A 72,089-nucleotide genomic window follows, 5' to 3' on the forward strand; every position below is an offset into this window, starting at 1 on the left:
GTTGACCAAACAATTGGGATTTTTCTCGAGGACCCTCAGTCGACTAGGTAGTTGGTATGCAATTTTGGCTTGGTCGACCAGATAGTCAAATGTTTGACTCTAGGAGGTTTCGGTCGACAGTGGGTATTTGAACTGTAATGGTTCGGTCAACCAAGACATGGTCAACCGTTGACTTGGACCTGGGTTCGGTCGATTGGGCTACAAATGAACTATCTAGTTCGATCAACCGGGCTGAAGTCAAATTGTTGACCCAAGCCGAATTTGGTCGACTGGGGCAAAATGAACTGCCTTGGTCGGTCGACCGAAAGTGCACAATATGTGCATTTTAGTCCTTTTCAATTGTGCAATCACCCTATTCAAATGACCAAATATATGTATGCATGTGTTAATGTCCTAGGGTCATTTCTAGGCCTTTTTCAAGACACCGAAAAAATCCAGTGTCGGTCGACCGAAGGGTGTTCCCTAAGGTCCATCTATGGTCTTAAGCTTATCGATCCTACCATGTAGGTAAGACATTAATTATTACAGACCATATTCTCCTAATTACTATTACAGACCCAAATAATGATTAAATTACAATACAACATAAACAAGGTCTTCAGGTCTTCACCTCATGTGTCGTGTGCGTGCACCATATGATACGTTCGAGCGGTCCTGCACACAAACTCATCAACCATTAAATATCTGAGTATTTGTAATACTCAAAATAGGGTATGACCCATAGGGTCTACAACTGTTATTAACATTGCATTTATAGAGGCTGAATTAATGACTGAATACCTCACTGTTAAAGACCAACTTATCCTACAAAAAAAATTTTAAAGGATATATTTGACCATCAGATTTTACCAAAAGCTCGATATAAATGGTTGCACCTGAAGTTATAATATTTTAAAACATTTAGTAAATATAATACAGTTCTACATAAAATTAGTTCGAAACTAATACTATGTGGTGAAAATATTATTGATGAAGACATGCTTGAAATTTTTTTTACTACTTTCCATCCCATTAATATGCTTCTGCAGCAGCAACATAGGGATAGGAAATTTAGTAAATTTTTTTGAATTCATATCATGTCTTGTTGCTGAGAAAAAATAACGAGCTTTTAATAAAATATTACCAACTCGTCTAATTGGTTTGACCCTATTACCTGAAGTGAATATGACCACATTTCGTGGTCGAGGACAAGGTCGCATGTGTGGTCGCAGACATAGTTGTGGCCATGATTGAAATTATCACTGACATTAAGACGTGAGGATATGATCCCCAAGAAGAGGGATGACCCCCTGAAGCGGAATAATCAATAATACGCATCATGAAAATGAATGCTACAAATGCGGAGTAAAATGGTCATTGGTCACATACCTGTCGTACGCCCAAGCATTTGGTAGATCTATGTCAAGCATCTATAAATGGAAAAGGAAAATAGTAAAGAAGTAGAAATAAATTTTACTGATTTTCTTGCAAATCAAACAATGATGCAAAGGAAGCAATATTATGTTTGGATTTATCATTGCTTTGATTGATTCTAAAATGTTTATGTAAAAGTTTGTTTAGCTAATAGTGCTATAACACACAATTATTCAAGACAGAAAATATTTTCATTACTTGAATATATTTTTGTTAAGCAAGGTGTAGTCTCAAGAGGGGGGGGGGGGTGAATTGGACTTTAAAAATTTCTTTTAATTCCTTTTTAGAATCCTTAAACTTCTTTTATTTCTTTTAACCAATTCGTGACTTGTTTGTTTACTCAAGAACTTAGTTTCTTTTATACAATCAACAACACATTCACAACAAAAATAATCAAAACAAAGTTCAATCAAACAACCAATTGATTTGCCAAGCATAAGTTAACTACAATACTATTAAGATTTATGAAAGCTTTGCAAGATTCAACACTTCTAAGCAAAGACTTAGAATGCAATCTTAACCACAACTTTGGAATATAAAAACACTCCGATCAATATCAAACTTTAAACCATTCAACCACAATATATTTAATCAATAGATTATATTCAACTTTCAACTTTTGTTTGTTTGCAGCACTCTAGTGAATGTGAATTTATGCTTGCTGATGTAAAGCCCTTTATAAATAAATTTTGTTTCTTCAATATGATGTGCAATATAAAATCCAATCACTTTTTCTAAATATTTAGAATTAAGATAAACTCTTAGTTAATATCTCTTCGAGTGTTTAATAAGCAATGTACTCCTTTGGTTTCCACAAAATATGGTTTAACCAACGTACTCCCTTTCGGTTTCCGCAACCCAAATCAAAATTAAACTTTAAGATTACTTGATTTCCAAATATATGTAGTATATATATCATTTCCAATTAAACCATCCATGCAATTTAAATATGCTGAAAATAAAAAGTAAGGGAAAGAGAGAGTGACACAAGATTTTTCCAGGTTCGACTTCAACACAGCCTACGTCCTCGCCTTTGGCAAAACACCAAAGGATTCACTAAACTTGTTCCTTTACTGTGTGGAACAATACCTTTACACACTCCTTCAGTAGGCTAGAGTCCGCCTCTCCAAACGATATCCCCTCGTTTGGTCACTCCTTTAAATAGGCTAGAGCTCACCTCTCCAAATGATGTCCCCTTATTCGGTCACTCCTTAATTAGGCTAGAGCCTGCCTCTCTAAGCAATATCCCCTTGCTTAACCAACGATCCAAACAATCCTTGGAATCATCAATCTACAAGAAACAAACCAAATATTTGTGTACAAAGAATTTGCTCCTCAAAGAGCTTATTGGTACAACAATTCAGAACTATAAACTTCAAAGTAAATTCACAATACGAAATTCAAGTTGAAGCTCTGGAAATTTATCACCGTATGATTCTTTCTATGCTTGAAAGAATTTAGAAATTGAAGCACAAACTCAGTGAATACACCAGCAGGTCTTTAGTAAGCTTCGTGCCAATTTACACCAAGATGTGAGCAATAGGGTGCTTTTGCAATTTCAGAATGATTTGAGAGAGTATGACAACTGAATTGAATTCTTAGTGCTCTTGTATTTCAAATCAATGTTACTTGAGGGTATTTATATATGTAGAAAGGTTCCTTACTTGTTCCCCAAGTTTACTTGGAGTAGGGTCCAAGTTTGAAATGGATTTGAGCCTCATGAAATTTAAGTTTCAAAAATATGCCCGTTGAGAATTTTAAAATCTGCTGCGAGCCAGGCGACTGTACTCCATGAGTTTCAAATGCAATTTTCATAAACAAAAAGGTGGCAGTTGGCTGTCCTCAAGGTGGCAGTTGTTTGTCACTAAATAAATCAATTTTTCAAAACATACAGAATGGTGGCAGTTGGCTGGAAGAACACACACAGGCGACTCACTTGTCACTGGCAGTCGCCTGTCAGCTGCTTAACAGTCGTCTGTTAGGCTTCTATAACATGTTTAAACCGTTTTAAAAATATGCCAGTCCTCTGTCAGTTGACAGACAATCGTCTGTCCCTAGTTGTTTCTTCATTTCAAGATATTTTTGATTTCTCCCTTCTTTGCTTAATTTATCTTGGAATATTAACTTGTTTAACTCTAAAAAACATGTTCCAAGACTTAAACTAAGGTCTCTAAGTCTCTTTGCTTAATGAGCTTCAAAATAGAAAAAAAATATTTGAATCAACTTGAAGTACTTACAAAGACTTGTCCTAAAGACTCATTTGATTCTCCTTAGCTCTGAGTTATCTTGATATTCTTTTGTTGAGCTTCAATGATCCTGAATTTGATGTGAACTTTCAATTCCTTATCTCTCTTGATCTTTCATCACTAATTTAGACTTTGAGCTTCATTAATCTTTGAGCTTCATTGTTAATCACTTGAGCTTTAATGTCAATGCTCTCATGATCTTCAAGTTCTAATCCATGCCTCAAGCTTGACATAATTATCCTTATTTGAAGTACAAGCTTTCATGAATTGTTTAACCTTGCATTCATCATTGAGTCCTGAAAATACATCACTTAAACAAAGCATGTTAAGTTCTACTTGTTTGTTAGCATCAAAACAGGATATTAAGGATATTAAGCCTTATAAGGCCAACAATCTCCCCCTTTTTTACGATGACAAACAAGAAGCAAAAATTGAAGTGAGCCTTAAAAAGACTCACCCTTTCAATAAGCGTCATCTTAACAATATTTGCAAGGTCAATATTAATTTCAAAAAATCTTTTACAATCATGCTCATCACTCCATTTTTCAATCATGCTCATCACTATCAAATACTTCTCCTCCTTTTAATATATTTTATGTTTATGCTCAGTTTTTGCAATACTATGCTCAATTTTCACTTTAAACTTCTCCCCCTTTTGACATCCATCGAAAAGAGAAACAAAAGGATTAAGTTCAAATAACAGCACATTTTGAGCATATCATGTATATCAAACATATGAACACACTCAAGTTATTATTTTTCAATATAGCATGTGTAGTGTGTTTTAATTATCATGTATATGAGTTGTAAAAAGTTTACTAACAACTTTTTTTCCTTTTGACATTTTCCAAGATATCAGATTTTTTATACTAATTGTTGATCTTATGATACCAATTTAAAATTTAATTCATGATATTAATTGATTAATAGGGAAACAATCATAATATAAGAAATAAGTCATAACACTCCTCCTGAATTCGATACATTCAGTTTTGTTACCAATGTTGCTTTTATCATCCCATGTTGCAAAACATTGATTTACATCATGTATTAAATATCAATATCATGCTAATATCATTAATGTTATGTCCTGCTTATAGATATAATCAACCTGACATGCTCATAAGCAAATTGAATTTTAAATTGTAATACCAAGTGAGCTTTTAAATTTTGATATCAATTAAAATATTCATGGATACCAAAGTCATTATCACATCATGCATAGCTCATGGATACCAATATAACTATTATATCTTTCATAGCTCATAGATATCAATACAAAGTCAGTAAGTTTATCCATGTGATTCATCAATAGCATGCATGGTTAAAAATTAATCTCATATCAAAATTCATGTTTATGCTCAATAATCTCATGCTCAAATTTTCAACATAGTGAGCCATAAATTATCAATATAAGTCAAGTCAAGTCAAGTCATACATATGTAGCATATAGCATTCATATAGGCATGTAAGCATGTAGCATATAGGCTTTCATTCTCAAATATCTTTTTCTTAATCAAGGTACTTATGTAACAAGCTTAATTTTCTTAATATTTTCTTAAGTTAAGCCTTGTAAAAAATCATCCTATGATTTTAGCCAATAATGTTATTTGTGTTCCAATAAACATTTTGAGATTCTCAAGACTTCTTATCTAGGTACCCACACCTTTTTGGGTCTAGTAGGTTTCACAAGGGATGTTTCTTTTACTCTCCATATTTGTTTTGTCTTCACATCCTTTCTTTTAAATGGACATTCAAACTTTAGATGCCCCTTTTTCTTACATTGATAGAAAATGGTGTTAGTGCAGGCATTAGAGGATGTGGTAGCATAATATTTGGATATTTTTGAAAAATAACCCATGTGTAGATTCCTTTTCCTTTTATTTTCAATTCCGTTAAAACCAATGCCTTCTTTATTCAATGGCATTCTTTGTGAACCTATCATTGTGTCAAAGTTTGCCTTTCCTTTTCTGAAGTTATAAATGATCTTGTCTTTGTCTTCAATTTGATTTTTAAGATCATTTATCTTGATATCTTTCTTGTTATCAATCTTCTTTAGTGATTTTTCTAAGTCTTGGGATAATTTTCTTATTTTATCCTCTTATACAGATATATATATATATATATATATATATATATATATATATATATATATATATCTTTCTTATATTCTATAGAGGATAGGGATCGAAGGTCTTCTATCATCTCTTCATTCTTACTTTCTAATTTCTTAATTTTCAAGTCGTTTTATTTTTCAGCAAGAGTTTTAGCTTCTAGTTCTTTTATTGCAGCTTCATACTTATTCTCAATTTTCATGATTCTTGAATCCTTTTCTCTTTCAGCGGTTCTAAAAGATTCTAATTCTTTCATTATACCTTCATTCTTGTTTTTCAATGATGCGTTTTGTTTATTTACTTTGATCAGCATCTTATGTACTTTGAACAAGTCATTTTGTAATTCATCATATGATGGCATACACTTATCAATGGATTCATTTGATGAATCACTACAAGAATTATTTAAGAATTCAGATGAGGAGCCTTCCTCATTGTCCCATGCCATAAAGCAAGTATAAGCAACCTCTTGGTCACTTGATTCATGTTTCGAACTACTTGTACTATCCCAAGTAGTAGCTTTCATGGCCTTTTTGTTTTTCTTTTTAGACTCTTTCTTTAGTAATGGACATTCTGGTTTTATATGTCCAACTTTATTGCAATTATAGCATGTAGGAGTTTTATCTTTAGATTTCTTCTTACTAATTTCTTCTTCTTCTGATTCATCTGATTCAGATTTGGATTTTTGGTTTCTTATTTTGAATTTGTTTTTCCTTCTAAGAATTTTTGCTAGTTTCTTGGACATGTAGGCCAATTCATCTTTATCCATTTCTTCTTCACTACTTAAATTTTTTTGTGAGGTTTGGAAGGCTATTTTTTCTTGAGCTTTGGTTTTTCCGCTCTTTTCATTCATTTCCATTTCGTATGTGAGAAGTGAACCTATAAGTTCATCTAAGGAAGTGTTTTTCAAATTTCTACCTTCCGTTATGGCAGTGGCTTTTGGTTCCCATTTAGGTGGAAGACCGCTAAGTATTTTTCTAATCATCTCATATATAGTGTAGGTTTTTCCTAAGGCAATTAGGGAATTTATTATATGAGTAAACCTAGTGAACATGCTAGTTATAGATTTATCTGGGTTCATTTTAAAAGCTTCATAATCACTTGTAAGCATATCAATCCTATTATCCCTAACATCTATAGTGCCTTCGTACGTGACTTCTAACTTGTCCTATATTTCTTTAGCTGATTTGCAAGCCATTACTCTATTAAATTCATTGGCATCTAAAGCACAATATAAAACATTTATAGCACTAGAATTAACTTGCAACATCTTGTGATCTAATTCAATCATATCCTTTTTCTCCTTAGGAACTTGTTTTCCATCTACTCGTTTAAAGGGAATTTGGTCACTATCAATAACAACCTCCCATGCTTTCCAATTCATAGTTTGAAGATATAATTGCATTCTCTTTTTCCAAAATGTGTAGTTATGTCCACAAAAGATAGGAGGCCTAGTTGAAAATTGTCCCTCTCCAAAGGGAGCTATGCCTATGTGAGCCATTAAGATCTTTTTATAGTTGCTAATTAAGATTTGCTATAACCTCGCTTTGATACCAATTGTTAAGCAAGGTGTAGTCAAGTGGATATACTTGAAGAGTTTGATTGGAAAATCACACTTAAGGCTATGAGACATGATAAACATGAAAGTGCAAGTCATGTGTGACATGAAACTCGTTGAAGCAGTGCACAAAGCTCAGAAGACATATTAGAAGCTTTACAACATGAAAACTTAGACCGTAAAATAGGAAAATCATATGGAAGTCTCATGTAAGTACTTCAAAACTCAATATTGATTGATTGAAGCTCCTAGGATATGTCATTGGACTTAGAAACATGTTTTTAATCATGGAAAATGTTTTCTCTAAAGTCCAAATTAAGTTTTCAAATATATAAATTAAGTTTGGGACCAAAAATATTGAAAAACAAGTTTTGCTGAAAGCACAGGCGACCGATGATAAGCAATCCGGTGACTGTGGTGCTTCTATGTTTGAAATATTCAAAAAGAATAGGCACAGGTGACTGACCACATTCTGACTTTCAAACTACACTGATTTTAAAAAGCACAGGCGACTGACCCTTCAAGGACAGGCGACCGATGCGTATGTTTAAACGTTTAACAGCGCTGATCTTGTTTCCAAAACACACGTGATTGGTTTCCAAATTGAGAGAAATTCAAAGGAAAGTTTTTGAAACCCTAGTGCACTATTTAAACGTATTATTCTCGCATATTAGGGTAAGGAACACTCATTCATAAAGAAAATGGCACGCACATACTATTGTATATCCTTGTCTAATAGGAAACTGTTGTGTTCTTGTTTGGTACACATCGAGTAACTGATTTGATCTTTGAAAACTCACATCCTTAATCAGTTTTGGTGATATACTTCGAGCTTCAACTTTCATATTGTTATTTTGAAGCCTTATTTTGAATCAAACATGTACTAATATGCTCGTTTGAGGAGCTTTTCTTTGTATAAGCAAGTTTTTGTTGTTTGTTGTATTTTTTACGATTCAGGGATTGAATCATTGCCTAGCAAGAGGGGATTCTCTTTAGAGAGGGGAACTCCACCTTTGAGGGAGAGAGGTTGTAACTTCACCAGATAACGAAATTGGTAAAGGAAATCCTCACAACGGGTTGCTTAGGGCAAGGACGTAGGCTGCGGCCGAACCTTGTAAAAACAACGGTGTTCAGCTTCTTCTTCCTTACTCTCTTTATTTTCTGCAAAATATAACCTGCGCACTTGGATTTATTTTATTTATTATCTTACTAAATATTAGGTGGTGTTGAATATCGATTTATAGTAAATATTAAATCTTGTTAAAAATTAAATACTTGTTAATGTTAAATACTTTCATCATCAACCAGTTGAATATTCATTCTTGTTAAATATTATATTGTGCTGAAATTCTGAGTTTGGTAAATATTAAATCTCTTTAAATATAGATTGGTTGTGATTAAACTTGTATCCATTGTGAAAGCATAAGCACTTAAGTTTGTTTGTAGAATAAGAACCGAAATTAAAACAAGTGACATACAAAAATCAGTTTTGAAAGAAAATACTTTTATTGCTGAAAATCATATTTTAATATTGGTTATTTCATTGAGGCATAAATCAAATCACTGAATTTATTATTGAGTACATTGTTGTGAACGTTCTTGAATCAAACTGAAAGTTATATTCCGAACTAGTGCTTAACTGAATGTGCTTCTCTTTTAAAATTCATATTGTGTGTTGCTATTCACATTCAAACTTCGGATTTCTTATTTGCATAGCTAAGTAGAAATATTGTTTGTCTCAAAAGATAACACAGCTAAGGGTTGAAGTAAATAAATTTTTAAATAATCCAATTCACCCCCTTCTTGGGATTACATCCTAATTTCACCCAGTAAAAATATTTTTAAAGAACCAAACTGTTGCTTATACTGTTGTAATGAATTTTTCACAATTGGTATTAGTAGTCGTAGTTAAAGGCATCTAAGCTAGTATTCAAATCTAAAGGGGGAGCTTTTAAACTTACAATTCTATCTTTTGTGCTCACCCACATTTCTGCTTAGATTAGAAATTCAATGTGGCATGGTTACTTAAGTATGTAATGCTTCTCTTGAATATCTTAAGTGGAAATATATTGCTTAGCCATAATTTTTTTACTTAGTCATATGATCTTGCACTGAAATTGTCTGGTATTTTAGGATCTATATGGTTGCTTTTTCTGGACAAAATATGATTTGAAATGTCCTTAAATGCCCACCATAAAAATGTAAGCTTCCTTGAACATTTGTGTTAAAGTTTCTTTTTCAGCAATCTTTGGTAATAGAGCGAGGTCACGGGTTCGAGAGCTCCTAAGTTAGCTGCTAGGGGGTGATTGTTGGCTTTATGGAGAGTCAGAAGTCAACCTTGTTGTGAGGGATCATAGCAGTGTGCCCCATCTCAACAGTGCTTGGCGTTCCAGCCCGTTGGCACTAGAAATATACGAAGAGTCCCACCAAAAAATGGTGTAGCCTCTCATGGGCGCCTGCCACTTAGTGCGGGGCTTCGCGCTGCCAGGCATATAAGGAAATAAAGTTGAGCCTTCCTAACAGAAATTGTTTTTATGAGAGTGGTAAGCACTTGATCCTAACAAAATAAACTCCTAAAATGGTTGTAATAACTTGCCCTTGAGATATTTTACAACACTTACGCACTCAGGTTTAATCCCACTCCGTGTGTGTAGGTGTCTATATATTAAGATGTAGTTTTGGGATTCTAGGTTTTGAGTTCAAGTTTCCTGCTTAATTTTTGGATTAAAGGTTTAACTTTTTAAATTCAAGTTGTTGGCAAGTGATGATTGTTTGTCGTGTCACTGATTAATGATGACTTTCGCTCAATGATTAAATGACCTTTAGCACTTGATTTGACAACAAATTGTATGAATGGACGACTTCCCAATGGATGAACCATCTTCTTTACGATTCTCTAAATGGTTCGGTGATGAACGGTTCACCTCACATGGGTCGACAAGACTCATTATATGTGCGACTTAGGTAACTTAGAATTGAAAATTCTTATGGTGACATCAAGGTAAGAGATATGTCTTTGTTTATCATATCTCTAGGCAATTGTTATAATCAGATAACCATTAACATATATTAATATATCTTAGGAGTTCCATAAAAATGACATAAAAAATAAGTAACAACACATTCGATTATGTAAAGTCTTATTTTTTTTATAAAAAATAAGCCGAACCTCTCTATCAATTAAAAAACTAATAGTGATGGACATAATTTATTGACACATGCATATGATTATTTATTTTATTTTTTTAAATAGAAGGGTCTAATCGTATATTAATTGAAATTAGATTTGCTGCTATGCATGTGATGAAGAGGAGGCCGGATGGTGGCGCGGAGGCGTAGTAAGCCTTGAAGTGGGCTTGGCTGCTTTTGTTTTTTATTTATACTGTTGATTCTCTCTAATCTCTCTAAAACTTCCTCCATACTAGGTCGGTTCTTCGGGTCGGTTTCGAGGCAGTGTTGAACCAGCTCGGCCATTTGGGTCGCACCTTTCAATGGGTACCGGCCCTCTAGGCCCGGGTCCATTATCATCATCAGCTGCCTCTTCTCTGGGAGAGACGGCCTAGCCCATTCCACCAAGTTCTCCTGCCCGTTGGGCCGGTTCGTGTCGAGGGCTCGTAGGCCCGTTAGCATTTCCAGTAGCATCACACCGAAACCGTACACGTCACTCCTTATATACAAGTGACCTGTCAATATTCAAGCATATTATTTACTAATAATATATTTAAAATTTTATCAATATATTTATTAGTGTTAGATATTTTTAGGGGACATTTGATAAAGTTAAGTGTTGACTGTTGATCAGAATTTAAATATGATTTTATAAATTACTTTTGAATTAAACTTAAACCCAGCAATAAATTTAAAATTTAAATTATTTTTACCTTTTGGTATCTAATATTTGAATGTGTGTGTTATTTTTCAATTTTAACCTTGTCAAAAGTTAAAAATATAAATATTTGATAAAATCAATCAACAATAACATAGGTTAAGTTTTTAATTTAACATAAATAATATTTTCTTGTTATATATTTAATTAAAAATTATAAATAAAAATAATATAATTTATTATTATGCAAAAATAAACTTTATTGTTTTAATTTTATTCACTTGGGAATTGAGTTTTTTTTTTTTTTTTGTCCTTTTTTTTTTAATAAGGAATATAATAGAAAAAGAGACCTCTGAATTTGAATTAGACATATTTCCCATGTCTGATTCTATTATTAGAAGAATTAAAAAAAAAAAAAAAAGATTACTGTTTTTTTTATTTTATTTAGAGTTGTCATCAAATGCTATGAGAATAATTGGTTAACTTATTTAGTATATCAATTTAGACGTGACCTTTATTTATAGATCATTTCGATCAAACAAACGCCCTTAGTCATAAACTTCAAGAAATATTTTGACTATGCCTAGATGGATCTCACATCAAAATTAAAAAGAAAATAAAAAATTGGTTGAAAAAACTAGAAAACCTAAACAAAAAAATGAAGTCAAAGTAAAAATAAAAATAAAAATAGTGTAATTGGTATTAAAATGTAAGGAGGTATTACCGGTGGAAACATATTCCGAAGCAGCATAGCCGTAGGTGCCCATGGGCCGAGTGGACAGCCCAAAATCTGAAAGCTTGGCATTGTAAGACTACATAGAGAAGACCACTTTGGGTAAAATACTTCTATAATGTTATAAAATGATACAGAAATTAATAATAAAATAAATAAAAATGAGCAGAAAAATAATGAAGATGAGACCGAATTTTACGTGGTTCGGATATACCTACTCCATAGGCGGATGGGATCAAAACTTCACTATTCAGGAGGAAGTAAAACATGATATTAGATAAACTCGTACACGGTATTTCTCCACTTTTATATCTCTCATATTCTTTACCCATCTTTCCTTCTACACATCAATCTTTCTCTTCTTCTTGGCGTGTTCATCTTGTGCATGTGTATTTCTTCTTCACACTTTCTCCTTTTTATATAGCCGCATGAGAGTGCAAATTTAAAATTTTTAATTCAAGGGAGTAGTTGGACGGATGACAAGGAAGAGACAAGAGGTGATGGTCATGGCCCATGGGGGACATCAACTATTGATGACTGATGGCATCAATTATTTTATAACACTCTCCCTTGGATGTTACCCATATATTAAGTCATTCTACTAAGATCTTTAAGATATCTCATTCTAATGAGATGATCCAATTTCTTGAATGTTCTAATTGGTAAAACTTTGGTTAACATATTTGCTAGATTGTCACTTCATCGGATCAGTTGAACATTTTTATCACCATTCTTCTAGAGTTCATGTGTATAGAAGAATTTTGGAGAGATATGTTTCATTCTATCATTTTTTATGCATCATTCTCTCAGCTGAGTTATACATGTGACATTGTCTTCATATAAAACTATTGAAATATCATTAATTGATTGAAGACCACAATTTTCTTGGATATGAAAAATCATTTATTTGAGTCATACACATTCTTTACTAACTTCATGGATAGTTAAATAGTTGGAGGATGTTGTTGTAATCTTCTATTTTACTCTCAAATAGCATCGAATGTATTTAATTCCATTCCAGTACTGCGGAGTAGGAGCACAACTATATCTTACTAGTAGCTTTACAACAAATGCAATGTCGGGTCTTGTACAATTCGACAGATGCATCAAATAGCCGACAACACTTAAGTATAAATACTTCAGGACCAAGTAATTCCTCCTCCCTCATCATAAGGTTTAAATATGGTACTTTAGAACCAAGTAATTCTTCCCCCTCATCATGAGGTCAAAATTGATCTTTCTTAATAGAATTGCACCATCATGGGAGATCCTAAAGGATAAATTTTATCTATATAAAATTGCCTTAACACCTTTTCGGTATATTTAGATGGATGAACAAGTATTCCGCTATTTACATGTTCAATTTGTAGGCAAAGACAATATTTTTTTCTTTGCTAAATCTTTCATCTCAAGTTTCGCCATTCAATAATTAGCAATTTTTAATGAGCTCTTTAGGAGTCCTAACTAAATTGAAACCATCAACATAAATAATTATGCAAAAACACAGGGACAAATTAGATCGTTTATGAATCCTTCTTTAACAAGATACACACTTAATCGATTCTACCACATGCGCTCAAATTACTTTAATCCATATAAGGAACGTTGGAGTTTAACTGAATATAAATTTCTAGGTTTTGCTTCAGGAAATTCAAATCTTTCAGGGATTTTCATATAAATTTCACTATCCAACGATCCATATAGATATGATTTTACTACGTCCATAAGACACATGCTTAGTCCTTTAGCGACTACTAGCCCAATTAAAAATCTGAAAGTGATTCCATCCATTACAGGGGAAAATGTCTCTGATGTGTTCCTAAAATGCACTATTTTAGGCCCTTATTTACCTATGTTTTGTTCTTATTTATCTTGTATTTACCCTTTCTTATCATAGTTTGGGATTATACATGGTTTATTCATGTTTCAGGAAAAACAAGTTAAACTGAGGAGTTAAGCAATGCAAGAAGCCAATGGAGTAATTGGGAAGCACAATGCTCAATCAGATGCTCAACCAAGTCCCCAAAGCTTCAGTTCATCAAAGCAAACAAGACTTGGCTCGACCATGTGGTGTGACTAGCAAGCACAAGGGGTGACCAAGTCACAAGAAGAAGACTCCAAGGTTCAGACTGAAAGTAGGATTGTTGACTTTTTTATTCCGATCCCTATTTTGATGCTGACAAACTACGAGGATCTTATGTGTATTTAAGTGCTTGAACAAGTCTATATCTTAGCACGCACATAAGATTAAAGGGTCATGGAAGCCAAGAGGAACTTGAAGACTAAACATCTGGTGCACTCCTTGGAAATACCGAAGAGCAAAGAAGATTGAAGACATTTAGCTGTTTCAATTGTAATTGCATTTATGTTTTGATTTGTAATAATCGCACTGCATGCATAATGGGAGTGACAACTCAATAACGACCATAGATTGACCATTAGGTTCCACAACCATTTAATTAAAATGTCATAGCTTGTTCACACAAGATTGGAAAAGTTTAAAGGCAAAGTAGGGCCAAAATTAGGTCGACCGACGTTGCATTTTCAAGCTTAATTAAAAAGTCTCGGCCGACTGACCCCTCATCTATTAAATGACTCATTCGACTAAACCTGCCACATGAGGCATGTACTATGAAGCCTCGGTCAACCGAACCATTTACTACTGAAAAAACTCAGTCGCCCGACCTTGCCTTTGGCCTGGGTCTTAAGCCTTGGCCGACTGGCCTCTGAGCTTTAAAATTGGCTTGGCAAACCAATCTTGTCCCCTCAACAAATCGGCCCTTTCCTTCGATCGACCGAACCTATGAAGGTTCAGAAAATCACCTTAGTCAGCCAACCGGTTGCCTCCCATAGACAATCAAACCCAAGAATTGATTTCAAAATTTTGTGTCTATTTAGTCAACCGACACTGAAGGTCAACCGACCGAACCTCTCAGATTTAGCAATTTTTAACTGCAATTATGAGGGTTAATTTTTAATTAAAATTGTACAAAATACCGCCCGTGTCCCTAGCAGTTATATTTTTTGAGAAAGTTATATATACTCCTTCATTTCCCTTGACTAACAATGAGATTAACAATGGATTAGCAAAAATCATCTCAAAAATATTTGTGCTATTTGTCATACTCTCATTCATACAAGCTTACATTTTTACTCTTTCTCATATTATTCTTGCATAATTACTTTACAAAGAGTGCATAAAGTTCATCTTTCTCATTTGCAAAGTCATTGCAAATTGTAGATAGATTGAACTTTTACTATTGAGGATCTTACATACTTAGAAGGTTACACTCTCATTGTTCATTGATATTTGATATTGATTATTGGAGAGTAAACGAGAGTTCTTCCCTTGTTATTTAATCCATAAATTTCTTTTGGGCGGTAAACCCTTGGTGAGTGGAAGGCAGGATTAGTTTGAGACAAGATGACACCCCCACGGCACAGGAATAGTAGGATTAGTTTGAAGGCACATGGAATGCAATATGAGAAACATAAGGCACATGAATAAAGCTCACTTGAGCAACTGTTAAAGAATTAGGTTTATTCTCATGAGGGAGACAGTTTTTGCTCGAGGGGGAAATGTCTAATCCGACATATAGAATGATCACGAATGCTTCCATTGAGGGGGAGTGGTTGGAACTCACAAATGAGGGAGAAATTATTGAGAATTTCACTTGTAAGTTTATCACACATAGGAAAAATGGTTAGTCCTAAGATTCAATAGGTTTAAACTTTTAAATTGAGTTGATGTTCACCCATGTATATCAAGCTTCCATAAAAAATTCTCCAGTGGTAAAAATAATACATGGTGATCATTTTTCAATGCTACATTAAGATTGTGGAGATTACAATAAAATGAAAACATTATTAAATGATGACAACTTATCTCATTGATTAGGGAACTATTGGATCAATTCAAATATTAGATAATATAATCTATGACAACTAATTTGTCAAATATATAAAATCCTACAATATGGTTATGAATGCCATGAGCTAGTGTTCTTAATGATAAAACCAATAAGTTTAGATGCACCTAAAGATATCATCCACAAAAGAAAAAAATGTACACCTAACATAGTACAACACATGAAAATTAATAAAATTAATTAAATTGTTAGTAAAAATGGATAGGAGATAATCAAATGTAAAACAAACTAACATATCTTAACATGACTCACAATAATTATACTTTAGAGCTATGCAAATCAAATATGTCATTGTTTTGGGAAAAGAAAACAATTTAGTCAGGAAGGGAAGTAACTTAGATGCCATGAGATATTGTACCTCCTCCACTAAAACCATGCCAAATATGCTTATGTATGGTCAAATTGCTTATATATGCCGCATTGTTTTTGTGAAGAGAACACGATATCCCATAACATGTAAGCATTTTCCAAATAAAGAAAGTTGAGAGTGTGGGGGGTGGGGGGAGACAAATGGTTAAGTGGCTCTTCTTATTGCTCATACAAAGTAGCAATTTTAACAAAATATAAAGTGTTTAGTAGTGGTGTTTTGGACATTGTGTATAACAAAATATAAAGTGTTTGGTAGGGGTATTTTGGACATTTTGTATAACAAAATATGAAGTGTTTAGAAGGGTAATTTTGGACATTTTGTATAGCAAAATATAAAGTGTTTAGTAAGGGTATTTTGGACATTTTGTATCGATGAAGGACAAAACAAGAGCATGTGAGAGTTATTGAGTAAGTTGTGTAAGCCAATTGCATATATAATAAAGTTTAATAGTGACTTGTTTGGCATACCAAAATGTGATGGATAATAAGTGAAATAGGATGAAAAAATATATGACGAAAATGTAAAAATATAAAGGCTAATTTAGTTTTATTTTGGCATATCAAATATTGGGTAAATATATTATAAAAAAATTAATATTTACTTCATTGAGCAAAATGTTTGAGGGCTTGAAGTCTCGGTAGATAATTTTCATCCCTGACGTGTGCAAAAAATTAAGGCCTCGAGCGGCTCCTATTGCTATTTTGAGTCATGTGCTCCATGCAAGGGACTCTGCACCTTCTGTAAGAACAACAATATAGAAAAATTATATGAGTAAAATGTATAAAGGATTCAATGATTAAGGCAAAAAAAAAAAAAAACATAGAAAAATACAAGGACTTATTTAGTTACTGTTTAATTCTTTGAAAATTTTCATTATAACAATACTACACTTTACGATCCAAAAATCACACTAATATATAACTCTTGTTTTATATAATTGTATCATTTGATCACAAAAGTATAAATATCGTATTTAGAAAATAAAAAATGATGTGATATTTTTTTAAATTAAAAAAAATAAAAAATATAAGACAAAGTAATAATCTTTCTTTTTTCTTTTTGTTCAAAATCATGGTTTTCTCCTTAGTAGCCTTTCGAGATTTGTATTTCAAAAGTTCTCCCTCGACACGTGTAGATCCGATGGCTAGGGTAAACCCCACCGATCTCGCACGTCTGGTTGAGAAATACAAAGATCAAGAAGGCTAATATTTTTATTTTTAATTAATGTTTTCTGTCCTGATTATGGGGTTTGGGGTCTTACTGCGGAAGAGGTGACTGTCCAAGCTTCCCTTCTGCATGTATTCATTGACAAGGAGGAATTCTTTTTCTTCCCAGCAGCCTCACCAGGTTTGGATGACTCAACAGCCCTAAGAACTTCACCTCCGACTGCATCCACAGTATCCATTACACATACATGTATAGTCAATTTTAATTCTTAATGAAAAGACAATAGGAAGTTAATTTCAACTATTTTTAAAAATTTAAATTAAATTTTTACTAAATTACTTAGGTGCCAATGATTTATAAATGCTGTAATTCTAAGACATCTTACGATTTCTCCACAAATTGAGGGTATTTTAGGAAGAATGAGGGAACAAAATGCAAGCTAATTAACCAAAAAGTGAAAAAAAAAAAAAAAAAGAGTTTTACGGATTTCCCTTGACATTTAATTTTTAGGACGCTTATACCCATTCGACCTTTAGTATGTTGTGTTTGTTAAAAATCTTGGTAGATTATAGATATGTGTCTTTTTGTTAAACCTAAGAAGATGTTTGATATAATATTTGAACCCTCGTGGAATGCTTGTCTTTGTCAAAAATCCTGATAGATTATAAATATGTGTCTTTCTGCCAAACCAAAGAAGAGGTTGATATAATTTTTGAACCATCGTGGAACGCTTGTGTCTTTTAATCAAAACCTCATTAAAGATTTGTGTAATTTTTAAAACTTTAGAGAAGATTCACGTATGACAAATCTTAGGAGAAGTTAATATCTTTTGCTCTATCAAAATTATACTTCACGCAATCATATATACTTGGACTCTATTCAAGTTACTTGAATTGAGGGTGGTTTTGATACTTTTTTTTTTTGTTTAATGAACATTCACCTTAAAAAAAATAAAATTGGGTTTAATATGTTTAGTAAATAATTTTTTAGTTTTTCAAAAGATAGCTTTCAGATTTTATAGGAAAAAGTTATGAATTTGAAACTATTAAATGGTTCAAATTTTCTTTGCAATGAATTTATTCTATTTCTGATAATTTTAGTCAAACAACTTACAAATCAATTTTAATGATGAGCTAAAACAATTTTTACCATTTAAATCAACCCCTTTACATCCATTTCTTTTTTAAAAGTTATTTTCCAACAACTAAATAGAAATTCCTAAGTAAATATTCTAACACAAGTATATTCACAACCCTATGATCAATCTAGTGCAAGTGATGTAAATATACTAGAAATTAGATAAAGCAATTTAATTAACAGCACATGCACCAGAAAGCAGTAAAGTAAGGGTGACACGCAGAAATGTTATCAAGGTTCGGCCACTTGCCTACGTCCCCGCCTTGACTAATAAGTACAAGGATTACCACTATAATTGCGCACTTAAGTGGGTGGAGCGGCACCTAAACAAATCAAGTCAATTAGCATACGGCTTACCTTAACCTTTATAACCAATCCTTACCGGGCTAGATTATCGCCCCCTTAGGACATGCTTGGAAACACTCAGATTTTACAATCAAAGAATATTGGTAGAGTGATTATGCTTTTGTGTAAAGTAGATATATACCCAAATACGTTCAATCACATACACCACAAATTGATTTAATATGTAAGCTCAGTATAGTTTAATCTATCAACTCTCAAATATATTTACTATCAGTCAAATATATTTACTATCAGTATAATCAGTGCGTGAGAGTGCAAACCAGTTGATCTTTGTAACACAATACGTATTCAATCAATGTGCTTAAACAAAGATGTCAATCAAATCTCAAGTATATCAATCAGTAGGATATCTCAATCATGTAAACGTCAAATAATGTATATGCTTGGTTTGCAAAGGATATCTAATCTTTGTATTCAGAAAAATGATTTGTAAGTCAATGGATATTGCAACAAAGATTAATATCACATAAACAAATATCTTTTCACAAATGTGTCAAAATAAATCACCCAAGTTATTTGAAAATGTTTTTGAAAAAGTTTTTGCAACCCAAAAACAAATACAAACTTTCTAAGATATTGCAACTAATATGCAATACTCAGAAGTTTAATACAAGTCTTCTTAGAAGAGACTTATTAACAAAGTCCACTAAGAACACTTAGGTTTGGCTCTCAATAAAATCGAGTCAATCAATCAAAGGATGGGAGAGCAAACCTATCAAAACAAACACTCAATCCACTTACAGAAAGTTTAAGCAATAGTAGAGGGTAAGTATGAGTGAATGGAGTATGAAAATGAGTAGTAGAAATTTTTGGCTTGAGAGAGAATTTCTTAATTGAGTTGACTAATCTTGTTCCTAATCATCCCAAATGAAGGGGAATAAATAGACTCCCCTTGAATTATAACTATTATGGACAAGGTTGGGATTATTAGAAAAGTTTTAATGACATTTAGTTAATTTAACCCTGTTAAAAAATTGTTAACCGTGATAAAAATACAAGGCAACTCGAGAGCACCAGTCGACCAGAACACTTTCAGTCGACCCAAGTTCATAGGGTTCGGTCGACCGATCCAAAAATGAACTGCCTAGGTCAGTCGACTGGACATATATGTCTAAGGTGATTTTTCCAATTTTGCGAGGTTCGGTCAACTAGGGTCATTTTGAACTAAGCTTGTCGGTCGACCAGACCGTTGAGTTCCCACACATGGGAACTCGATCAACCAGGTTGGTGGTATACAAATTTCTCTCGATCGACCAGAAAGTCAAAATGTTGACTTCAAAAAGGTTTGGTTGACCGGGGTCAAAAGAACTGTTAAAGCTCGGTCGACTGGGTTGTGGTCAACTTGTTGACCCAGATCAGGTTCAGTCGACCAAGGGCAAAATGAACTGTGCAGGTCGGTTGACTGAAGGTGCACATTTTGTACAATTCGATCTTGTTTTATTCCACAATCACCTTATTCACATGCCTAACTCATATAAGTGCAATGATGAGTGTCCTAAGGTCTTTTCTAGGTCCTGTTTCAATTATATTTCAGTCTGAGCTCACTTATTAGTCCTTGCATGTGATGTGTGTGATTATTACAAGAAAAAGTCCTAATTACTATTACAGACCCTTTAGCATAAACGAAATTTATTACAATACATTAAAACTGGGTCTTCAATCTTCACTTTCTTCCATGTGCATTAAGATCCTGCAAATTAAGTTCCTGCACAAAACTTCAAACACCCATTAACTATAATGAGTATTTGTCATAATTAAAACCAGGTGTGACCTATAAGGTCAACAATAAAGCCATGCAAATTTAAATTCATAAAATTATATGGCCATGAAAAAATTAAAAGGGGGCTTTTGGAGATGACCATGAGTCATGGGCTATGTGGCCAATAAAGAGCAAAATTGTGAGCATTAGAGGAGATTGGAGCAGCACGTGAGGCCCATGCATTTGCATGGGCCATGCATTCAAAGAAGAATGGAGTTTTTTACCATTTTATCTTTATTTGAAAATAATTTATTAAATAATACCCTGTTTGGAAAAATATTTCCCAAAATGACTCTAATGTAATCTCGCTGCTTGGTCCAGCGAGATTTAAACGGGAAGGGGAATTATGTGATGACGTGTGGAGGCCAAATCTCGATGTGGAGGCCAAATCTCGATGGATGGAGAAGCTGCTCCATCCAGCAGCATTAAGTAGGTGTTGATGTTTTCTTTCAACTCTACCATTTTGTTGGGGTGTTTCAACACAAGATAATTGATGTATTATGCCATGACTATTGTAGAAATCAGGCATGTTAAACTCTTGCCCATTATCAGTTCTAAGAGTTTGAATCAACGTGTTGAATTGAGTATGAACATAAGAAACAAATTTTGTGAGAATAGTACGAGTTTCTGTTTTGGTTTTCATGAGATAAAGCCAAGTAAATTTTGTATAATCATCTACAATAGTGAGAAAATAATGAAAACCAGAATATGAAACTGGTGAGAAAGGACCCCAAATATCACAATGAACTAATTGAAAAGGTTTATTTGAATAGCTACTTAATACAGGAAATACAAGCCTTTTCTGTTTGGCTAAAGGACAAACTTCACATATATGAATTGGATTTGCTGATACATTGGGATTTATATCACTTATAAACTTCAATCTGGTAGAGGGAATATGTCCTAGACGAAAATGCCAAATATAAGCATTGATAGTACAATTATTTGCTGAAGAAATAGAAGATATACACTTGAGATCATATTTATTCCTTGCTAGAACAGGAGATTGTTGTAGATGATATAGGCCAGATTTCACTTCAGCAAGACCAATCATCTTCCAGCTGATTAGGTTCTGTAAAATACTTTTGGATTGAAGGAAAAACAAACTAGTAGAATTTTCTTTAGTAAGTTTTGAAGCAGATATGAGATTAACACTGAAGGAAGGAATGTAAAGAGCATTATGCAAAATAATATCAGCAGAAAAATGTATAGTTCCAGTGAAAATAACAGAAGCAGATTGACCATTTGGTAAATGGACTGCAGATGATTGTTTTGGTAGATGAATTGAAGTGAAAAAAATGAGGAGAACAAATCATATGATCTGTAGCTCCTGTATCAAGAATCCAAGGAGAATTATTTTTGTCAGCTGAAATAACATGACATGAAATGATACCTGATGTAGAGACAGTATTTGTTGTAGGGGTCAAATTTGTATTTGAAAGGCTATTTGCAAGGGACAACAAGTTTTGAATTTGCTCTTGAGAAAATATATTTGAGATGCTTGAATTTAATTCCAAAGAAAAAGCAACATTTGCATTGGATAATTTTGTATTTGTATTTCCATTTTGAGGAGTAATAATTTTCTTGCCTCGTGGACCTTTCCATCCAGGTGGAAATCTAATCAAATGAAAACACTTATCTGCAAGATGACCAGTATATCCACAATAAGAACAAATAATATTTCCTTTGGCTTTTGATTTTGTGAAATGAGTACCATTAGTAGTAACGGACTTCTGTGTTTGTGTAGCAATCATAGCATGAGAATCCATGGAAAAACCAACAGCATTAGATAATGATCTTTGACTTTCTTCTTGCAGTGACAAATAAAAAACTTTGCTCATAGAAGGCAAAGGTGATTGGAGAAGTAATTGACTTTGCCTCATAGAGTTAAAATCATGCAAACCAATAAGAAACTTTATCACATAATTTGATTGCTGCCTATCTGTAAAAATCTTTAAAAGATTACAAGAATGTCTATCAAGAATTCCACATCTACAACTTGGAATTGGTTTGTAGCTAATATATTCATCCCTGAGTGTCCTGAATTCATTGAAGTATTCAGTGACTGATCTTACTCCTTGAGAAATCGAATTAAGAGATTTTTCTAAGGTAAAGACTCTTGGATCATCACTTCGAAGATACCTTGTTTTGAGTTCTTCCCAAACATCACATGCAACTGTGAAGTACAACAGACTTCCATGAATTTCTTTTGCTATTTAATTCGTTAGCCAAGATAAAATGAGATTATTTGCTCTCAACCAGGCAATTTGAATCCGAGAATCACCAGAATTTGAATGAGGCAGAGTAACATCTATAAATGCAATTTTATTCTTAATTGTAAGAGCAATGGAGATAGATCTACTCCACGCAACATAATTTGCACCAGTCAAGATTTCAGAGACTAGAAGAGCTTCAAGGCTATCCGATGGAAGCAAGTAATAGCCACTTGAAGAATCATCCGATGGATTTCTTGAAAATTCATCAACATTTGCCATAGAAGCAGAATGCGTAGAAGATTCAGGTTCCACTATAGAAATGGAACAGTAAAGAGAGAAAAGAAAGAAAATTTTTTTTTAAGAGAACAGAAGAAATTTAATCAATTAATTTCTGAAATTCGAAACTCCCTTGATCAACCACAGCTGTGTCTACAGTTGAAATTCGAAATTTGAAGATGACTATGCTTCTTTTGCAATAAGCATTTCCCTGTGAAGTTCAATCAATGTGTCTGTCGGAAGCTATAGCTCTGATACCATGTAAAATGCAGGGAAGCCTTTAAGAAAGCAAGCAGAAGAATCATCTATTTTCTCTTTATTTAGAAAAACTAAATTGAATTATAGTACACAAGTAGACTTCTTATATATAGATACAATAACAACCATCGAACAACTAATCTAACTACACACATTAGTTATAACATCTGTATGTATTTTTTTTGGTTCTTGATCTTGCTCCAGGTCATCTTGTAAACTCCAACATGATTCAAGTTTAATTAGTTTTTTTAGTTTTAGCATACATTTAGTTTATTTTTTTGAATAGTTTATTATGAAATTAATTGATGTCATTGTCTTCTATTTTATAGTCTTATCATTAGATAAGTTTGCTTCTTTATTTTTAATTGTTCAATTATTTTAGTATTTTGAATGAGTAATTGTTAGTTAAATTTATTCTTTTAATTTGTTGTCTTTTATCTTATTGTTGTAATATTGGTAGTTTAGTTTGTTCCCTTAATTTCAATATCCAATCCAAGAATATGAATATGAACTATATTCAGTGAATAATTTTTATTTTCTCTTTGTCATTTTAACACAAGTTTGAAATGAATATATTTTTCCTAAGGAGACGATCTGATCTTTTGGACTAATTATTACAAGACAAACCTCCTATGTTTGGGATAATATTTGCACTGTTCATTTTAGAGTGAGTCACTTAGTAGCAACGAACCTAAAATATTTAGGATTAACAAAATGAACAAAAAGAGGACAAATTAACTTGAATGGCATGATAGGAAGACTTTCTTTTGATTTTTTTTTTTAGTAAATAGATATTATTTTAAATAATTATTACCAAAACTCTCTCTCTCTCTCTCACACGCACACAAACTTACACACAAAATGTTTTTTTTTTTAAATATAGTTTTTAAAGTTTACTTCATAATGTATATCACATGATATTAAATAAAATTTATCTTACATTTAAAAAACGTGAAACATTTTTAACCAAACGTAACCCATGTTCTCATTATCATTGAATAAGAGGTTTGGTGAATAGTGAGGAGACTTTTTTTTTTTGGTCGTTGAATTGGTTAGCAGCTAGCTGCCACAATTGTTTAATTTTACTTGCTGATATATTTTTTAATAAAAAATAAAAAAATTATTTTTAAAATAATGCTATTTTATGAATTGAATTTAAGAATTTTAACTTGATTTAAGTTTAAATTTTACAATTATCAAATCAATTAAATTTTACTTGAGTTGTAAGCATAATATTTTTCGAATTGAGTGGATGAGGTAAAGTTTGTTTAGCAATTTGAGCTAAACTTAATTTAGCAATTATGAATTGAAGGAGTTAAACTGAAATTTAAATTTAAAGTTGCTTAAAATTACGAACCTGCCATTCCTGTAAACCTTGGAAGCTGTCGAGAGAGGCTTTCTTGACGGTGACGGGCATGCCGACGTCGACCTTGGAGGGGGCGAGGGTCCGCCATTCCACCCAACCTTTGAATACCCGCCCGAACCCTCCCTCCCCCAGCATCGTGTCCGGCCTGAAATTCCGAATCGCGATTTTCAATTCCGCTAACGTGAACACTTTCATCGCTGGAATCGCCATATTTCCCACACCACCACCAAAACTCTCCAATAACTCCTCGCCTTTAATGCCATTTTGTCCGGCGACTTCGTCCCCTTCTCTATGCTCTACTTCTGCAATGGTCCCACATAAATGAAACACAATTAGTCAATTCTTCAAAAAGCCTCTCGATCAGATCGATGGTTGTGAAACAGAGAACGAGATTGTGAAACAGAGAATAGAGATTAAAGGATGCGTTGATCAAGTAATTGATCAATTGCGTACCAGCAGCTGGAGGTGGAACTTTGATGTTGCTTGATGACCTCGGGCATTGATTGTTAATCCTCTGAGCTCTCAAGCAATTTCCCCTCTCTCTCTCTCTCTCTCTCTCTCTCTCTCTCTCTCTTCGAACTCCAAACACTGGAAAATTAAAAGGACTGTATATTTATATGCAGAAAGTTATGAAATTTCCATGTTCCCACCAGCTTGCCGAGGACTGTATATTAATATGCAGAAAGTTATGAAATTTCCATGTTCCCACCAGCTTGCCAAAAGGAGGCATGAAGGGTCCATGTTCTGACCAGCTTCCCGAAAAAAGGCATGAAGGAGACTCCAAACACTAGCGAATTAAAAGGACTGTATATTTATATGCAGAAAGTTAGGAAATTTCCATGTTCCCACCAGCTTGCCAAGGACTGTATATTTATATGCAGATGTTCCCACCAGCTTGCCGAGAACTGTATATTTATATGCAGAAAGTTAGGAAATTTCCATGTTCCCACCAGCTTGCCGAGGATTGTATATTTATATGCAGAAAGTTATGAAATTTCCATGTTCCCACTAGCTTGCTGAGGACTGTATATTTATATGCAAAAAGTTATGAAATTTCCATGTTCCCACCAGCTTGCCGAAAGGAGGCATGAAGGGTCCATGTTCTGACTAGCTTCCCGAAAAGAGGCATGAAGGAGACTCCAAACACTGGCGAATTAAAAGGATTGTATATTTATATGCAGAAAGTTAGGAAATTTCCATGTTCCCACCAGCTTGCCGAGGACTGTATATTTATATGCAGAAAGTTAGGAAATTTCCATGTTCCCACCATCTTGCTGAGGACTGTATATTTATATGCAGAAAGTTATGAAATTTCCATGTTCCCACCAGCTTGCCGAGGATTGTATATTTATATGCAGAAAGTTATGAAATTTCCATATTCCCACCAGCTTGCTGAGAGGAGGCATGAAGGGTCCATGTTCTGACCAGTTTCCTGAAAAGAGGCATGAAGGGAAAGGCATGTCCCGACCAGTTTGGAAAGGGGAAACCGATGGGAAAGGAGAGAATCTACTCTCAACAGTGGGAAAGGGTGAAATTTCCATGTGATAAGTCAACAAATACTTTCAAGTGTCAATTCCCTTTGAAATCTGTCCGTTCAAATTATGTGAAGAGAATAATTGTTAAATTAGTGAATATCAAAATCATTTAAACATTTTTTAACACTGTATCTGGAAGCGTAGAATTGAGACTTAGGATTTGGATTTATTTGGATTTAATTAAAATATAACACAAAATTGTAATAAATTTCTTCAATTTCTAGACAAATCTCGATCTTTAAGCTCAAAATCCTTACTTGATGCTAGGGGTGAGTATAATTTGGATTTAACCGAATTAATCGACCAAGTTTGGTAGGTTCAGTTTGAGATTTGGATAAATTCGGGCATTTAGTTTTCAGTTCGGGCATGAGGAATCTTTAATTAAGTTAACTATAATTACCCGAATTACTAATTAATTAATAATTAAATATAAATTAGTAATATTAATATATGATATTTGTTAAGTCTTAAAATATCCCTTTTATCAATAACTATTTTATTAATTAAGTTGGAATTGGTAAACTAGAAACAAAATTTGCAATCATATTTAATTTTTATAATTAATTTTAAATTTATTCGGTCAAATCCGATTAACCGAATTACCTGAAAAGTTGGTTCGGTCGGTTACAGTTCCGTTACAACAACTAATTCGGTCGGTTCAGTTCAGGATTAGTGTTGATCGAATTTGGCCGAACTGACTGTTTGCACACCTCTACTTGGTGCTCCTCCTAAACACTATGAATGGATACTTAAATGGTTTGACATTTATGAAACTTCTATACCATGTACTAGAGCCCTCAAGTTTCAATTTTGGAAAACTAATTTTGAATTTTTTTTTTTTTTTTGCATGTTTCAAACTAATATATATTCAGGATATCTACAACTACTTACTCAAACAGTCCAGTATTCTCAAAACATTAAATAGAAGTATAACTTTCAGTCATTCAAAAGATAGAATAGTCATGCATTTCATAGCACAGACAAAGTCATAGAGTATAAAACAATGACTGGTTTAGTAGTTATGCACACAAACTATATAACTTGTTATAAAAATGATTTAAATGACATGAAAAAAAAAATTAGACCATGAATATGCACAAACCATTTGCAATTTAAACATACCATAAAACCCGTGGAAGATTTGAGTTAAAGGCACACGGCATATGATACCAAAGGGAGGTTTGAGCATAAAAATAGTCTAACAAGTCCGCATACATTTTCATATCAAATTACCAAACCAGTTATCCAATTTTATAACCATATTTGTATATAATAATAATTATAATAAGGCAAAAAAAAAAAATAGTTTTGCAATTAGTTCTTCCATAAAGTACTAAAAATAAATACATATGTATATCAATATACACATATATCCGCTTTATAATGTTTGCTTAAAATACCGGGGTGTCGCTTGCCAAAAATAATTTAAATATCATGCAAGCAAGTAACAAATTTTCTGGTTTTTCAATAAAGCACATACTGAAAAATAACTAGAAAAGTCACAACCATGATGATCCTAAATATGTCAAACAATTTGAAGTAAGGATCGCATGACAAACACAAATAGCATGTGGCAAAGCAATACATTTCAGAATAAGATTTTCAATAAGAACAATGCATTCAAGCACATGCCGCACATGATTTCAAAACAGATCTAAGCTAAAAAGTTGGTGAGCATAATATGATAGGCATTTCAATTTTAGATGCTCCCCCTATCAAATTGAATTATTGCATAGATACTATAAATTACTTATACTTTGCAAAGGATTTATTTCATGGAATATGCCAAAGTATAAGTGAGCACACAAACCATTCTTCAACAACTATACTCGATGTCTATTAACAACATTTATCTCAAATCAGTATAGTCATACCTATAGACAACAAGTGCATCAAAAATAGATATTAAGCCATTCAATGCAACTCATGATCCAAAAACATTTCATATGAAAACATGAGACTTTACGTGCAGGATATAATGTTCAGGGATATTAGAAGAGCCTCAATATTTCAATAAACAATAGTGATGCATGTGAGACCTATAAGTTCTTTCTATAGGATAGGTGCTCAGATCTCTAAGTGCTTGATGATTATGGAAGGATGAAACTTAATTTTCAAATATTTTTCACTCATCCTTTCGAAAATATTTTAATGCTAATTTTATCATAATATTCACAACTAGCATGCACAATATATCACTGCATCCGCCATGCAAGAGGCATTCAATAAAAGCATGCTTTACAGTATTTCAATCAACAACTCATAATAGAGATGCACTATCCAACATATGACATGACCAGCAACTAACAATGGATAGTTATGAGATTAATGCAGAGTTGTTCTCACAAAGGCATGCAAACATATAATCATAAATAAAAAAATGAGAGTATTTTAATGAATATAGATATGAAAGATGAATGCTCCCCCTTAATTATGCGCTAATTCATTTTATGCCTTTTCTTATTTTTCAGGTTCTTTAGGCCAAGTGTATTAAGATTTTCAATGCTATATGCTTGGCTTTGGATGAATAGGCTTAGAGGACCAAAAGGTCACAAGATATATATCTTTAAATAAGCTAAGCCAATATTTGCCTCTTTTTTTATGATTTACAATACATGAGTGGCCTAAGTTCAAATGACTTTTCATTTTAAGGTTCATGCATAGGTTTCTTTGAATTTTTGTTCGATCATATAGATTGAAACCTATATCAATTAAATTAGCCATTTTAACTTAATTCATGAGGATGGAGCTCTTAAATGATTTTATATAAAGTTTGAGAGCTCGGAAGAAAATTGAATACTCGTAAAGATTAAACATTTTCTTTAAGTTTAATAGAGTATTCAAAAGTAGGACATTGTACAAGATAAGCATTTTAAAGAATATGTCCTTACTTATTCTGGCAAAGGGCATTGTGGAGGATATGAATAACTACGAACTGACGCTCTTTGGTGAATGGAATGTATCCTTTAGATATGATCATAATTTTGGAGCAAGGATACAAACCAATGAGAGGGTGGATCTTTACCTGATGTGATCGTGGTTGGTAAAGATTCCCTGTGGAGGATTCGGTGAACCAAAATTAGAAGATTTTTATATTTTAAGCACACAAGGGAATATTTTGATTAATTAGTGAAACTAGAATCCCTTAGTGGTTGCCTCTAATTTTGATTATGGAAGGATGTCTTTTAATAAGCACAAAAAATAATTGGAATTTCCGATTAATAGTGCTTTAAGCCTAGTGTGATGACTAAACAAAGGTTAAGGCTTTTATATTCAAAAGTGAGTTTAGGTTTAACTGATACATATCGAGATGGATTCCCTAAAACTAAAATATGTGCAATAGACAGAGTATGCTTAACTTTAGATATTCATATTTAAGTGTGAGTTAAGCAATTTGAAATTTAAAAAAAATAAGGCAAACATGCCATGTCCATTTGGAAGTGGATTTTTATTCAAGCAGCCAATAATTTCATATTTTAACCAATGAATATATGCAATGAGTTCAGATTGGTTATTTTGCTTAAATTTATGAATTGGCTTGAATTTTCAAAATACTTAGTATGTAAGATTTTAAATAGTGGACATATACTAAGATCTTACATCTTCAGCGCAAACCACTTCCTAAGCCTTTAGTCAACACTACCCCCTATGGCTGATCCCAGATGCCAAGGAAGAATTATGTGATCATGTAGCTCCTGTTTGAGTACATTCTTCCTTGAGTTTCAAGGGGTTTGCTTTCTTGACAATCCATACCATTTTTCTATCTTTGATTTTTGATGGGTTAGGACTAGGTGATACTTTGGCTCACCAGACTTGTTTGGGTTTCACATCTTTTCTTTTAAATGGGCAATCAAATCTTACGTGCCCCTTCTTTTTACATAAAACACATATGGTGTGAGTGTATGGACCGGAGGACGTACTAGCATAATGTTTCGATTCTTTTACAAAGTACCCCATGTATAGGTTCTTCTTTTTCCTATTTTCAATTCCATTAAAACCTATACCCTCCTTATCTAAGGTCAACTTTTGTGAGCATAGCAATTTATCAAAGTTTTCCTTGCCTCTAGTAAACGTGTAGATAATCTTAGATTGGTCTTGTATTTTCTTCTCTAGATCTTGAACTTTTGAGTTTTTCAATTCTTTGCAAACATTCTGAAGTTTCATGAGTTCTTTTGACATATTGTTTGCTTTATTTTCAAGATCATGGACATGAAGATCTTTTTCATTTTCAATTGTAAGTTGAGATCTTACTGCACTCAATTATTTTTCTAATTTTTCATTCTTGTTTACTAACTGTTTGATTTTAAAATCATTTTCCCTTTCAACAAGAACTTTTGATTCACATTCTTTCTCACATGTCTCATACTTCTTTTTCAAAGCAATATATCTTTTATTAGCTTTAACAAGTGACTTATGAGTTCTAACATATTCAACTTGTAATTCCTCATAAGTAGGCTTGCTTTCACTATCAGTACTACCACATGATTTAGTATCAAATGCATCATTCAAATCATCACATGAATCATTACCAAATTTATCTACTAAAGCAGAAGCAACAGAGATAACCTCATTATCTGTTAAGGCAACAAAGCACTTGTTACCTCCTCCAAGATTAGTAGGGCTTGAGTCACACGGAGAGATCACATTGTTTTGCATGGGTACTCCATATCTCCTCTCAAGTTCATCCTAGATCTTTTTAGCATTACTACACGCCATAACCTCACATAAAACATTAGAATCTAAAGCAAGCAGTAAGGTATTCATGGCATCAAAATTTATTTGCACTAAGTTCCTATCATAATCATTCAATTCACACTCAGATTTAGGAATACTAGTACAACCAATGAATTTAACAGGCACATTATCACCCTGATCAATGACATTCCAAAATTTTCAATTTAAAGCTTTCACATACACAGTCATTCTGAATTTACATACAACAAGATTATCACCATAGAATACTGGTGGGTGTGTGACTAACCTACCCTCACATGAAATGAGCCATAATGATCTTTTACTAAATAATGTTTAAATCTAAGTTACGAGGCTTTGATACCAATTGTTAACTTTGGTGCATCCCAAGACGGGGGTTGAATTGGTATTTAAAAATTTTATCCCTTAGGTCAATCCTTTAACAACAGTATTACACAAGCCTAAGGTCAATCTAGTGCATGTAAAATGAATCAATGTAAATATGCAATGGAATTCAAACTGCAATAATCGATTAACGAGGCATACACAATAAAGCAGTAAATGAGTCGACACCCAGAAATGTTATTGAGGTTCGACCAAATTGCCTACGTCCCCACCTTGGCCAATAAGAACAAGGATTACCACAATAGGCTCACTTAACGGGTGGAGCGACACCTAAACAATCAGGTCAATTAGCACAGGGCTGACCTCAACTTTTACAACCAGGTCAATTAAGGGGTTGACCTCAACCAACACGCCTTACTAGGATGGCGCACCTAGCTTTCCTAACCAGGTCTAAGCCAATCCGGGATTATTCAAGGGCTAGTCTCCCTCTTCAGGCTCGTGCCTAGAAATACAAGAAATGTGTATATAATTTTGCTTACAAGGAAATGGTTTTTAAACTAAGCTGATTATGTACCAGTAAGCACAATGTAATTAATACACTACCAAGAGATATGATTTGATAAGCTCGGTGTAGTCAGAGTGTCTACTCTCAAATATTTATGCAAATATAGCAATCAGTGCGTGAGAGTGTAAATGATAGGATCTTTGTGTCAAAATAATATTTCAATCACAATGCACATACGAAGATCACAAGCACACTTCAAAATATCAACAGACAATATTTCTCAATATAAACCACAAGAGATATTCAGATTTAGTTTATAAAATTATTTGATCTTTGTGTTCAAGAAGATAAAATCAATCAAAGAATATTTCAACAAAGATCTTTTTGTGTATGCACAAATATCTCAACACAATATTTCTCAAAGTAAATCGCACGAGATATTTGAAATCGATTTGCAACAATTTATTTCACAAACAAAAAGTAATACGAACTCTTAAGTATTACAATGATGATGCAAAACTCACAAGCTCTATGAAGTTTTCCTATGGAAGACTTATTAATGAAGTCACCTAGAAAAACTTCAAGCTTACTCTCGGATAAAAATATATATCAGTCAACTAGAACAAATGAGAGTGTAAGCTTAACTAGATACTCACAATAGCACTCTTACTTAACAAGATTTGCAATAAAGATAAGTAAGAATGAAGAAATATAGCTTGGATGTGAGAAATAGAGCTTTTAAGAATTAGAGGATATTTGCTAATTGTTTTGCTAATCTGATGCTGATTATTTCAAATGAGGGGGTATATATAGACAACTCCTATAATATAATCGCCAATGACACATATGAAATTATTAGAAAAATTTTAATACATTTTAACCAAGTTAACCCCGTTTAAAAATATTAATTGCTGTAAAATTTGAGGGGCAACTCGAGAGGTCCAGTCGACCAGAAAGGTTTTGGTCGACCGAGCCATTTTTGAACTGTTCGGTCGGTCGACAAGGGAAGGTGAATTTTTCATTTCGTGCGGTTCAGTCGACCAAAAGAAAATGAACTGAGCCTCTCGGTCAACTAGACAGTTCAGATTTCTCCCGAGGACCCTCGGTCGACCAGGTAGTTGGTATGCAATTTTGGCTTGGTCGACTAGATAGTTAAATGTTTGACTCCAGGAGGTTTCAGTCGGTCGTGGGTATATGAACTGTAATGGTTCAGTCGACCGGGACATGGTCAACCGTTGACTTGGACCTGGGTTCGGTCGATTGGGTTATAAATGAACTATCTGGGTTGGTTGATCGGGTTGAAGTCAAATTGTTGACCCAGGCCAGATTCGGTCGACCGGGGCAAAATAAACTGCCTTGCTGTGTAATCACCCCATTCAAATGATCAAATATATGTATGCATGTGTGAGTGTCCTGTGGTTATTTCAAGGTCTTTTTCAAGACACTGAAAAAATCCGGTATCGGTCAACCAAAGGATGTTCCCTAAGGTCCATCTATGGTCTTGAGCTTATCGATTCTACCATGTAGGTAAGGCATTAATTATTACAGACCATATTCTCCTAATTACTATTACAGACCCAAATAATGATTAAATTACAATACAACATAAATAGGGTCTTTAGGTATTCACTTCATGTGCCGTGTGCGTGCACCATATGATACGTTCGATCGATCCTGCACACAAACTCATCAACAATTATATATCAAAGTATTTGTCATAATAAAAAACAGGGTATGATCTATAGGGTCAACAATCTCCTCCTTTTTTATGATGACAAATACTTGCCCACTTCTCCCCTTTTTGGCAACAAAAAAAAGGGCCTAAATAAACATTGAGGCAAATGGGCAAATAATTATCTGAATACAGGAAATGTTTGGGAAAAGGTTTTTAGAAAATTCGGCAGCATACGGTTCGAAAACAGAACATTTCCCAAAATTTTTTATAAAAAAGTGACCTGATTGAGTAATATATATTTAGGATATCTACAACTACTTACTCAAACAGTCCAGTATTCTCAAAACATTAAATAGAAGTATAACTTTCATTCATTCAAGAAATAGAATAGTCATGCATTTCATAGAACAGACAAATTCATAGAGTATAAAGCAATGACTGGTTTAGCAGTTATGCACACAAACTATATAACTTGTTATAAAAATGATTTAAATGACATAAAAAACAAAATTAGACCATGAATATGCACAAACCATTTGCAATTTAAACATATCATAAGACCCGTGGAAGATTTGAGTTAAAGGCATACGACATATGATACCAAAGGGAGGTTTGAGCATAAAAATAGTCTAACAAGTTCGCTTGCATTTTCATATGAAATTACTGAACCAGTTATCCAATTTTATAACCATATATGTAAAATAATAATTATTATAATAAGGCAAAAAAAAAATAGTTTTGAAATTAGTTCTTGCCATAAAGTATTAAAAATAAATACATATGAATATAAATATAGGCATATATCCCCCTTATAATGTTTGCTTAAAATACTGAGGTGTTGCTTGCCAAAAATAGTTTAAATATCATGCAAGCAAGCAACAAATTTTCTGGTTTGTCAATAAAGCACATTCTGAAAAATAACCAGAAAAGCCACAACCATGATGATCCTAAATATGTCAAACAATTTAAAGCAAGGATCGCATGGCAAACACAAACAGCATGTGGCAAAGCAACACATTTCAGAATATGATTTTCAATAAGAACAATGCAGTCAAGCACATGCCGCATATGATTTCAAAACAGATCTAAGCTAAAAAGTTGGTGAGCATAATATGATAGACATTTCAATTTTAGATACTCCCCCTATCAATTTGAATTATTACTTAGATACTATAAATCACTTATCCTTCGTAAGGGATTGATTTCATCGAATATGCCAAAGTATAAGTGAGCACACAAACCATTCTTCAACAACTATACATGATGTCTATTAACAACATTTATCTCAAATCAGTATAGTCATACCTATAGACAACAAGTGCATCGAAAATAGATATTAAGGCATTCAATGCAACTCATGATCTAAAAACATTTCATATCAAAACATGAGACTTTACGTGCAGGATATAATGTTCAGGGATATCAGAAGAGCCTCAATATTTCAATAAACAATAGTGATGCATGTGAGACCTATAAGTTCTTTCTATAGGATAGGTGCTCAGATCTCTAAGTGCTTGATGATTATGCAAGAATGAAACTTAATTTTCAAATATTTTTCACTCATCATTTCGAAAATATTTTAACGTTAATTTATCATAATCATCTTTAATACAAGATTTTATATGGAAAAATCTTGGCAAAGTTTCGGCAGCATGCCGTTTGTATATAGGACATTTCCCATAAAAACCTGTACCTGATAGTAGGTTGCTTTCAACAGATAAATTACATAAAACAAGTAACAACTTAATATTCACAACTAGCATGCACAATATATCACTGCATCCGCCATACAAGAGGCATTCAATACAAGCATGCTTTCTAGTAGTTCAATCAACAACTCATAATAGAGATGCACTATCCAACATATGACATGACCAGCAACTAATAATGGATAGTTATGAGATTAATGCAGAGTTGTTCTCACAAAGGCATACAAACATATAATCATAAATAAAAAATGAGAGCATTTTAATGAATATAGCTATGAAAGATGAATGCTCCCCCTTAATTATGCGCTAATTCATTTTATGCCTTTTCTTATTTTTCAGGTTCTTTAGGCCAAGTGTATTAAGATTTTCAATGTTATATGCTTGGCTTTGGATGAATAGGCTTAGAGGACCAAAAGGTCACAAGATATATATCTTTAAATAAGTTAAGCCAATATTTGCCTCTTTTCTTATGATTTATAATACGTGAGAGGGCTAAGTTCAAATTACTTAAAATCATTAAAATTTTAGATATATGACAGATTTTTAAAATATAGTATTTAATTTAATATTTTTTTACAAGTAAAAAAATAGACTAATTTGAATTTAGTCAAAGTTTGAACTTCGATGTCTATATTATATGGTGTGAATATATTGAAATTGCTATTGAAGTTTGTTTATTAAAACTTAAGAGTGAGGGAATTCAGGAAATAGTTTCAACACAAAATAATTATTAGGTAGATTAAACCTATTACATCATCCATAAATTAACCAAATAAAACATTGACTACACATAAAATTTTTTTTTATTTTGAAATAATAATTATAAATTATTTATTAATTAATATATGAATAGTCACTATTTTATTAATTTAGTTTATAAATAATGTGGTGGTCACTAAAAATTTATCTATCCATATAGCTAGGCCAAAAGAGGGAATGAAGGGATAGGAAAAAGGAATGGGGATTATAGTATTTGGAAGAAGGGGGAGCTGTGCTGTGGCCTGTGGGAGCACATGGAAAGCATTGTTGGGAATAGGGGTGAGCAAACGGTCGGTTCGGTCAAATTCGGTTAATTAACCGAATTAACCGAAATTTTCGGTTAATGATTTTTATTAACCGAACCGACCGAATAAGAGATGTTAACCGAACCTCACCCGACCGAATTACCTTTTCGGGTAATTCGGTTAACCGAATTTATTTTAAATTAATTATTAAAAATATATTATAATTATAACTTTAGTCTTATTTTTACGCAATCTCAAACTTTAGTCTTATTTTTACGCAATAAAAATAATCTTAAAACTCAATTCATAATTTTAATTTCTCTTAGAATAATCTTTCCCCCATCCGGCGTATATATATATATTATTAGTTTATATTTAAATTTTAATTTTTTATTATTTCGGGTAATTCGGTTAACCGAATTAAAATTTCTCTTAACCGAACCGATAACCGATTAACCGAAATTTGGTACATCCATAACCGAACCGAACCGACCTATTTTTTAACCGAACCGAACCGACCGAAATTGATCGGTTAATTCGGTTAATTCGGGTTTCCCCGAATTATGCTCACCCCTAGTTGGGAAAGGTCAGACCAAGGACAACCTCATCCCTCCGTACGAACTCTGCTTTAAACTCATTGGCTGGAATTGATCCACGTGGCAAACACGTTTTTTTAAATGCAATTTTAGTGGTGCCACCGACTTTGGACTGTGGTCACCATAAATAGACATAAAATTTATTCAAATTATGTAAAATAAAAATGAGTTAAATTCAAAATAAAAGGACTCAATTTTAAACAATAATGACTCAATTTTTGAGAAGGAATTAATTTCAAAATAAAAAAGGATTCAATTTGAAAATAATAAGGACTTAAAGGACTCAATAACAAAAGGACTCAATTTTAAATCACAAGAATTTAATAAAGAGGACTTAATTTTAATACAAAATGACTTATGAATGTGAAAGTTCCTAATAAAATTTTTACTTTCAAAAGGGTCTTTAAATTTTCGCAATATAAAATTGACCTTTCTTTATGTAAATTAGAAGGTTGTTACGAAGAGTTCCTACAAACTCTTCACAATACAAGAAAATAAACAACATGGGGCCTACACACTGAGAAAAAAGAAAAAGAAAAAAAGAGGTCCGATTAAAATTAGGATATCTACACAGGGAACGTGGAATTTTTAAATTTTTTTATTTTTTTTTAATAGGATAAGCTTGCTATTAGTGGTGGAAATGATTTTGAACTAATTTAGAGTTACCACCATACTTTATCATGAAAAAAAAAAGAAACTATTTAATTTAGAAAGATGGTATGCAAAAAAATAAAAGAAAATAAATTTAGAAGCTTATTATGCATGTGGAAGGTTATATTGACAAATCAGCACCCCAATTGTCACCAATTCAAAGAATGATTGCCGTCCTACTTTATGTTTACCTAAAAGTTTATCTATCCCTATCGCTAGGCAAAAGAGGGAATGAATAAAAGATGCAACTCTTAAATGATTTTATATAAAGTTTAAGAGCTCGAAAGAAAATTGAATACTCTTAAAGATTAAACATTTTATTTAAGTTTAATAGAGTATTCAAAAGTAGGACATTGTACAAGATAAGCATTTTAAAGAATATGTCCTAACTTATTTTGGCAAAGAGCATTGTGGAGGATATCAATAACTAGGAACTGACGCTCTTTGGTGATTGGAATGTATCCTTTAGATATGATCATAATTTTGGAGCAAGGATACAAACCAATGAGAGGGTGGATCTTTGACTCACTCGAAAAATGAGCAGCTCGGAAGCTATCCCAAGTATAGGAGTTCTGTCGTGTAATATTAAGCCCAAGGGCTAAATCGTCTCCTCAGGGAATGCGTTTTAATCTCAAAATTTATGTTCGTCCAATCGAAAATAAAAATGTATTGAACTCGGTTCAAATTCAGGATTTTCAAAATTATGAAGACTCAAATTAAATACACACGCAAATTGAAGTCCTAAAACTAGCACGCATGGAATTAAATAGCAACAATGGAAACCCTAATCTACTTAAGAAAATATCGAAACACGAGCTAATTAAAGATGACAACTTTGAACACAGAATTAAATCATGCAATAATGGAGATGCAATCAAACACATACGCGGCCAATAAAAATTAAATCCTTAATTAAATCAAAACTCAACACATACCAAATCTAAACGCACACACAATAAAAATCTAATGCTTAAACACTCAAAAGAACCACAGTAAAAAACAAAATTTTGATCAAACGGAGTATAAAAAATAAAAATAAAAAAATAAATAGATTATGAAAAGAAAACTAAACAAATAAATACTTCAATAATAAAAGAAAACATCCTGACTATTATTCAAATCCAAGGTCTTAAACAAAATTCAATGTAAATTCAGCAGTATTTCAAGTAAGTAATAGATAAAATAAAAACATAAAGGCAAGAATGGAAGAGAGAGAAGGAGGCCCTGGCAGCTTGCAGGAGAATGGCGGTGGTTGTGCTGTAGAGGCTGGCACTGCTTTGTTCTGGTATTGGAGCTGTGGAACAGGGGCTGGAGAGAGCAGGTCATGCGTGGAGAGTTGCTGTAGATGGCCGGTCTTACAGAGGGACGCCGCGGCTGCTGCTGTGTTGTGGAGTCGCTAGATGTGTCCTTGGGTTACAGCAGATGAAGGGGCTGGTGGTGTTCTGATAAGAGGAGCTGGGCTTAGAGAAAGAGAAAGAAAAATAGCAATAGAGAGAAAGAAAGGACAAGAATAAAGCAAGGTAAAGAGAAAGGGAAAGAGAGGGGAAGGAGCAAGACAAAGGGAAGGATGAAGAAGAAGAAGGAGAAGAGGAAGAAGAAGAAGGGGGTTCTCGGCTGGGGGCAACGCCCAACAGGGAAAAAAGAAGAACAAGATAGTATTTAAATGGGAAAAAATTGGCTTGCCCTAAACCCACAAGACCAACTTGACCCAACAACTTGACCCAACCCGAATTGTTATATTTTTTTTTTCATTTTTTTCATTCTCTGTTCATCACAAATTTGACTCTTCTGGAGCCCATTTCTTGAAAAACTCAAAACACAAAAGTTGTAGATAATACTTTCCTCTTTCTCCAAAAAATTGAATTGACTCGATCGGAGCTCTAACGAAAAAGTTATATACAAAATATGAACAGGTGTTGGTTTTGGTTCCCAGGATTTTTCCTGCGACAAAAAATTACCATAAATTCATAAATAGTGCAATAAAGTTCAAGAATTATAATTTTGGTACTTTATTAAAATATTGAATAAATTTAGATATTTAATTAAAAATATAAGCCATAAAGACCGGGTTAAAACGTCCAATTACACAGTTTCGGCGCGTAATCACACCCCCCAACTAACGTTTTGCTAGTCTCTAGCAAATGACGTGAATGAATCTTAGGGTAGTATCTACAGCTACATACTCTAGTAATAATGAAATCAATGCACATGCGACATAATTATACCACTTCACATACGAGAATATCATTGAATTTCACACAGGCTTGTTCATATTCAATACACGCAACTCCAAAGCACATCACTCATGTAAGTTTCATCGTTTATATGTCATTCAAGAACAGTATACTCACATGAAGTTAATCAGTGGCACATTCAGAGTTAATGCAGTCATATAAGTTCGAGTATAAACAGGTAGACTCTCGAGGTATGTGTGATGTGTGTGACTCAGTACACCTAGGGTGCTAGTGGGCACCTACAGAATGATCTCTTTGACTCAGCCTAATTGGTATACTCTCAAGAACACTCAAAGAAAATGGGTTCACTCATCATATGTGAGGAGGAGTGTCGCGATCAAACATCCCACATATTAAAAGGAACAAACACTAAGTATATGGAGTGGACTAGTCTGGAAAGGATCTAACCTATCTATGAGGTGTCGGGTCCTTCACCCTAGCATCTTCTCACCTACTCGCCATATCCAACCGATACCACCCTAGATCAACTTACTCACAAACTTGTCGTGAATACATTTGAGGCATTAATCGATTGAAGAATCTTCATACGTGGAGAACATGTGTTGTATCCTTGACTTTTTGTGATATGTATTTGGGCCGGCATTGACATTTCATTTCATGCGCATGTGTATTGCTTATTCTTTTTTTCTACTCATTCTTTATTTTCTGTCTTTTCTTGAGTAATAATGACAATATTAACACTTCTTTTGTAATCTTCATACCATCAATGGGAATTGAGCTCGAATAGGGGTCCATGAATTAAGTCTATCTCTAGGGGTGGCTCAGCTTTCACATCTTGAGTAGGCTACAAGACCTAGGTTTCTATCTCCCCACTAGGTATCACCTCTAGGCTAGCAAATCAAAACATAGACTAGTGTACAAAGGAATCATCCAAAAAATGTGAATTGAGTTTCATGAACTTTGATTTGATATTAACGCTCAAAAGGACGATAAATAGCTCAAGGATATCTCACAAGGTGTCATAGTCGCCACGGGTACTCTCTCAGTGCTCACAGGAAACCCTAAGTGCAATGAATCACATGAATGTGTTTATTCAGCCTTATGAGATGTCGTGTAAATACAGGAAATTATATAGTCAAATTAACACGAATTTACTACCAATCGATTCTTCATGGAGTCATAAGATCATATAGAGAGAAACTACGCATGATTGAATCAAGTGTATAATTCGTAAGTTATGCGCAAGTATGTGAAAGGTATACACAGTGTTAAGCATGGCATAGTGCAGTGTAATTCCTCAGTGCTCCTCCTTTCTTTCTCTCTCTTTTTTTTTTTTATCTTTTTGATTTTTTTGATTTTTTTGTTTTTTGTTTTAAATTAAAAACGCGGTAAGTGTACGTGCACAGTGTTACATGCGAATGTTCATCCCCCTCAACTAAAGTGGAACATTGTCCTCAATGCGAAAGCATAAGGGAAATAGAAAAGATTGTGCACGCGAAAAGTAAGGCGTACCTGAGTGGCGAAGTAATGGAAAAGAAAAACTGAACTACGAGATAGACCTGGAAACTAACTAAAAATAAAATAAGATAAAATAAAAGGAAAAGAAGGAAAAAAAAACATCACAATTATCTGGCGGAGGCTCAGGAGGAATTTTTTCTGGTGGCTGCAGGTCTATAAATTGCATCGGCGGTTCTCCAAATTTGAGTCGCCACAGTGGATCAGTCTTCATACTTGCACGAAAATCAACCTTAGATAAATTAATGCCTGTCAAAATACCAAACAATTTGTGTGCAGGTCGACCCTCTTGTGTTGACAAGAAAGGGTCTTTATTCAACATCGTTTCTAGGAAATTTACTTCTTTACGAACTAATGTGTGATAGGAAGTTATTAGAGCAATTACCTGTAGTTTTTCAGAAGCATTAACATTAAAGGTTTTACCTGGTTCTATGAAAATTTTATGCTTACCAGACTGGTCTCCCTCTTTATTGGGTGTACATATCATCATATCACTGTAAGAGTCTGCCTCCACATTAGGCTCCTTAACATCTGATTCAGGCGGGAGTGACGGTTTCACGGTTTCTGAGCTTGGAGTATGAGGTACCATAGGTTGGTACTCCGTATGAGTATCAGTCTCCTCATCAACTAACTGCTCTGCTTCTGGCCTCGTTTCCTCTGATTTTTCTTTGACCTCTTCTGGTTCAGCCGTGACTTCTAGTGTTGGGACAACTGGTTGTCCGACGATGAGCATCTCAGGTTGGGGAAATTCTTTCTCGCTTCTCGAAGTAGTGGTGGTCTCTGCTGTCTCAAGAGAAACATCGTTTATTTGTTGGTGTGGCTTCTGGTACTCTTGAGGACTAGGCTGAGGTTCCATGGGCAATTCTTCATTTTCTAAGATATCCAACTGCGTGCTTATCGCATTAATGGTGTCACGCAATTCATTATTATGATCGACTTGAGTTTGCATGAACTGCTGGAGCATGTTCACCATCTGTGTTATGCTATCCTCCAAAAATTCTGACGATATACAACTCTGAGGGATTTGTTGTGGCTGGTAATGAGGCGGAGGAATATCTGGGTATTTTGGTGGTTCATATGCATCACCACCACTAATTGTGCTAATAGGGTGTGCAGTCATGGGTGCCTAAGTGTATCGTGCGTTGCACCGTGGGACATTGTCAGTTAAGTAGTCAAAGAATGATAATACTTGATCTGGATCCTCGCTGAAGGGTTCTCCATTGCACATGGTCTAGACAAAATACTTGCAATTAGGGGTAAGAGCAGTATAAAAATAATCAGCTAACCTCCATGAGTCAAATCCGAGATGTGGGCAAGTACTTAGCAGATCCTTGAATTGTTTCCAGCAAGCCCCAAATGTCTCATCATGCTGCTGCACAAAATTAAGAATCTGTTCCTGCAAAAATTGAGTTTTCTGTGAGGGACAAAATGCATGCAGGAATTCACGCTCCATATCAACCCAATTAGTGATAGAGTGAGGTCTCAATGAATGAAACCAGATCAGTGCCCTATCCTGCAAAGTAGCAAGAAATAAATTCAGTCTAATAGATTCATCAGTTCTAGCATGAGAGAAAAACATGTTGCAAGCTAACTCAAACTCTGCTAGATGCTGATAGGGGCACTCAGATTCCGTCCCGTAGAACTCAGGTAGCAATGACATCCTCCCGCGCTGCATCATGAAATTAAGCTCGTCATAAGGCAAAATAGTGGAAGAGGATGCAGTGGCATATTCAAGCTGCAAAAAGTCCATTATCGTGCGCGGTGCAGGTGCAGCCATTTTTCAAAACTCAATTTTTTTTTCTGTTTTTGTTTTTTTGCTTTTTCTTTTCTTTTTTCATAAAACTAATAAAAATGATGGGAAAAACGCTAATTTGAGACTAAGACCGACATTCCCCAGCAACGGCGCCAAAAACTTAACTCACTCGAAAAATGAGCAGGTCGGAAGCTATCCCAAGTATAGGAGTTCTGTCGTGTAATATTAAGCCCAAGGGTTAGATCGTCTCCTCAGGGAATGCGTTTTAATCTCAAAATTTACGTTCGTCCAATCGAAAATAAAAATGTACTGAACTCGGTTCAGATTCAGGATTTTCAAAATTGTGGAGACTCAAATTAAATACACACGCAAATTGAAGTCCTAAAACTAGCACGCATGGAATTAAATAGCAACAATGGAAACCCTAATCTACTTAAGAAAATATCGAAACACGAGCTAATTAAAGATGACAACTTTGAACACAGAATTAAATCATGCAATAATGGAGATGCAATCAAACACATACGCGGCCAATAAAAATTAAATCCTTAATTAAATCAAAACTCAACACATACCAAATCTAAACGCACACACAATAAAAATCTAATGCTTAAACACTCAAAAGAACCACAGTAAAAAACAAAATTTTGATCAAACGGAGTAAAAAAAATAAAAATAAAAAAATAAATAGATTATGAAAAGAAAACTAAACAAATAAATACTTCAATAATAAAAGAAAACATCCTGACTATTATTCAAATCCAAGGTCTTAAACAAAATTCAATGTAAATTCAACAGTATTTCAAGTAAGTAATAGATAAAATAAAAACATAAAGGAAAGAATGGAAGAGAGAGAAGAAGGCCCTGGCAGCTTGTAGGAGAATGGCCGTGGCTGTGCTGTAGAGGCTGGCATTGCTCTGTTCTGGTATTGGAGCTGTGGAACAGGGGCTACAGAGAGCAAGTCGTGCGTGGAGAGTTGCTGCAGATGGCCGGAGTTATAGAGGGACGCCGCGGCTGCTGTTGTGTTGTGGAGTCACTGGATGTGTCCTCGGGTTGCAGCAGAAGAAGGGGCTGGTGGTGTTCTGATAAGAGGAGCTGGGCTTAGAGAAAGAGAAAGAAAAATAGCAATAGAGAGAAAGAAAGGACGAGAATAAAGCAAGGTAAAGAGAAAGGGAAAGAGAGGGGAAGGAGCAAGACAAAGGGAAGGATGAAGAAGAAGAAGGAGAAGAGCAAGAAGAAGGGGGTTCTCGGCTGGGGGCAGCGCCCAACAAGGAAAAAGGAAGAACAAGAGAGTATTTAAATGGGAAAAAATTGGCTTGCCCTAAACCCACGAGACCAACTTGACCCGGCAACTTGACCCAACCCGAATTGTTATATTTTTTTTTTCATTTTTTTCATTCTCTGTTCATCGCAAATCTGACTCTTCTGGAGTCCGTTTCTCGCAAAATTCAAAACATAAAAGTTGTAGATAATACAAACAGGTGTCGGTTTTGGTTCCGGGGATTTTTCCTGCGACAAAAAATTACCATAAATTCATAAATAGTGCAATAAAGTTCAAAAATGATGATTTTGGCACTTTATTAAAATATTGAATAAATTTAGATATTTAATTAAAAATATAAGCCATAAAAACCGGGTTAAAACGTCCAATTACGCAGTTTTGGCGCGTAATCAATCTTTACCTGATGTGATCGTGGTTGGTAAAGATTCCCTGTGGAGGATACGGTGAACCAAAATTAGAAGATTTTTATATTTTAAGCACACAAGGGAATATTTTGATTAATTAGTGAAACTAGAATCCCTTAGTGGTTGCCTCTAATTTAGATTATGGGAGGATGTCTTTTAATAAGCACCAAAAATATTTGGAATTTCCGATTAATAGTGCTTTAAGCCTAGTGTGATGACTAAACAAAGGTTAAGGCTTTTATATTCAAAAGTGAGTTTAGGTTTAACTGATACATATTGAGACGGATTCCCTAAAACTCAAATATGTGCAATAGATAGAGTATGCTTAACTTTAGATATTCATATTTAAATGTCAGTTGAGCAATTCGAAATTAAAAAAAAAAAGGCAAACATGCCATCTCCATTTAGAAGTGGATTTTCATTCAAGGAGCCAATAATTTCATATTTTAACCAATGAATATATGCAATGAGTTCAGATTGGTTATTTTGCTTAAATTTACGAATTGGCTTGATTTTTCAAAATACTTAGTATGTAAGATTTTAAATAGTGGACATATACTAAGATCTTACATCTTCAGCGCAAACCACTTCCTAAGCCTTTAGTCAACACTACCCCCTATGGCTGATTCTAGATGCCAAGGAAGAATTATGTGATCATGTAGCTCCTGTTTGAGTACATTCTTCCTTGAGTTTCAAGGGGTTTGCTTTCTTGACAATCCATACCATTTTTCTATCTTTGATTTTTGATGGGTTAGGACTAGGTGGTACTTTGGCTCTCCAAACTAGTTTGGGTTTCACATCTTTTCTTTTAAATAGGCAATCAAATTTTACATGCCCCTTTTTTTACATAAAACACATATGGTGTGAGTGTATGGACCGGAGGACGTACTAGCATAATGTTTCGATTCTTTTACAAAGTACCCCATGTATAAGTTCTTCTTTTTCTTATTTTCAATTCCATTAAAACCTATACCCTCCTTATCTAAGGTCATCTTTTGTGAGCCTAACAATTTATCAAAGTTTTCCTTGCCTTTAGTAAACGTGTAGATGATCTTAGATTGGTCTTGTATTTTCTTCTCTAGATCTTGAACTTTTGAGTTTTTCAATTCTTTGCAAACATTCTGAAGTTTCATGATTTCTTTTGACATATTGTTTGCTTTATTTTCAAGATCATGGACATGACGATCCTTTTCATTTTCAATTGTAAGTTGGGATCTTACTGCACTCAATTATTTTTCTAATTTTTCATTCTTATTTACTAACTGTTTGATTTTAAAATCATTTTCCCTTTCAACAAGAACTTTTGATTCACATTCTTTCTCACATGTCTCATACTTCTTTTTCAAAGCAGTATATCTTTTATTAGCTTTAACAAGTGACTTATGAGTTCTAACATATTCAACTTGTAAATTCCTCATAAGTAGGCATGCTTTCACTATCAGTACTATCACATGATTTAGTATCAAATGCATCATTCAAATCATCACATGAATCATTACCAAATTTATCTACTAAAGCCAAAGGAACAGAGATGACCTCATTGTCTATTAAGGCAACAAAGCACTGGTTACCTCCTTCAAGATTAGTAGGGCTTGAGTCACACGGAGAGATCACATTTTTTTGCATGGGTACTCCATATCTCCTCTCAAGTTCATCCCAGATTTTCTTAGCATTACTACACGCCATAACCTCACATAAAACATTAGAATCTAAAGCAAGCAGTAAGGTATTCATGGCATCAAAATTTATTTACACTAAGTTCTTATCATAATCATTCAGTTCACACTCAGATTTAGGAATACTAGTACAACCAATGAATTTAACAAGCACATTATCACCCTGATCAATGACGTTCCAAAATTTCCAATTTAAAGCTATCACATACACAGTCATTCTGAATTTACATACAACAAAATTATCACCACAGAATCCTAGTGGGTGTGTGACTAACCTACTCTCACATGCATGGGATGCACTAACATGAGCCATCATGATCTTTTACTAAATAATGTTTAAATCTAAGTTACGAGGCTTTGATACCAATTGTTAGCTTTGGTGCAATCCCAAGAGGGGGGGAGGGTGAATTGGTATTTAAAAATTTTGTCCCTTGGGTCAATCCTCTAACAACAGTATTACACAAACCTAAGGTCAATCTAGTGCATGTAAAATGAATCAATGTAAATATACAATGAAATTTAATCTGCAATAAATGCTTAACTAGGCACACACAATAAAGCAGTAAATGAGACGACACCCATAAATGTTATCGAGGTTTGTTCAAATTGTCTACATCCCCACCTTGGCCAACAAGTACAAGGATTAGCACTATAGGCTCACTTAACGGGTGAAGCAATACCTAAACAATCAGGTCAATTAGCACCGGGTTGACCTCAAACTTTACAACCAGGTCAATTAAGTAGCTGACCTCAACTAACACGTCTTACCAGGATGGCGCACCTAACTTTCCTAATCGGGTCAAAGCCAATCCGGGACTATTCTAGGGCTAGTCTCACTCTTTAGGCCCGTGCCTGGAAATACAACAAATGTGTATATAATTTTGCGTACAAGGAAATGCTTGTTACACTAAGCTGATTATGTACCAGTAAGCACAATGTAATTAATACACTACCAAGAGATAGGATTTGATAAGCTCGGTGTAGTCTAAGTGTCTATTCTGAAATATTTATGCAAATATAGCAATCAGTGCGTGAGAGTATAAATGATAGGATCTTTGTGTCAAAATAATATTTCAATCACAATGCACATACGAAGATCACAAGCACACTTCAAAATCTCAACATATAATATTTCTCAATATAAACCACAAGAGATATTCAGATTTAGTTTATAAAACAATTTGATCTTTATGTTAAAGAAGATAAAATCAATCAAAAGATATTTCAATAAAGATCTTTTTGCGTATGCACAAATATCTCAACAAAATATTTCTCAAAGTAAATCACACGAGATATTTTAAATTGATTTGCAACAATTTATTTTACAAACAAAAAGCAATATGAACTCTTGAGTATTGCAATGATGAAGCAAAACTCACAAGCTCTACGAAGTTTTCCTACGGAAGACTTATTAATGAAGTTTCCTGGAAAAACTTCAAGCTTACTCTCGGATAAAAATATATATCACTCAACTTGAACAAATGAGAGTGTAAGCTTAACTAGATACTCATAATAGCACTCTTACTTAACAAGATTTGCAGTGAGGATAAGTAAGATGAAGAAGTATAACTTCGATGTGCGATATAGAGCTTTTAAGAATTAGAGGATATTTGCTAATTGTTTTTCTAATCTGATGCTAATTATTCCAAATGAGGGGTTATATATATACAACCCCTAAAATATAACCGTTGAGGACACATATGGAGTTATTAGAAAAGTTTTAATACATTTTAACAAAGTTAACCCCGTTTAAAAATATTAACTAGGGTAAAAAATTAGGGGCAACTTGAGAGGTCCAGTCGACCATAAAGGTTTCGGTCGACCGAAGTTCATATGGTTCGGTCGACCGTGCAATTTTTGAACTATTCGGCCAGTCGACCAGGGGAAGGCGAATTTTTCATTTCGCGCGGTTCGGTTGGCCAGGAGAAAATGAACTGAGTCTCTTGGTTGACCAGATAGTTGGGATTTCTCCTGAGGACCCTCGGTCGACCAGGTAGTTGGTATGCAATTTTGGCTCGGTCGACCAGATAGTCAAATGTTTGACTCTAGGAGGTTTTGGTCGACCGTGGGTATTTGAACTATAATGGTTTGGTTGACCGGGACATGGTCAACCGTTGACTTGGACCTGGGTTGGGTCGACTGGACTATAAATGAACTATCTGGTTCGGTCGACCGGGCTGAAGTCAAATTGTTGACCCAGGTCGGATTTGGTCAACCGGGGCAAAATGAACTGCCTTGGTTGGTCGACCGAATGTGCACAATATGTGCATTTTAGTCCTTTTCAATTGTGCAATCACCCTATTCAAGTGACCAAATATATGTATGCATGTGTTAGTGTCCTAGGGATATTTTTAGGCCTTTTTCAAGACACTGAAAAAATCCAGTGTCGGTTGACCGAATGGTGTTCCCTAAGGTCCATCTATGGTCTTGAGCTTATCGATCCTACCATGTAGGTAAGACATTAATTATTACAGACCATATTCTCCTAATTACTATTACAGACCCAAATAATGATTAAATTACAATACAACATAAACAGGGTCTTCAGGTCTTCACTTCATGTGTCGTGTGCGTGCACCATATGATACGTTCAAGCGGTCTTATACACAAACTGATCAACCATTAAATATCTGAATATTTGTCATGCTCAAAATAGGGTATGACCCATAGGGTCTACAATTGTTATTAACATTGCATTTATAGAGGATGAATTAACGACTGAATACCTCACCTTTAAAGACCCACTTATCCTACTGAATATTTTTAGAGGATATATTTGACCATAAGATTTTACCAAAAGCTCGATATGAATGGTTGCACCTGAAGTTATAAAATTTTAAAACATTGAGTAAATATAATTCAGTTCTACATAAAATTAGATCGAAACTAATACTATGTGGTGAAAATATTACTGATGAAGACAAGCTTGAAATTTTTTTTACTACTTTCCATCCCACTAATACGCTTCTGCAGCAGCAACATAGGGATAGGAAATTTAGTAAATTTTTTGAATTCATATCATGTCTTGTTGCTGAGAAAAATAACAAGCTTTTAATAAAATATTACCAAACTCGTCCAATTGGTTTGACCCTATTACCTGAAGTGAATATGACCACATTTCGTCGTCGAGGAGAAGGTCATATGTGTGGTCGTGGGCATGGTTGTGGCTATGATTGAAATTATCACTGACATCGAGATGTGAGGATACGATCCCCCAGAAGAGGGATAAACCCCAGAAGAGGGATGACCTCCTGAAGCGGAATAATCAATGATACGCATCATGAAAATGAATGTTACAAATGCGGAGTAAAATGGTCATTGGTCACATACCTGTCATACACCCAAGCATTTGGTAGATCTATGTCAAACATCTATAAATGGAAAAGGAAAATAGTAAAGAAGTAGAAATAAATTTTACTGATTTTCTTGCAAATCAAACAATGATGCAAAGGAAGCAATATTATGTTTGGATTTATCATTGGTTTGATTGATTCAAAAATGTTTATGTAAAAGTTTGTTTAGCTAATAGTGCTATAACACAATTATTCAAGATAGAAAATATTTTCATTACTTGAATATATTTTTGTTAAGCAAGGTGTAGTCCCAAGAGGGGGGGGGGGGTGAATTGGACTTTAAAAATTTCTTTTAATTCCTTTTTAGAATCCTTAAACTTTTTTTTATTTTTTTTCACCAATTCGTGACTTGTTTGTTTACTCAAGAACTTATTTTCTTTTATACAATCAAAAACACATCCACAACAAAAATAATCAAAACAAAGTTCAACCAAACAACCAATAGATTTGTCAAGCATAAGTTAACTACAACACTGTTAAGATTGATGAAAGCTTTACAAGATTCAACACTTCTAAGCAAAGATTTAGAATGTAATCTTAACCACAACTTTGGAATATAAAACACTCCGATCAATATCAAACTTTAAACCATTCAACCACAATATATTTAATCAATAGATTAGATTCAACTTTCAGCTTTTGTTTGTTTGCAGCCCTTTAGTAAATGTGAATTTATGCTTACTGATGTATAAATGAATTTTGTTTCTTCAATATGATGTGCAATATAAAATCCAATCACTCTTTTTCAAATATTTAGAATTAAGATAAACTCTTAGTTAATATCTCTTTGGGTGTTTAACCAAGTAATGTACTCCTCTGGTTTCCACAAAATATGGTTTAACCAATGTACTCCCTTTCGGTTTCCGCAACGCAAATCAAAATTAAACTTTAAGGTTACTTGATTTCTAAATATATGTAGTATATATATGATTTCCAATTAAACCATCCATGCAATTTAAATATGCTGAAAATAAAAAGTAAGGGAAAGAGAGAGTGACACAAGATTTTTCCAAGTTCGGCTTCAACATAGCCTACGTCCTCGCCTTTGGCAAACCACCAAAGGATTCACTAAACTTGTTCATTTACCGTGTGGAACAATACATTTACACACTCCTTCAGTAGCCTAAAGTCCACCTCTCCAAACGATATCCCCTCGTTCGGTCACTCCTTTAAATAGGTTAGAGCTCGCCTCTCCAAATGATGTCCCCTCGTTCGGTCACTCCTTAACTAGGTTATAGCCTGCCTCTCTAAGCAATATCCCCTTGCTTAGCGAACAATCCAAACAATCTTTGGAATCATTAATCTACAAGAAACAAACCAAATATTTGTGTACAAAGAATTTGCTCCTCAAAGAGCTGATTGGTACAACAATTCAGAACTATATACTTCAAAGTAAATTCATAATACGAAATTCAAGTTGAAGCTCTGGAAATTTATCACCGTATGATTCTTTCTATGTTTGAAAGAATTTAGAAATTGAAGCACAAACTCAGTGAATACACCAGTAGATCTTTAGTAAGCTTCATGCTAGTTTACACCAAAATGTGAGCAATAGGGTGCTTTTGCAATTTCAGAATGATTTGAGAGAGTATGACAACTGAATTGAATTCTTAGTGCTCTGGTATTTCAAATCAATGTTACTTGAGGGTATTTATAGATGTAGAAAGGTTCCTTACTTGTTCCCCAATTTTACTTGGAGTACGGTCCAAGTATAAAATAGATTTGAGCCTCATGAAATTTAAGTTTCAAAAATATGCCTGTTAAGAATTTTAAAATCTACTACGAGCCAGGCGACTGTACTCCATAAGTTTCAAATGCAATTTTCATAAACAGAAAGGTGGCAGTTGGCTGTCCTCAGGGTGGTAGTCGTCTGTCACTAAATAAATCGATTTTTTAAAACTCACAGAATGGTGGCAGTTGGCTGGCAGAACACACACAGATGACTCACTTGTCACTGGTAGTCGCCTGTCAGTTGCTTGACAATCGTCTATTAGGCTTCTGTAACATGTTTAAACCCTTTTAAAAATATTCCAGTCCTCTGTCACTTGACAGAAAATCATTTGTCCTTGGTTGTTTCTTCATTTCAAGATATTTTTGATTTCTCTCTTCTTTGCTTAATTTATCTTGGAATATTAACTTGTTTAACTTTGAAAAACATGTTCCAAGACTTAAACTAAGGTCTCTAAGTCTCTTTGTTTAATGAGCTTAAAAATGAAAAATCATATTTGAATCAACTTGAAGTACTTACAAAGACTTGTCCTAAAGACTCATTTGATTCTCCTTAGCTCTGAGTTATCTTGATATTCTTTTGCTGAGCTTCTTTCATCACTAATTCAGACTTTGAGCTTCATTAATCTTTGAGCTTCATTGTTAATCACTTGAGCTTTAATGTCAATGCTCTCATGATCTTCAAGTTCTAATCCATGCCTCAAGTTTGATATAATTATCCTTATTTGAAGTACAAGCTTTCATGAATTGTTTAACCTTGCATTCATCATTGAGTCTTGAAAATACATCACTTAAACAAAGTATGTTAAGTTCTACTTGTTTGTTAGCATCAAAACAGGATATTAAGGATATTAAGCCTTGTAAGGCCAACAATCTCCCCATTTTTTATGATAACAAACAAGAAGCAAAAATTGAAGTGAGCCTTAAAAAGACTCCCCCTTTCAATAAGCGTCATCTTAACAATATTTGCAAGATCAATATTAATTTCAAAAAATCTTTTACAATCATGCTCATCACTCTATTTTTCAATCATGCTCATCACTATCAAATACTTCTCCTCCTTTTAATATATTTTATGTTCATGCTCAGTTTTTACAATACTATGCTCAATTTTTGCTTTAAACTTCTCCCCCTTTTGACATCCATCGAAAAGAGAAACAAAAGGATTGAGTTCAAATAACAGCACATTTTGAGCATATCATGCATATCAAACATATGAACACACTCAAGTTATTATTTTTCAATATAGCATGTGTAGTGTGTTTTAATTATCATGTATATGAGTTGTAAAAACTTTACTAACAACTTTTTTTTTTCCTTTTGACATTTTCCAAGATATCAAATTTTTATACCAATTGTTTATCTTATGATACCAATTTAAAATTTAATTCATGATATCAATTGATAAATAGGGAAACAATCATAATATAAGAAATAAGTCATAACACTCCCCCTGAATTCGATACATTCAGTTTTGTTACCAATTTTGCTTTTATCATCCCATGTTGCAAAACATTGATTTACATTATGTATTAAATATCAATATCATGCTAATATCATTAATGTCATGCCATGCTTATAGATATAATCAACCTGACATGCTCATAAGAAAATTGAATTTTAAATTGTGATACCAAGTGAGCTTTTAAATTTTGATATCAATTAAAATATTCATGGATACTAAAGTACTTTATAGATACCAAAGTCATTATCACATCATGCATAGCTCATGGATAGCAATATAATTATTATATCTTTTATAGCTCATAGATATCAATACAAAGTCAGTAAGTTTATCCATGTGATTCATCAATAGCATGCATGGTTAAAAATTAATCTCATATCAAAATTCATGCTTATGCTCAATAATCTCATGCTCAAATTTTCAACATAGTGAGCCATAAATTATCAATATAAGTCAAGTCATGTCATACATATGTAGCATATAGCATTCATATAGGCATGTAAGCATGTAGCATATAGGCTTTCATTCTCAAATATCTTTTTCTTAATCAAGGTACTTATGTAACAAGCTTAATTTTCTTAATATTTTCTTAAGTTAAGCCTTGTAAAAAATCATCCTATGATTTTAGCCAATAATGTTATTTGTGTTCCAATAAACATTTTGAGATTCTCAAGGCTTATTATCTAGGTACCCACACCTTTTTGGGTCTAGTAGGTTTCACAAGGGATGTTTCTTTTACCCTCCATATTTATTTAGTCTTCACACCCTTTCTTTTAAATGGACATTCAAACTTTATATGCCCCTTTTTCTTACATTGATAGAAAATAGTGTTAGTGCAGGCATTAGAGGATGTGGTAGCATAATTTTTGGATTCTTTTGAAAAATAACCCATGTGCAGATTCCTTTTCCTTTTATTTTCAATTCCATTAAAACCAATGCCTTTTTTGTTCAATGTGATCCTTTGTGAACCTATCATTGTGTCAAAGTTTGCCTTTCCTTTTGTGAAGTTATAAATGATCTTGTCTTTGTCTTCAATTTGATTTTTGAGATCATTTATTTTGATATCTTTCTTGCTATCAACCTTCTTTAGTGATTTTTCTAATTCTTGGGATAATTTTCTTATTTTATCCTCCAATTCAGAAATATATATATATCTTTCTATAGAGGATAGGGATTGAAGGTCTTCTATCATCTCTTCATTCTTACTTTCTAATTTCTTAATTTTCAAGTCGTTTTATTTTTCAGAAAAAGTTTTAGCTTCTAGTTCTTTTATTGCAGCTTCATACTTATTCTCAATTTTCATGATTCTTGAATCCTTTTCTCTTTCAACAGTTCTAAGGGATTCTAATTCTTTCATTATACTTTCATTCCTGTTTTTCAATGATGTGTTTTGTTTATTTACTTTGATCAGCATCTTATGTACTTTGAACAAGTCATTTTGTAATTCATCATACGATGGTATACACTCATCATTGGATTCCTTTGATGAATCACTGCAAGAATTATTTAAGAATTCGGATGAGGAGCCTTCCTCATCGTCCCATGCCATAAAGCAAGTATAAGCAACCTCTTGGTCACTTGATTCATGTTTTGAACTACTTGTACTATCCCAAGTAGTGGCTTTCATGACCTTTTTTTTTCTTTTCTTTTTAGACTCTTTCTTTAGTAATGGACATTATGATTTTATATGTCCAACTTTATTGCAATTATAGCATGTAGGAGTTTTATCTTTAGATTTCTTCTTGCTAATTTTTTCTTCTTCTGATTCATCTGATTCATATTTGGATTTTTGGTTTCTTCTTTTGAATTTGTTTTTACTTCTAAGAATATTTGCTAGTTTCTTGGACATGTAGGCCAATTCATCCTTATCCATTTCTTTTTCACTACTTTAATTTTATTGTGAGGTTTTGAAGGTTATTTTTTCTTGAGCTTTGGTTTTTCTGCTCTTTTCATTCATTTCCATTTCGTATGTGAGAAGTGAACCTATAAGTTCATCTAAGGAAGTGTTTTTCAAATTTCTACCTTCCGTTATGGCAGTGGCTTTTGGTTCCCATTTAGGTGGAAGACCTTTAAGTATTTTTCTAATCATCTCATATGTAGTGTAGGTTTTTCCTAAGGCATTTAGGGAATTTATTATATGAGTAAACCTAGTGAACATGCTAGTTATAGATTCATCTGGGTTCATCTTAAAAGCTTCATAATCACTTGTAAGCATATCAATCCTATTATCCCTAACATCTATAATGCCTTCGTACGTGACTTCTAACTTGTCCTATATTTCTTTAGTTGATTTGCAAGCCATTACTCTATTAAATTCATTGGCATCTAAAGCACAATATAAAACATTTATAGCACTAGAATTAACTTGCAACATCTTGTGATCTAAGTCAATCATATCCTTTTTCTCCTTAGGAACTTGTTTTCTGTCTACCAGTTTAAAGGGAATTTGGTCACCATCTATAACAACCTCCCATGCTTTCCAATTCATAGTTTGAAGATATATTTGCATTCTCTTTTTCCAAAATGTGTAGTTATGTCCACAAAAGATAGGAGGCCTAGTTGAAAATTGTCCCTCTCCAAAGGGAGCTACACCTATATGAGCCATTAAGATCTTTTTGTAGCTACTAATTAAGATTTGCTATAACTTTGCTCTGATACCAATTGTTAAGCAAGGTGTAGTCCTAAGAGGGGGGGGGGGGGGGTGAATTGGACTTTAAAAATTTGTTTTAATTCCTTTTTAGAATCCTTAAACTTCTTTTATTTCTTTTAACCAATTCGTGACTTGTTTGTTTACTCAAGAACTTAGTTTCTTTTATACAATCAACAACATATGCACAACAAAAATAATCAAAACAAAGTTCAATCAAACAATCGATTGATTTGCCAAGTATAAGTTAACTACAACACTATTAAGATTAATGAAAGCTTTGCAAGATTCAGCACTTTTAAGAAAAGATTTAGAATGTAATCTTAACCACAACTTTGGAATATAAACACACTCCAATCAATATCAAACTTTAAACCATTCAACCACGATATATTTAATCAATAGATTAGATTCAACTTTCAGCTCTTGTTTGTTTCCAGCCTTGTAGTGAATGTGAATTTATGCTTGCTGATGTAAAGTCCTGTATAAATGAATTTTGTTTCTTCAATATGATGTGCAAAATAAACCCAATCACTCTTTCCAAATATTTAGAATTCAGATAAACTCTTAGTTAATTTCTGTTTGGGTGTTTAACCAAGTAATGTACTCCTTTGGTTTCCGCAAAATATGGTTTAACCAATGTACTCCCTTTTGGTTTCTATAACCAAAATCAAAATTAAACTTTAAGATTACTTGATTTCCATATATATGTAGTATATATATATGATTTCTAATTAAACCATCCACACAATTTAAATATGTTGAAAATAAAGAGTAAGCGAAAGAGAGAGTGACACAAGATTTTTCGAGGTTCGACTTCAACACAGCCTACATCCTCACCTTTGGCAAACCACCAAAAGATTCACTAAACTTGTTCCTTTACTGGGTGGAACAATAACTTTACACACTCCTTGAGAAGGCTAGAGCCCGCCTCTCCAAACGATATCCCCTCATTCACTCACTCCTTCAAATAGGCTAGAGCCCGCCTCTCCAAACGATGTCCCCTCGTTCGGTCACTCCTTAACTAGACTAGATCCTGACTCTCTAAGCAATATATCCTTACTTAGACAATGATCCAAACAATCCTTGGAATCGTCTACAAGAAACAAACCAAATATTTGTGTACAAAGAATTTGCTTCTTAAAGAGCTGATTAGTATAACAATTCATAACTATATACTTCCAAGTAAATTCACAATACGAAATTCAAGTTGAAGCTCTGGAAATTTATCACTGTATTATTCTTTTTATGTATGAAAGAATTTAGAAGTTGAAGCATAAACTCAGTGAATACACCAGCAAGTCTTTAGTAAGCTTTGTGCCAATTTACAGCAAGATGTAAGCAATAAAGTGCTTTTGCAATTTCAGAATGGTTTGAGAGAGTTTGACAGCTGAATTGAATTCTTGGTGCTCTTGTATTTCAAATCAATGTTACTTGAGGGTATTTATAGATGTATAAAGGTTCCTTACTTGTTCCCCAAGTTTACTTGGAGTAGGGTCCAAGTTTAAAATAGATTTGAGCCTCAAGCAATTTAAGTTTCAAAAATATACCCGTTGAGAATTTTAAAATCTGTCGCGAGCTAGGCGATTGTAGGATATCTAGGAGTTGGCTGTCCATGAGTTTCAATTGCAATTTTCATAAACCAAAAGGTGGTAGTAGTCTGTCACTAAATAAATCAATTTTTCAAAACACACAGAATGGTGGCAGTCGGCTGGCAGAACACATACAGATGACTCACTTGTCACTGGTAGTCGCCTATCAGCTCCTTGACAGTCGTCTGTCAGATTTTTGCAACATGTTTAAACCATTTGAAAAATATGCCAGTCGTCTATCACTTGACAGACAGTCATCTGTCCCTGATTGTTTCTTCATTTCAAGATATTTTTGATTTCTCTCTTCTTTACTTAATTTATCATGGAATATTAACTTGTTTAACATTGAAAAACATGTTCCAAGACTTAAACTAAGGTCTCTAAGTCACTTTGCCTAATGAGCTTCAAAATGAAAAAGCATATTTGAATAAACTTGAAGTACTTACAAATACTTGTCCTAAAGACTCATTTGATTCTCCTTAGCTCTGAGTTATCTTGATCTTCTTTTGCTGAGCTTCAATGATCCTAAATTTGATGTGAACTTTCAATTCTTTATATCTCTTGATCTTTCATCACTAATTCAGACTTTCAGCTTCATTAATCTTTGAGCTTCATTGTTAATCACTTGAGCTTTAATGTCAATGCTCTCATGATCTTCAAGTTCTAATCTATGCCTCAAGCTTGATATAATTATCCTTATTTGAAGTACAAGCTTTCATGAATTGTTTGACCTTACATTTATCATTGAGTCCTGAAAATACATCACTTAAACAAAGTATGTTAAGTTCTACTTGTTTGTTACCATCAAAACAGGATATTAAGCTTTGTAAGGCCAACAATTTTCAATAAATGTCCATACAATATCTATTTCTATAATTTTTTTTGAAGGCTCTGGAAGAGGTAGTATAAAGTTATCCAATGGTACTTTATTACAAATTGATGAAACTTTATATTCCAGTAAATCTAGAAGAAATATGTTAAGTTTTAAAGATTTAATGGATATTATATTGAAACTACAAATGAAGGCCGTAAAAAAATTCTTTATATTACTTCTATTTTTTTTTTTTTATTGGAAGAAACAAATTTTAGAAAAATTGTTAACTTTATTATCTCAATTGTATTGTACAAAGATCAAAGCAGTGAAATCATATAATGCCTTGCACCAGAAGTGTAATGACCTAAAGTTATTTACACTTTGGCTTAATCGCCTTGGACATCCTGAAGATGTAACAATGCGAAGAATCATTGAAAATTCACATGGTCATCTACTAAAGAACCAAAAGATTCTTTTGTCAATTGATTTTGTGTGTATTACTTGTTCTCAAGGAAAATTAATTCTCATTTTAATGAAGCAGTATTCCTTACATTAGGGGGAGAAAAATAAGTGCCTGAAGCACAACATGAAATCACATGGAATGCCATGAGTTTATCTTATTTAGATTCTGGCACAAATCAAAGTGAACTTGAAGTTCAAAAGATTATACATTTGAAAGGGATTGCAAATCAGTTACCAGACTATTTGGCAGATACCAAGGCCATATTAAAATCTCATATACCTGCTACGAATATTTTAGCACATATTGATGTTCATAAAGGACAGCAGCCGTCTAATGAACCTAAACAGAAAGTGTGGAAGGCCCTTTGGTGCAAAAGATAAAACACCCAGAAGGAGAAAATCAAAATTTGTAAACACTCCAAAAGAGCTTATAAAGATGAATAATCCATTTGATATATATAAACTCATTTCTCCTGAAAATGAAATTCCTATTATGAAACCTCTTGAAGAGAAAACTCCTCATGAATAGGAATCTCCTGAAGAGAAAACTCCTCCTGACGAGGAATCTCCTGAAGTGAAAACTCCTAAAAAGACATCACTTTAAAAGGGACAGGTGCCTAGAAATAATAATGAGATCTCAATTCATTACATAAGAGAGAAATGTGGGATAGTAATAAAGTTGTTGTCAATAATGCATTTGCATATGCAGTAGCTAATAACAATACCAGAAGTAATGATGACATTACTAGAAGTAATGACATTACCAGAAGTAATGAGGATCTTAAACCTAAATATGTTAATGAATGTCAATATAGAATTGATTAGCCAAAATGAAAAGAGGCTATCACATCATAATTAAATTCTCTATCAAAAAGAGAAGTTTTTGGACCTATAGTCTAGACACTAGAAGTTGTCCAACCTGTTAGATACAAATGGGTATTTGTGCACAAGTAAAATAAAAATAATGAAATTACCCACTATAAAGCAAGGATTGTGGTAGAAGTTTTCTTACAAAAACCTAGAATTGATTATGAGGAGACATATTCTCCTGTAATTGATGAAATTACTTTCAGATTCTTAATTGGGCTAGCATTCGCTGAACGACTGAGCATGCATCATATGGACATAGTAACAACATGGATTGTTGAATGGTGAAATTTAAATCGAAAATCCCTGAAGGATTTAAATTGCCTGAAGTAATATCCAAAACTTTATATTCAGTTAAACTCCAACGTTCTCTATATGGATTAAAGCAATCTGGATGCATGTGGTACAATTGATTGAGTATCTTGTGAAGGAAGGATTCATAAAAGATCCAATTTGTCCATGTGTTTTTATTAGAATCCAGATTTGCTATAATTGATGTTTATGTTGATAATTTGAAATTAGTCAAGACTCCTGAAGAGTTCACTAAAATTGCTAATGGCAGAATTTGATAGGAGGACCAATAGTGACGGTTCCCCAAACCGTCAGTAATAAGGGGCCAATAGTGATGGATCTCCAAAACCGTCACTAATTGTTTGAAATAATACATTTTTTTTTTTTTTTTTTTAATAATAGGACCAGTAGTGACAGTTCCCCAAACTGTCACTAATAAGGGAACAATAGTGACGGATCTCCAAAACCATCACTAATAGTGTGAAATAATACATTTTTATTTTTTTTAAATAAGAGGACCAGTAGTGACGGTTCTCCAAACCGTCACTAATAAGGGGCCAATAGTGACAGATCTCCAAAACAGTCACTAATTGTTTGAAAGAATACATTTTTATTTTTTTATTTTATAATAGGACCAATAGTGATGGTTCCCCAAACCGTCACAAATAAGGGGCCAATAGTGACGGATCTTCAAAACCGTCACTAATAGTTAGAAATAATATATTTTTTTATTCTTTTAATAAGAGGACCAGTAGTGATGGTTCCCCAAGTCATCACTAATAAGGGAACAATAGTGACGGATCTCCAAAAATGTCACTAATAGTGTGAAATAATACAAATTTATTTATCTTTAAATAAGAGGACCAGTAGTGACGGTTCTCCAAACCGTCATTAATAAGGGACCAATAGTGATGGATCTCCAAAACCGTCACTAATAATTTGAAATAATACATTTTTATTTACTTTTTAAATAGGAGGACCAGTGGTGACGGTTCCCCAAACCATCACTAATACCCTATTATTGGTGAGGAATTTTCTAAACCGTCACTAATAATAGACTAGTAGTGACGGTTGCTTAAGTGTCACTAATAAGGAACTATAAGTGACGAATTGAATCCATCACTAATACCCCAAGAATTGTCGCTAATATTTTCCAAGGATAATTTTCGTGCAAAAAGTGGTTTCCCGCGATAGTTTGAGCAGGAAAACCGATTTTTAGTGACGAAAGTATTAGTGATCATTTTAAAACCGTCACTAATAGTATCGTATTAGTGACAGTTGCTAAAACTGTCACTAATGCTTACATTATTGGTGACGGTTCTTAAGAACCGTTACTAATACCCACTTTTAGTGACGAAATTAAATCCATCACTAATAATTTCGTCACTAAAAACTAGTTTCTTTGTAGTGATGAAAGATTTGGAAAAGACAAAATATTGTCTTGCATATAGATTGAACATGCAAATGGCGGATTCTTGTTCATCAATCTAAATATACCAAAAAGGTATAAAGGCAATTTTATATGGATAAAATTCATCCTTCGGGATCTCCAATTATGGTGTGATTATGTTAAGAAAGATCAATTTTGACCTCATGATGAGGGGGAGGAATTACTTGGTCCTGAAATACCATATTTAAGCTTCATAATGAGGGCAAGGAATTACTTGGTTTTGAAGTACCATATTTAAGTGTTGTTGGCTTCTTGATGAATTTGGAAAAATGTATAAGACCCGACATTGCATTTGTTGTAAATCTACTAGCAATATATAACTCTTCTCCTACTCAACGACACTGGAATGAAGTTAAACAAATTCAATGCTATTTGAGAATAAAGCAGATGATTACAATAATATCCTCTGATCATTTTGAAATACTAACTACCTATGAAGCTAGTAGAGAATGCGTGTGGCTCAAATCAATGATTTCTCATATTCAAAAAAATTATGATCTTCAATCAATCAAGAATATTCCAATAGTTTTATATGAAGATAATGCTGCATGTATAGCTCAACTGAGAGGAGGATGCATAAAGGGTGACAAAACAAAACATATCTCTTCAAAATTATTTTATACACATGAACTCCAAAAAAATGGTGATATAGATGTTCAGCAGATCCAATCAAGTGACAATCTAGCAGATTTGTTCACCAAAGCTTTGCCTACCAACCCATTCAAGAAATTGGTTCATCTTATCGGGATGAGGCATCTTAAAGATCTTAGTAGAAGGAGTTAATATATGGGTGACATCCAAGGGGGAGTGTTATGAAAAATAGGTGGATGTCCCCCTATGTCCCTAGGAACTTGCCCCATGTATATACACTAATTCATATCCCTATGAACCTGCCCTATATGTAATGACCACCAATTTTTTTTTTTATATTAAATGCATATGAGCTGCTCTAATACCGCTATGATGAAATCTCAGGCCTCAGAAGGGCACCGGGGTATTTCTAAACACAAAAATCATACCTACGTAGCTGAAAAATAAATCATACAACCATATATATATATATATATATATATATCATATAATACCAAAATCCAGTATCTCTAGACTACAGCCATACAATACATCTCTCTCTAGTATCATCTACCCAAAATACCAACTTTGTACAAACTTACCCTCTAAGCAAGGCAATAAAACAGTCACACTATCTGCGAGCCTGATCTACTCGCCTAACTCGCTTACTTGAAAAATGTTAAAGTAATGGGGTGAGTTGACGCTCAGTAAGTGGAAATATGCTATTACTAGTGTGTGGTGACTAAGTTGCGTACTATTTAAATAACATCTGAACTATATAAAATGGTAAATTTGTAAAACATGTCTTACATTTTCACAATTTAAAGTATAACTGTATCATATGTATTTTCTACTTTTCATACTGCTAATATCATACTATATTCATCAAATACTGTAAAACTGTAAACATATACATAACTGTGCTTTTTCCTTGGAACTTTGTATGTCATGATTTGACCCCTCGTGATAGGGTTTTGTGGCCTGTAGGTGGGACTTACTCTGATCGGCCCTCTAAGTAAGTCATTATACTCTACATTACCTCAGTCCGGCCAGACTTCAACCACTCCTAGGCACGGAACTAGACTACTATCTCATCAAACTGGCCCCCTCAACTCAGCAAACTGGGGAGTTGCATCCACTCCAAGCACAGTTTGACAGTACCCACACACTATCTGAGATATGTGGTTGCACTCTATCTGTATTAGCAATAGTACCGTGCTTTGTTATCTGTAACTGTAATATTTCATAAGGATCTGATACTATATATATAATGCTATAATCTTTCTACGGCTTTCATCAGGTTTCCAAAATAACCATAACACTATATTTTGTACTATAAATACTGTATTATCTAGATAATACAATTGTAGCATCTTGATGCTATATTTGTATATCTGACTGTATAATCTGTGTGTATAATGTACCTGTATACTCTCTCTGTATATTCTGAGTGTTATGGTATTAGGAAACATGGCATACTATAAATACTGTATATGCTGATCTGAATAAATATCTGTATATGTATACTGTTATGAATGAATATCTATATATGTATACTGATTTGAATAAATATTTATATATTCTGTAAAACATGATATGCTAGAAAAAGTTGTGTAAATTCTGTATCAGATAAATATCTACTCAGGTCACACAAACATTAAAAATTCTTATTCTGTAAAAACTAGATAATAAACTGGTATATATAAATATCTATATAAAACTCTAAAAACATGATTAAAAGTCCTAGCATAGCATATTTCCCTTACTTAGTTCATGAAAAGCCCCTACTGAACTCTAGCCCTACACCCATAAGATTCTCCACTCAACACCCTGAAATCACATCTCCCAGAACAAAATATCGTTATTTTCCTATGTATAACATTTTATGTAACTATGGAAAAGACAAATTCTGAATGAAATGTCTTACCCTGAAATTGGGATGGAATTCAAACCACTTCCACCAACGATCCGCCCCAGCAGACTTGTAGAGAGCTTCTTTAGGAGCGTTGTGGTGGCCTCAGATCGTCGATCCGGTGAGAAACTGGGCTAGGATTGAAGAGATAAGGAGAGGGAGACATTTAGAGAGAGAGAGAGAGAGAGGGTTTTTCCCCAGAATCTGATGAAAAATTCAGGTTTTAGTTATTTATAGCCCCAGATTCGTCGACGAGACACGTCATCTCGTCGACGAGTCCCTAAAGAAGTTCGTTAACGAATCTTCACTTCTTGTCGATGAATTTCAGATTGCTACAAAACCCCTCTCGGTATTTTTTCATCGACGAGACTTGACCACGTCAACAAGACCCTTATGTATCCTCGTCGACGAACATAGGCGAGGCCTCATTTAATTTTCTAGGTTATTACATTTTCCTCTCCTTATAAAATTTCGTCCTCAAAATTTACTATCTGTGTTGAACACTATCTATATAATCTATCATCCAAAAGTCAAATGGTCTACTTATTTTATTACTTACCCTCACTTATGGCAGAGGAATACCGGGGTTACATTCTATGTTTTGGGAGATTATACATATAAAACTAAAAGACTACTTACTAACCAAATTCACACATGTACCTGCAAAAGAAACATTACCGATTACTTATACTTTACCTGATTATCACTAAATTTCTTGGAATAACTGTGGGTATTTTTGTCTTATCTATTCCTTGAGCTCCTAAGAAGCTTTCTCTACAGCATGATTCCTCCAAAAAACCTTTACCAGCTGAATTTCTTTGGTACGTAGTGTTTGTGTATTTCTGTCGAAAATTTGTACTCATACTTCTTAATAAGCTAATGAATCCTTAAGCTCTGCATAACTAATTATATGGGAAAGATCTGGGACGTATCTCCTCAGCATAGCTACATAGAATACGTCGTGTAGTCTGGATAAAGCTGGCGGCAAGGCTAGCCTATAGGCAACATGTAACGACCTGCCTATTTACCATAAATATTGTTTTTTTGTATATCATTCAAAATAATAAACTAGGCCGATCATAATCACCTATACCTGTGGGTACCAGGGATATATAAAAAAACAATACGGAAGCCTAAGCAGCAGGAAATCATAAAACCATGCATATATCTTACTATTATTTTATACAATACCAGAGTTTACTATATCCATAATACACATCCTAAAACAACCAAAAACCAACCCTAGGGTCGATACCCCAAAAATCCATCAGACCCTAGCAACCATTTACCCTTCAGACAGGAAAAGTCAACTAATACTAGCACTGTGGAGCTTTATCCGCTCTCCTATTCGGAGTTCCTGGGATAATCATATAATTCGGGGTGAGACACCACTCAGTAAGGGAAATAAACTAATACTAGTGTGTGGCAACATGAGTTTATCCGTGTTATACATAAAGCATATATAAGCATATCAAGTAAATATGTCTGTATCAATTCTGGAAAAAACATGTATATGACATAACATAATGGATTTCCATAGCATAATTCATCTCATATAATATCAATAATAAGAAAACAACTCTGGTAGGTTAGCTGGCTAGTGTCATGTATTACCCCCACATGACTTGGTTGTGTGGTCCGAAGGTGAGACCTGACAATGGTTGGCTGACTACTGCCAAGTCAAAAGTATAGCTTGTAAGTCCGATGAGTCTGCCAGACTTGGTTCGTACACCAGGGGCGCTCAAACTTCTTAAAACCACATCGACTATCCGTCCTCACGCTACTCTGTATAGCAGCGTTAACACAATATCGTGATGATCACGAACACATAGCAGCGGTACTGTGCAAGTGCTAGCCTAAACCAAGCCAACCAGGTTCTGATAGTATATAGCATATAATGAAACTGTTGTAGACACCCCATTTTTACCCAGACCCAATATTATTATTATTATTATTATTATTATTATTATTATTATTTATTTTTGTTATTACTATTATTATTATTATTATTATTTTTATTACTATCATTATTTTTATTATTATTATTTATTTATTTATTTTTGTTATTACTATTATTATTATTATTATTATTTTGTTATCATTATTATTTTTAGTATTTTTATTATCATTATTATTATTATTTATTTATTTATTATTATTATTATTATTATTATTAGTATTTTTATTATCTTCATTTTATTATTATTATTATTATTATTATTATTATTATTATTATTTTCACACTTTATTATTATTACTTTGTTATTATTTTTACTTTTAAATACTATTGTTATTATTGCTTGATTATTATTATTATTATTATTATTATTATTATTATTATTATTATTATTATTGTTATTATTATTTTTTATTTTTTATTTTGGCCTAGGGTTTTGGGGTTGGAGCCTATTTAAAGGCTCCTTCCCACAGCCAAGCAGGGGGCGCACACACAGCCAGGGACGCAGACCAAAAGAAAAAAAAATTCTCATCTTCTTCTTCTTCTTCTCCACAAAAATCCCCTGTTCCAGTCCAGCCCTGAACTCCTCTGCCCTCAGTCTTAGCTTTCTCACCATCTTCTTCGCCCAGCAGCCCTACAGCCTCCCTGACGCCCTCACGCACGTCAATACCAGCTCCAGGCTCTCCACTGCTGCCAGCCTAGCACCACTCCACAGCAACTCCACGACCCTCGTCTCCGCAAGCCGCGAACGCCGCCATTGTACCCACGCCGTCGCTGTTGCCCTACGGCCACGGCTCCGTCAGTCCACCAGCAGAAGCAGCAACTCCGGTCTCCCCATACCTCCGTCCGACCACGCTGTTGGCGCAGCAGCAGCAGAAGCTCTAACCGTCACAGCCGCCATACGCACACCACACCAGCCGAGCATCTCTGCTCTGTTGTATAGCAATTCACGACCACGACTCCACGCATAGCTCTGCTGCAACAACGCCAGTGGGTCCTCTCTGCAGCAGCCGAGAACCAAACACAACAGACCCTCAGGCCCTCCTCTGCTCCAGCCAAAGCCCACACAGCCTCCAGCTCCACGAACAGAGCATATCCAACCACCCACACACGGCTGTCACTCCAAGGTGAGATTTTTAGGCATTATACACACGCATACACACACGGTTGCTGCTCCAAGGTAAGATTTTTAAGCATTATATTTGTGTTTGTTATATCTGCAGGTATATATTTAATTGTTATTCATGTTATTTTTATTATATTATTGTTGTAGGTAAGTGGTTTTGTATTATTTAGCATGTATTTTTAATTGATGTTGTATTATTTAACGATTTGTACTGTTTTAGTATTATTTTACATTTTGTTTTATATGTTAGTATTTATGTTTTTAAAGGTTAGGTTTATTATGTTAATACGGTTTATTTTTTTCTTGTAGTTTATTTGTGTTATTTAAATTCGTTCACGATTTTGGTTATGATTGCTTATTATTTAAATCATTTCATATTTTATGTATAAGTTTGTTTAAGATTTTGGTAGTTTTCATGTTTTTAGAAGATTGATAATTTTATGTTTAAGTATTGTTTTAGGGTTTGAGTTATTTTCCTATTACTATTGGTCTTATTATTGCACATTGATTTCTGTCCACATCATTGCATATCAATTTCTAGTATTTTCATATTATTGAACACTCTTTGATAAAATTAAATTTATTTCCATATTTATTTTTAGGGTTCCCCTCTTGTGGCATTTTGATTTCTCCAGAGTTTATGTATATTTCCTATTAGATTCATGACTTGAATTGTTTCCATAATTTATTTCTTTCTCTTTATGTGTTTATTTATGGTATACGATTTCTTGGGTTTAATTATTGGGCTATATTATTAGGGATGGGTTGTTAATACTTGAGCTTTATCATGGAGATTTTGACTGTTATGATATTTACGTGTTATAATATATAGTATTAGTATTATATCATATTCTTTATTAACTATTTGAAATTTCGGTAAAATACAGAAAAAATTATAAAAAATAGAAAATTAGGAGAAAATTCTAAAAATATTTTTGACTTGACTTTCACTATTTTCTTTAATTATATATATATATATATATATATATTTTGTTATTTCAAAAACCTCTCAAGTTAGTATTTTCATACTTAAAAAAAAACCCTATAAGATTTCCAAATTTTGGGAATGTATTTTTGTAAATTATTTTCGATTTTTATCCCTATAATTTTATTGCGTGGGTATGAGCCTTCGGGCATCACGTATCCTAATAATTTAAAGACTTATTAGATTAACTTAGGGATAATTTCAAATTAATTAGGTACCGTTCGTAAGAACGGGCGCGTAGGGGGTGCTTGAACCTTCCCCTCGCGTAACCGAACTCCCGAGCCTTACTCTGGTAATGTAAACCTATTCTACCCCTAACGGGGTAGTAATCACGTGTTCTAACCACACTAAAGGTTAGTGGCAACTCCGACATTCCAATTTTTCCTTGAAAATTAAAAATTGATTTTTATTTCGCCGCCCGGGGCACACGCACTCCCGGGACGTCGCGACAGCTATGATACATGGATATTTCATAATATTAATTGCCAATTCAATATCATCACATCATTTTGCATATATATATATATGAAAATCATCGGTCCGTACGCCAGCATTTCATATTTTACCATAGCTCGGCCCGTATGCCGGTACATCATATGCCTAGCACGCCCCGTATGCCAGCAAATCATATACATAGCACGGCCCATTTGTTGGCAAATCATATACATAACACGACCTATACGCCGGCAAATCATATACATAGCACGACCCGTACGCCAGAAAATCATATCATAGCAAAACTTTATAACATTTCACATTTCCTAGGGAACAGTATTTTACCATAAATTTTACTCATGCCACACAAAATAGGTTTCACATGTAATCAGAACATATCATCATTTACAGCAGTTTTTCCCAACGTAGTGTATATATATATATATCATACGAAAAACTAGCTTAGTTTGTCCCCTTACCTAATTCTTGAAAAGCCCCTAAGATAATCAGCCTAACACCCGTAGGATTCCTGAACAACACCCCATAAACAACATTCCCCAGAACAAAAGTTTAGTATTTTTATGCATATTACATTTCCTACAACTGCAGGGAAGACGAAAAACTAAATAAAAGTCTTACCCTGGATTTGGGATGGTTTCCCAGCTCAGCCCCACCGACGATCCACTCCAGCAGATATGTAGAGAACTTCCCTAGGAGTGTCGTGGTGGCTTCAGATCGTCGAACCGGTGGAAATCTAGCCCAGAAATGAAGAGAGAAGGGAGAGAAACCATAGAGGAGAGAGAGAGAGAGAGAGAGAGAGAGAGAGAGAGAGAAAGCTGTTCCTGCGTGAGAATTTTGCCAAAAATTCACGTTTGGAACTATTTATACTGTGGCCTTCTTCGACGAGCCACATCACCTTGTCGATGAGGTCATGAAGGAAGTTTGTCGACGAACTCTATTTCTCGTCAACGAAATTCAGAAATGAGAGAATTGGTCTTCAGTATTTTCTCGTCGACGAAACGTACCCTTGTCGACGAGCCCAATTTCCTTTCCTCCCTCTCTATTTCCTCCCTCTTTATTATTATTTAAAATATCATAATTTCTCCTAGGTCACTACATTCTCCCCTCCTTATAAAAATTTCGTCCTCGAAACTTACTCCTTATGTAATTCATCATCCCTTAAAAGCAAAATGGTGTACTTATTTTATTATTTACCCTCACTTATGGCGGAGGAATATCGTGGTTACATTCCAAGTTCTGGAGATTACATAAACAAAATAAAATTCTTCCAAAACTAAAATACCACTTATTAATTAACTATTACATATACCTATAAAAGAAATACTACCCAACTACTTAAGCTTCTTAAAATAATTGTGGATACTTCTGCTTTATTTGCTCCTTGGATTCCCAAGAAGCCACTTCCACTGCATGATTCCTCCACAAAACCTTTACCAGAGGAATCTTCTTGTTACGTAAGTCTTGCACTTTCCTATACAGAATCTTTAATGGCACCTCGTCATACAATAGTGAATCACTGAACTCTAACTCACCATAACTGATCACGTGAGAAGGGTCTGAGACGTATTTCCTCAACATGGAAACATGGAATACGTTGTGAATCCTGGATAACACAGGTGGCAAAGCTAACCTGTAGGCCACCGACCCCACTTTCTCTAGGATCTCAAATGGAGCAATAAACCTAGGGCTAAGTTTACCCTTCTTTCCAATTCGCGTAACCCCTTTTAATGGAGCTATCTTTAGAAATACATGATCACCAACATCAAATTCCAGATTCTTGTGGCGATTATCAGTATAACCCTTCTGTCGGCACTATGCTGCACTAATTCTATCTCTCACAAGTCAAACTTTATCACACGCTTGCTCTACTAGCTTTGGCCCCACAACTCGACGCCTACCCATCTTATCCCAAAATAAAGGAGAACGACATCTCCTACCATATAATGCTTCAAATGGTGCCATGCCAATGTTGGCCTGATAACTGTTATTATACGCAAATTCCACCAGCGGCATGAACTGAGTCCAACTAGCCCCAAAATCTAGCACGCACGCTCGAAGCATATCTTCTAGAATATGAATTTTCCTCTCAGTTTGCCCATTTGACTGAGGATGGAATGCTGTGCTAAAAGACAACTGAGACCTTAAAGCCTCTAGCAGACTCTTCCAAAATCGTGACATAAAACGTGGGTTCCAGTTTGACACTATTGACACTGGCACACTGTGAGAACGGACTATCTCCCGAATGTAAATTTTTTCCAGTCTGTCCATGGAGTAGCTGATCTTGATAGGAAGGAAATGGGCGGTCTTGGTCAAGCGATCTACTATCACCCAAATCGCATTCTGGCCATGCAATGCTAACGAAAGCCTTAAGACAAAATCCATAGATATATGATCCCGTTTCCACTTTAGGATAAATAATGCCTGCAACTGCCCTACCGGCCTCTGGTGCTCAGCTTTCACCCGCTAATAGATCAAACATTAAGCTACATACTCGACAATTTCTTTCTTCATTCCACTCCACCAATAAGACTCACACAGATCCCTATTCATTTTCGTTCTTCTCATATTCTTTCAACTTCCTGGAAGCATACGCCACCACCCTACCATGCTGCATTAACACACAGTCAAGTCGTTTCAAGGACACATCACTGTAAATAACATAACCCTCACCCCCTGATGGGATGATCAATACTGGTGCTTTGACTAACCTCTACTTCAATTCCTGAAAACTCTGCTTGCAGCTGTCGTCCCACTCAAATCTGACATTCTTTCTAGTCATTCGTGTTAAAGGCCTTGATAATGCCGAAAATCCCTTAACGAAACGACGATAATACCCAGCTAGTCCCAAGAAAATCCTGATCTCCTGGACATTCCTCAGTCTAGCCCAATTCATTACCGCTTCAATCTTACTAGGATCCACAGAAATACCATCTCTAGAAATAACATACCCCAAAACACGACCTTCTCAAGCTAGAAGTCACATTTGCTGAATTTAGCATACAACTTTTTTTCCCGAAGCGTTTGCAAAACCTACCTCAAATGCATCTTATGCTCCTCATAGATCCTCAAATAGACTAGTACATCATTAATAAAAACAACAACAAACCAATCTAAATATGGATGAAAAATCCTATTCATCAAATCCATAAATATATCAGGAGCATTCGTCGGACCAAATGGCATAACAAGGAACTCGTAATGCCCATACCGGGTCCTAAAGGCCGTCTTTGATACATCTTCTACTTTCACTTTCACCTAATGATAGCCTGATCTGAGGTCAATCTTAGAATATACTCGTGTACCCTAGAGCTGGTCAAATAAATCATCTATACGGGGAAGAGGATACTTATTCTTGATGGTCACCTTATTAATCTCTCTATAATCTATACACATCCTCATAGACCCATCTTTCTTCTTCACAAATTAGATTGGAGCTCCCCATGGAGATACACTAGGTGGTATAAAGCCCTTATCAAGTAAATCTTACAGCTGAGCCTTCAATTTAGCCAAATCTGCTGGTGCCATTCGATAATGTACTTTAGAAATTGTTGCTGTACCTGGAAGTAGATCAATAGGAAAATCTACCTCCCGATTAGGTGGCACTCCTGATTAGGTGGCAATTCCGGTAACTCATCTGGGAACACATCTGTAAATTCTTTCACTACAGGCGTACTAGCAAGTTTCAATTCGTTCTCTGACATCTCTTTAACAACTGCCACAAACCCCTATAAACCATTCAGCAGTAGTCTCATCGCCTGAATAGTTGAAACTAGCTGAGGCGGGGATTGCACTCGTGACCCTACAAACTTGAATTCTGCTCGTCTCGGAGGTCTAAATATCACTTCTCATAAATGACACTCTATGCTGGAAAAATCATCTGCTAGCCAATCCATGCCGAAGTTCACATTAAACCCATGCATATCCAGCACTATTAGATTGACAGATAAGATTTTTCCCTGGATATCAATTGAACAACCACAGAGCACCCTACTACACCTCACTATAGACCTAGTCGGTGTAGATACTAACAACCCCGTATCTAATAACTGTGTTTCTGCCCCACATAGTCTAGTGCACTCCGAAGACACAAATAAGTGTGTAGCTCCTAAATCAAACAATGTAATAACTTTAAAGGGAAGCATA

At 34.1% G+C, this 72,089-nt stretch overlaps 1 pseudogene; it reads right to left on the reverse strand.

The window, feature by feature from the left end:
• Nucleotides 1-10,601: 10,601 nt before the first annotated feature.
• Nucleotides 10,602-24,929, reverse strand: LOC131159476 (probable serine/threonine-protein kinase PIX13; annotated as a pseudogene).
• Between the last annotated feature and the right edge of the window lie 47,160 nt (nucleotides 24,930-72,089).

The sequence above is a fragment of the Malania oleifera genome, chromosome 1 (assembly GCF_029873635.1).
Source record: "Malania oleifera isolate guangnan ecotype guangnan chromosome 1, ASM2987363v1, whole genome shotgun sequence".
Lineage (NCBI taxonomy): Eukaryota > Viridiplantae > Streptophyta > Magnoliopsida > Santalales > Ximeniaceae > Malania > Malania oleifera.